Raw genomic sequence first — 72,089 nt, 5'->3', positions numbered from 1 at the left:
GTAAGAAGCCTGTGATACATGGTCCAAGAGCACAAAAGAAGCGTGTGAAGTAGAATCGACCATCTTCTACTCGAACATCAATTTCAATGACACTATCAGGTGACTTCTGCAATACTGCCTCCTTCCAACTGTACAAAAGTTGAAAGCTCTCTTCCCAGGTCCCATACAAGACTTTCAAAGCTTTTCCTTTTCCATACCAAACTGTCATACACAATTGTGCATTTGTAGGTATCTTGAAGTGTAGTTTGTAATTCCTTAGCACCAATATGTGGTTTCTTAACAATAATAGGAAGAGCTTTTGAAGCAACCCAAGCACTTGTTGGTGTGCTAGTCCTCCTCCGTTCACTAGAAGTACAAGTGTGATGATCATTCAACACTGTCACCTACAAAAATAGCAACAACAATAACACTCTCATTGTATTACTTTGAAGGCCACAGGAATATAAATAAGATAAGTTCTTGACATAAATAAAAAACATATAATTATGGTCGGCGAACCATCCCTCTCAATTCTTGCATTTATGCTCCAAGGACAGCCGCCTCCACGACAATAGCCTCTATATTTCTTCGTTGTACTTGCCTCAATACCTAACTCGAACTCTCTGTCTATGGCATATTGTCTCATTGCCAGCCTAAATTCAGTCATAAATGCATACAAGCTGCCAACATCCATCACTGGATCATTAGAGTCATAGACAACTCTGGTCTCGTGCTGCAAAAAATCAACACAAGGCAAAGCTGCGGAACCATCGCCACCAAGTTGATCTAGATTATTTCCATCAACTCTACGATTGCAAGCATCCTCTCTCTCTCTTTATTTTCTCGTTCATCCTCGGCAGCTAATCCAAGTTTGTAGTACATAACACTCTCATTGGGTACATTCTGAGGTCCCTCTTCTTGCCATCGCAAATTCAGTAAAATTCCCTCAAAATCATTTTCTTGAGTTGACGAATCCGCTACCGAATGACCTTGCTCTACATCATTAATGGGAGGGGGTGCACTGATATCCTCAGGCGCGACTGGTGCCTCAATCAACAAGTGCTCAACGTCTTCAATGGTGACAAACCAATTTGCATTTGTCGCATTGTGCTCAACATCTCCATTGCTGTCGGGAGTATCCATTGCAGTACCTGCCTGAGAGTGATAGATTAAACGTGTTGTCTACATATTTTCTATTTTACTTCAGCAATCGAAAGCCTTGTGTTTTGCTATTAGATTGACAGGCTAAAGTTACGATCTTTGTTTGTGCAAACTCCCCGCTTATGATGAGCATTTCACGTCAGTATCTGACTGATAGAGCTAAACACGATGAAATAGCAGCTGAGTGGACAATGAGATCCGAGCACCAGGGACAGTAGGAGGGCCGAGGAGAGGAGGGGAGGGCCGACGACCACGTACCTGAGGGAGCACCGCCGAGCACCAGGGAGAGGCGCGCCGAAGACCAGGGAGAGGCGCTGCCGAGCACCAGGGAGAGCGCAGACGGGCGCCGAGAGGGAGAGCGCAGACGAGCACCAGAGAGAGGCGCGCCGAGGACCAGGGAGAGCGCAGACAAGCGCTCGGCCGTGGATCCGTTCTAAGAAACGGACTGCCGTAACAACGAGTTGACGTCGGCTAAATCTGACTCAGATAGCAAATATGCGAAGTTCAACGAATTATAATACTAAAAATCCAATTGCGTTGTTTGGGATACTTTTTTTAGAAGCCCAGTCTTGGTGATCACATGGTTCCAAAAAGCTCCTCATTGATGGGTACGCGAGGAAGGAGAAGCGAGAGAGAGAAAGGGACACCATGACCGTGGGTGCGTTCCCCAGCGGAGAGTGCAGGGAACAGCAACGAGAGAAAAAAAGGCGCTCAGCACAGCGAGCGCGCACGCACGGCACAGGCGTGCATCCGTCGCTTATTCCATCATCGGGCCCTCTTCCCTTGTTGATACCACCACTCTGCTCTGCTCCGCGCGCCTCTCATGTCTCCTCTAGAGGGAGAAATTTGCTATTATGGAGATTCTCACGTGCGGCTTCGACGTTTTGGAGGCGTAGGCAGGGGATTAGCTGATATGGAAAAGCAGAGAATAGGCCACTCGCTAAAACGAACAAGAACACTCCATTACTTGGTAACCTCTTTGATTAAAATCATGGACACTCACGTCGTCTACATCCGTTACCTCTCTCCTAGCAGCCGTCGTTCTTTTCTCCTCTTCTCTTCCTGCGCAAATTTATCTGGAATGCAGCAGCCGTCTTCCTCATCCTTGCAACAGCACCGCACGCGCATTCATTAGCTGGTCGCCAAAGAACGGGCGGCAGGCCATGGGCACGCCGCCGGCCATGCCCTCGACGACGGACCCCAGCCGGAGTGCGTGACGAACGCGCCCACGGCTGGGTGCCGCAGCACGGCGGCCTGCGGCGCCCACGACACGATGAGCCTGGAGTCGGCGGCGGCCTTGGCTCGGTGCGGCGGCAGCATCTGGAGCCTTGTCCTTGATCTGGAGCCTTGTCCCTGCTTCTTCTTCCCTGCTTGTCCTTGATTCGGCGGCAGCATCTGGAGCATCTGGAGCACGCGAGGACCCTTGGCCCCAAGGGGTCTGACTGCCACAAGGCCGCTGTGATCGGTGACACCATCGGTGACCCCCTGAAGGACACCTCCGGCCCGTCCCTCAACATCCTCATCAAGCTCATGGCCGTGGAGTCCCTCGTGTTTGCCCCCTTCTTTGCCACCCAGGGTGGCCTGCTCTTCAAGTACCTGTAAAAGGGGCAACACCAAGCACACATCAGAAGTATACGATCTCCCGACCGACCGTGGACAATATCGAATAACTCCTGCCAAATCGCCAGTTCTTTTTGTGTACTGTGCGCTAGCCGCCGCCTAGCTGCACTGCTGTATTTTTGTTTCAGGATTGCTGCTGCTGTTCGCACATTCAATCTTTGGGCCTCCCGGAGCCGGAGGCGCGTTTTACTGTTAGCCTTACTCTTACTCCCTGTAGCTCCACGTAGAAGAGAACCGATGTCCTGCGTCTGGCAATTTTTCTTAGTCCCTCGATGATGGCGATGATGCTGAAACCTTTTTTTTGAACATGATGGCGATGATACATGATGATTGTTGCATTGTACTGGTGGTAAATCACAGTCTGTATTGGCCTGTTCTGCTGGTGCCCATTTCCAATCATCCAATGTCGTGCTCTGCGTTATACGATTGCTGTTTGTACTATCATAGCTGCTGCCGACAAGTTCATAAAAGAACCTTAAACTTGAAGCCAGATCGAGTTCTCTTATTTTCTCGGTGCTTCACAATATTCTGGCATTTCTTTGGTTCTAGGCAAAGTTGTTCTTAGATGCTTTCCACGTCCACCTCGACCGCCTCCAGGGCGGGGATGTTCCCCGCCGCGTCGGTGGCCAACGCCCTGCCGTTCAGCAGCACGACCTGGCTCGTCAGGTCGCCATCCTTGGGGGGTGAGGTGGTACTCGTGTCTCACGGCGCCCGCCGCCGCCTCGCCGAGCAGCAGGCCGACGAGGAAGACGAAGAGGACGAGGTCGAGGTCGTGGAGAACGCGACGGGTATGGCTGCCGCGCGAAGTCTTGGCCGGAGGCAGCGGAGCCCGGCTGCCGCGCGAAGGAGAACACGACGGAGATGGAGGAGAAAGCGACGGAGATGGAGAACGCGACGGGGATGGAGGAGAACTGACGACGACGGCGCTGGGACGGAACCCGGTTTCAACGAGACTAATACTGCTCTGAATCCGTTAATAGAGTTGACATGTCCATTTTAGAGTGTTGGCTATGTCCAGCTTTTCTATAATGGAGAAACCCTCGCCTGAGCCTCTATTTCGTTGAAGTCGCATCTGTCGCGTTTCATAATGTCAAATCTCTCCTCTAGAGGATGTCGTCTCCTCTAGTGGGAGAGAGAGATAGCGCGCCCACGCGGCTTTCTGGAATGCCTGATGAGGCGAGGCCAAGCAAGACAACCTCTTCTCGCGCAGACCGGAGAGATGTGCGGAAGAGAGCCGGAGAGGGACAGCGGCCCACTACTCCCCAATCCACGCACCATTACGACCGCCCTCCTGTCTACCACTACTGCTGATAGGATGATGGGTACAGGGAGGGGTAGTTGAAACTCCATCAGTCCAGTCGTTGGGTCGGTGGCGTTTCTTGACGAGCATGCGTGCTTCCTCAAACTAGCCCCAGCGGCATGTTGTCAACAATCCATGGGCCTTTTGGAGTTTTCGACATCATCTCACCTCGCCTCGCCCACTTCACCCATGGGTCAGAGGAGCTCTCCCCTTCACACGCCGCCCGCGGCAGGAGAGAGAAAGCGAGGGCGAGCATCAGCAGGGCAGGCAGGCGCAAGAAACGTCCCCCACCTCGTCCACCCCATCCTCCTCGCCTTCCGCCTTTATTTCTTGTCGTCTCCTTCCTCGGTCCTATCTCCTCGCCTGCTCCGCCTTTCCTCATCGGTTCATCCTCCCGTATCCTCTCCTCGTCTCCTGCGCCCCTTTTCTTGGGGGCTTGAGGTGAGGTTATCTCGGCCATGGCGGCCATCAAGAAGACCAAGATCGTCTTGGCGCAGCCAGCGGTTGGGGCTCAGCCGTCGCGGCCGCCGTTCTTTTCTCGCGCGCCCGGCTCGGTGCGAGGCGCCGGGGACGAGGCGGCTTACAGGGCCAGCCTCAGGTACCGGGCCCTCCACCAGGACTACCAGGACCTCATCAAGGTGAGCCGAGAGATTCTCTTCTTGAACCCGTCATCCCCTGATTGATTTTGGAGCCACGTTTAGTATTTGTCGTTTTTTTCATGGATTTGCTGTGAGGTTTGCGGTGTTTGTTATGCCCTTTCTTTTTGGGGTTTAGATTTCATTCATCCCTTGTGTTATTTTGATGATTTCTCGTGGATCTCGTCTTTAGTTAGGTTCAACCCGTTTGCTACGGCGTTCTTAGATCCATCTGTGCATTGAAGTTTGTTTAGCTTGATGGTGTTAGTTTTAGTTTTAGATTGTTCCACTGATCTACGATTCAGCTATTGTTGGAGATTTGATATATATGGTCTGAATAATAGAGATAATTGCATTTTTAGAACTCCAAACATAGCACTTAACATTATTGCCATCCCAAACATTTATTTCGTAGAAACAGGACCATGAACATCTACTAATTGATTAACCTGCCATTAACCGTATTTGCTTCGTTTTTCTAATTCATCTCCATCTATTTGTGGTCTACAAGACAGTTTTGCCCCTCACGCAATAAACAAGCAAAGTATGACCGGCAACTCTACAGCATGCATACATTAATCTTCGTCATCGTTCGGATGCTCCGTGGCATTCTGAATTTGATACATTAATCTTCGTCATCGTTCAGATGCTCCTTGACATTCTGAATATGAGATTAACCATTAACATTCTCCCAGATTGAATAAGTTCTTGGCAACTCGTATCCTTCCGGTCTCAATGACAGCGCAAACTCTGGTAGATCAGGAACAGATTGAAGCGCGCTGCACCAGGAAAGTAGTGAAAGTGATTAACTCGCCCCTAAAGCCAAACAATAAATATGAACCATGTAGGTTGTTCATTTATTTATGTTCTTGAGCCTAATTGAAGCAGACTACCATTTCAGTTTTTAACATGTTCTGAATATTATTTTTGGGCAAAAAGCAATCATCATCAAATACAACCCTCCAACTCTAAAATTTTCCATTTTCACATGTAGAACTCATACTGGGATCTATGGATTTACCTATCCTTGTTTTGCTCAAAGAGATGGCCATACACTTGGAACTTCTTCTGCCGTACACTTGGAACTAATACTGGGATCTATGGATTTACCTATCCTTCTTGATGTCTGGAATTTTTTTGCATGATTTTCACGACACCCAAGGAGGAGGTACCCTACGTACAATTGAACAATTAAAAGATCCTGTTAGCACATATCTTGATTAATGGAATAGATTGGATGTGTTCGATTAGCATCAGAACTTGCGACAGTATCTGCCAAACAGAAATTCGCAGGCCCTTTTGCTCTCTGAAAGTAGGTCATCAGCCGCAGGGAATTAGCAGACTACACTGATATTTCTTGGTGCGGGGTCTAGGCAGGCCTTGCCCAGTGCTGGAGAGGCCGTGGCCAATCCGGCGGCGATGGGCGATTCTTCAATCAGATCGCTCCTCTTGTCGTCCATGGCGACGCGACAACAATAGACGAAGAGTAGACGAATCGTAAACAAGAATAGTTTTGGTCAAGAATCATGCACATGGGTAATTGTGTCTCCTCAGACGCAAACTACGTGCAAACGAATTATAAAAGGAATATTATACGCTCAATGGCAGTATAATCAATTAGAAGATCTTTGTAATCCTATTTATATGAAATAAATGTTTGGAATGGCATTACTGCGAAGCGCTATGTTTAGAGTCCTAAAAATGCAATTGTCTCCTGAATGATATCTGACAATGGTTAGGTCTTGTTGACCTGAGCAGGAAATCCAAGCAAAGAAGAAAAGGCTGCACATGAAGAGGCTCAAGAAGCAGAGGCTTTTGGCTGAAGTCAAGTAATTCTCAGATCATATCATTTTTGCTCAAATGTATATGCATGTGTTTTATCTGTGTGTTGTATGATGCCTTTGTCAGTGTGTTATCGTTGTGTTGTGTGATATCTGTATATGTGGGTGGGCATACTGGCATGTTGCTGCGGAAGAGATTGTTAACAGCCCTGAAATGACTGTGTAAACCCATTGTGTTGCAGGTTCCTGCGGAAGAGATACAAATCCATGTCTGAGAACCCTTCTCAGACAATTGTCTGTAGAGTGAGGAATCCAGCAATGTCGTCTGCATCCTGGACAGCTGGTTCGGCAGGTGATACCTGGCACCAGTCGGTTCGTGCTGCCGGGAGCTCCAGTAGAAGCCAGCTGGTGCAGAGAACACACGGTGGTTCTCCAAGGGCATCTCCAGTGATTGACCTCAATGAGGCCTGTGAGCCGGTACAGAATTGTAATTCTCACTTTCTGCAATAGCTCCCAAGTTTGTCGGTTTTCTGAACAGGTTTATCTTATTTCAGGGTTATGAGGAGATGGAAATCGAAGGGCAACATGGTTACATGTCTCCTCTAGGCGTAAACAAGTCAAAGAGGTACCCTATGGAAGGTGCTGCTGCCAGCCCAAGCCAGATGAGAATGCATGTGTTCTGGGATGTCCAGAATCCAGCAGGGCGATCTGGAAAGAGGAAGATCTCATGGCAGGATCAGTTGGCCCTGAGAGTATAGGTAAATGACAATGTTTAGCTCTAGTACAGCAGTAGTATTCTAGTAGGATCAGTATGTGTCATTGCTAGCCTGGTAAATGTAAAGGGATGGCTGGGACAATCTCGATGGTTATCTGTTCATGTTTAGTGATGCTGGAAACATAGGCTGTCTCACGATGAAGTAAAGTAGGTGGGCGTGTGTGTGATCAATCACCAAAATCTTATGGTTCATACTGTTATGGAGTGCTAATGGTTCAATGAGAGATGTAGCTTCCAAGGAAGTAATCTCCTGTTCATGTAGAGTTGGAAAAAATGTGTGCCTGCTCTCTTGACATAAAGTTCTAGAAGGAAACAATTTTTGCAATCTTGGTAAGGTGTTGTGAACTATCTGTTGTCGTTATTGTACATATAGCCATAATCAACGAACATCATTATCACGTTTAAATTTATAGAATAAAATAACTTACTTAAATTTATAGAATAAAATAACTTAAATAGGAAGGAGAGCAGGTGGCAGAGAAACTGTACCTTCAGAAAAGTTGGTGGAGCACTTCAGAAAAGTTGGTGGAGCAGGTCATTAGATGCTTCAGAAAATCGTGAAACTGAAGCTATAAATTTTTAGAAGACATTTTTCATTTTGATAAGTCATTTTGTTTATTATTTAGATTAAAAATATTTTTAAAACTGTTGGGGGCCTTCGGCTTCCGAAGGTCCTCAAAAACATGATTTAACAATGTTTTTGGAGTATAATGTGTGAACAGGTATCTTCGGACTCGAATCGGTACCACAGTGGGAGAAGCCCAAAGAATACGAAGGTTGACACAGCGCCAAAGCTGTGAGCAGGAAAGCTTCGGCGTGATAGCAGAAAAGGAAACCGACTTAAAGATGAAAAGGCTGTTCAGACCTCGGTGGATTACTATAGAATTACTACCAAATGTAAAGGGCATGGATGTAATTTTACATGAGCTATGTCCCGTGCCTATAAATAGGTGAACAGTGCCCCCGTACTGTTCACGCGGACTGGGCATTTACTTTTGCGTCACGCTTGTGTTTTTACCTTCTTTCAAGCCGAAGGTACATTTGTAATTTAATATCATTTCTATTTTTTCATAATAATAATATAGAAATGAGTTGATAATTATACATAATTGTTTACGTTATATTCCATATGATTCCTTCTTCATTATTATATGTTGTGTTGATGAAGATATGTCCTTCATAACCTTCGTCCGAAAATCATTATATTCCAAGGGAAATAATGCTTCGAAGGACGAAGGACTTTAACGTTTAACATTTTTTGTGTTGCCTTGTTCTTAACTTATAGCATTTGAGAACAAGTCCCCAACATTGGCGCCCACCTCCGGTGAACTCACCTCCACTCTTTAAGTTTTGAACACCTTTGGCAATCATAAACCTTCACTATGGCGCCGAAGAAAGCTTCAGCAACTGGGGCTGCAGCTCTGCAACCGCTGGACCCCAATCAGGAGACTCTCTCCCTTCGGGAGGCCCGAAGCCAGAAGAGGAAGGCTGTCAGCCCGACACTGCAAGAGGATGAGCTAGACCAAGAAATCAGAGACATGGAGATGCTTCATCAACAGGTGCAGAGGAAGAAGGAAAAGATGGCCAGGCTAGCTGAACTGCAAAGGCAGATAGACGAAGCCTCTGAAGAAGTTCGTCATCTTACTCAGGATGAGCAGAACCGAAGACCCCAGCACAAAGACCTTCATCAGGAGGATTTCTTCAACGAAGATGACTGGTATGAGAATTTCTACCATGGAAATTTTGCATTTGATGATGCTTCTCCTCTGTCCGCTGAGATGCAGGCTACACCTTGGCCTCCGTCCTACAAGCCGCCCCAGCTTCCTATATTTGACGACCATTCAGACCCGAAGCAGTTTTTGATGAGCTACGAAGCAACAGTATCTTCGTATGGTGGCAATACTGCAGTCATGACAAAATCTTTTGTTATGGCTGTCAGGAGTGTTGCTCAAACCTGGTATTCCTCCCTTCGACCAGGAACGATCACTTTATGGCAAAAGCTGAAGGACATGTTGTTAACTAGCTTCCAAGGGTTTCAGACGAAGCCGGTCACTGCTCAAGCTCTATTCCAGTGCACCCAGGATCACGAAGAATACCTTCAGGCGTATGTCCGGAGGTTCTTGCGTTTGAGGGCACAGGCGCCAACAGTGCCCAACGAAATTGTCATTGAGGCCATGATCAAGGGACTTCGGCCAGGACCTTCAGCTCAGTACTTTGCTAGGAAGCCTCCTCAAACTTTGGAGAAGCTGCTCCAGAAGATGGACGAGTATATTCGGGCCGACAATGATTTTCGTCAAAGAAGCGAGGAGGCTTTCAGGTTTTCCGAAATGACCAGGGGCTTCGGAGGAAGATTTTATCCGAGGCACGTCAGGTCAATTCACAACTCTACTCAAAATAATGATAAGGGGAGTCAGCAGCAAAGGCCACAGTGCTCTTCACAGGCTTCGGGGCAACAGCAAAACTCCTTCCGGCCGCCAGCTCCAAGAGGCAGAGACGCCAGGGGCTTCGGCGGAAGATTTGGAGATCAACCAAGGAGAACATTTTGCTTGTTCTGTGGTGAAAACAAGGGCCATACCACCAGGATGTGCCATGTTACCATCCAGAAACAAAAGGAGATAGCCGAAGCTGCAGCACAACAGGGTCAGCCGAAGCAGATCATGCACACTGCTTCGTATCATTTGCCTTATATCCCAGAATATGTAGGCAACCACCCTGCAGTTTCTATAGCTTCGGCGAGTCAACCTCAAGCTTCCTGGCAACAGCCTCCGCCTCCACCACCGCTGCAACAAGGCCAGCAGCCAGAAGGGGGCCAATATGCTCAACACCAAAGGGACTTCAGAGAACAGTCCGAAGCTCGCACAGTCAATAGCACTGTGCCAGAGTCGAAGCACATTTATTGACAAATATCCTACCTTGATAGTAGTCTTTTCCATTCAGTTTTATTTTCTGTGTAATAAAGGACACTTTTTAAATCTCACATAATGGTTTCGTTGTCTGCCACAAGGAAAATATATCTCCTCTACAGGCTTAAGTTGTTGAAGCTTAAAGATTTGCGATAGCAAGAACGACCTTCGAATTATCAAGAGTTTATTTTAAAAGGCACGGTATGAATTCTTCGAAGCAACAAAAAGTCGTTCCAAGGAACACAGAGTAAGTTTGCTGAAGTTAAAAAAGCCGTTCCAAAAGGAGCGCAGTGTAAGTTTTCTGCTCAAAAGTCGTTCCAAAGGGAATGCAGAGCTTACAGCGAAAAATAAACGCTGATACCGCCTAAGTAAAAGGCGAAGCGCGGAAAGTCAACGCGAATACCGCCGAAAGTAAAAGGCAAAGAAGCTCCTAAGGGAGGCTTACAGCGAAAAATAAACGCTGATTCCGCTGAAGTAAAAGGCGAAGAAGCTCCTAAGGGAGGCTTACAGCGAAAAGTCAACGCTGATTTAAAAAGATTATGTGTTTTATTGCAGGGATGTGCGTGTATCTTCGGAATAAATACCATTTTACATAGCATAACATCATCATATCATTTCGCATAGCATAAGCATCATACATCATGCTGCATATGGCACAAGAAGGGGACACAATATTGATCTTCGGAAGAATGCTTTGAAAAAGGGGAAAATCATGCTAAGTCACAAGGAGATACAATATTGATCTTCGGAGTGTAGCTTCGGAAAATATTTTCACGAAGCTTGGATATTCTTCATCAGAACACTATGGATATCGTTGTGATAAATGAAAATTCTTCTTCACGAAGCATGAAAAGAAGGGAAGGTGTTTTTTCGTCAAAGACTCAAAAACGGTACGTATGTAAATTTCATGCATCGTAAAGAATTGAACCATAAAAAACAAGTATATTACATTCAGGGTTACAAGATATTACACATATTACATTTCAGATGTTTTTACAATAGCACCTAGTCTTCCCTAAGTACTACTTCCGCAGCTTCGTTCAGGAGTTGATTGACAACTTGATCCATGATAGCTTCAGCCATCTTTTTAATTTCATCGTCATCTTTCGGGTGAGGGCCCGGAGGCGCTTTAGTAGAATCTGAGGGAGGACAGGATACGGCTACATTGCTATTACAAATTGCGAATGAAGTTTAAAATCAAAAATTATAACACAATAAAAACCATTAGTTAATACCTATTTGCCCTTCGGGCTCTGCGCTTTTCTCAGCAGCCTCTGCTACTTTTCTAGCGTCATGGATGTCTTTTTCGCTTTTTTGGATAATTTCTCGGGCCATTTCTCGACCACCATTGTCCCAGATATCGGTGAAAATTTTTCCACCAACCATGCTAGCTTCGGCTGAAGGATCTTTTGCATCTTCGAAGGACAAAGTAGCTTCGGATTGCGCTAAAATCTTTATATGCTCACAGCCCTTTCTCTCCAAAATGGTGGCAATCCCCGTGGCACCCGAAAAAGCGCATATGTCTCCGCGGCTATTTAAAATTTTCTCAAAGGCCTCAGCTTCGTGATTAATCCATTCGATGGGACCTTCGGGGTTGCCTCTTGTAAAGTTTTCTTCGCTCGAGAATGCGCCAACGCTGGCGAAGCTAGCTTTCATTTTCTTAACACACTCCATAGATTTGTCATAGCATCTTTTCTTGGACGAACGAAGCTCTTCAACAGTTCCTTCTAAATGATTTGCCCATTGGTCGCTAAGTTCTCGCTTCGTTTCTTCAAGTATGCGTTCTTCTTTAGCTCGGGCTAATTGCTTCCGAAGATCGTCAATCTCGTGCTTTTGAGCTGCAGCTTGTGCTTCGTCCTCCTTTATTTTATCCACCAATGTAACTAGAATTTTGTCCTTTTCCAAGGCTTCGTTTCTTAGTTTGATAACCTCTGTTCGAAGGTTGTTGAAAGCAATTTCATAGCTCTCGTCTTCGGCATTCTTTTGCGCTCTCAGCGCGTTGCTTAGTATTAAACCCTATATATAAAAGAGTTAGTATAAGAATAAAAGAATAGATTTCAAATCATAAAGTTTCCAAATGCGCAGATCTCGTACCTTCAGGCTATTATACGCAAGGCTGTCCGCAAGATCGTCCTTTGTCATCGCGCAGAGGCCAGCCTCCAGTTTCGGAAACCCCATGCTTCGGGCCATTTCCCGGCAGACGAGTAATTCTTTGTTATCCGGGAGGCAGTATAGGAAATCTTCTTCATTTGTACCATTGAACACTAGTGCCCCCTTCGGATATTTCAATTCTTTGGCATAGTGATTAGCTTCAAAAACTTCTTCTTCTGATAACTTTTTCCCCGAAGCATGTCGAACAATATAATCAAGGACTTTGGGGGATGCTTCGGGGGCAACAACACTGATTTCTTCAACAAGAATTGGCTCCGTCATTTTTTCTTCCTCGGTTTCCAAGGATTTTATCTTCGTGGACTCTGAAGGCCCAGCTTCAGTTTCAGCTTGTTGCTTTGGAGCTTTAGTATCAAAGATTTCAGTTTCCGCTTCGGAAGTTTCAACAGTCTTCTTCGGAGTCGTGCTTGAGGACTTAATTGTCTCCAGTACATCTAGCACATTGACCATTCTTTTTCTTTTCGGGGTCACTGCTGGGCCCTTTTGGTTTTTTATTGTCTCAACACTTGCTGAAGGACTTAAAATTTCCAATATTTTCGTTCCTTCAGTTCTCGGTTTTTCTGCTTTCTCTGCTGAGGGTGCTTCAGCTTTTTATTCGATCTTCGACACTGAAGTTGGTTCTTTAATATCGGTGGCCAAAGATGTTTCACCGGCGAACTCAGGCACTGTAGCTGGTTCAATGTAGCGTGGCCGGTGTGTGAGAACCTTTACCCTTTGTCTCTTCGGCGCTGGCTCGCTGGGAGCGGCTGAAGCAGTTTCCTGTGCAGAAGTTGCGCTTTTTCTTTTTTGGCCCCGCGCTGGATAGTGGTAGTCGGGGTACACGAACCCAATTGCGTCAAACACTCGGTTCAGTCTTTTCTTTTTTCGGCCTCCGAAGGCTGCTGACAATGCAGTATCTTCGGCCTTTGAATAAACCCCAAGTAGTTCATCACTTAAATTTTCAATGCTTTTTAGCCAGTCATCATCTGGCTCAACGAATTTATCTCCGAACTTGAAAGCATACTTCAGCCTGATAAATCCACCTTCGTCAGCCTCTTTTATGGTCTCTTGCGGCATTTCCCATTTTTCCGCGAGCGGCCATACTCTGAAGGCAATATGCTCTTGGACCAGATCCCTCGTTCCAATAAAAGAGCAAATAACTCCGAAGGCTCTCTGGCATTCTTCGGCAGCTTCATTCATTTCAACCTTCGGCCTCCGTAGGCCGAAGCGTTGCCAAATAGGGCACATAATTATACCTTTAATATCTTCCCGTGTTTTCAGGTCGTTCTTCACATAAAACCATTCTGTCATCCAGTCGCCGGGCCATCTCTTCCGAAAGGTTGGCACAGGACAGCTTGACCCAGACCGAGAGACGAAACTGTAGCAGCCAAAATTATTGTGATATTGCTCCTTACCCCAGGGTTTTGTCTCGTATAACAATTCGTGTATGTTGCAGAAGCTTTTCGCATTAGGTTCCAGACCTTGGCTTCTCACGGCCCACACGAAGATATTCATCTTTATGATTGCTTCGGGGGTAAGTTGGTGAAGATAGATTTCAAATATTTTCAGCACCTCTACGACAAAGCTGCTCAGGGGAAATCGTAATCCAGCTTTCAAAAAGCTTCGGAACACTACGACTTCATTTTCCTCAGGGGTCGGACAAGTCTTCTCTCCTTCGTCGGCCCTCACAACAGACAAGTCCCGGAAATATCTTCCTCTCATGTTGACAAGATGATTTTCTTTGATACTTGATTTGCCGAAAACCGCATGGCTTGGTCGCCAAGGGCGATCTTCGGAGTTTTCATCACCGCTATCCGCATCATAACTGTCGCTGTCATCAGTATCTTCAGATAAACCTTCTAAAATCTCTTTGGTGATCTTTTCTGTATTAGTTTTCGACATTGCTTCAAGAAACCCCAGGTTTTTCTCTTCAGAGAGACTCAACTTCATCTTGATAGCAGCCTTTTTGTCTTCAGACATCTTCGAAAATGCTAAAAAACTGTTTTCAAAGCCGAAGCTTAAGAACTTAAAAAGCCAAGCAAGTGTTGGTGCGCAAGAGCTAAAAATTGGGTAAGCAAGAGCAGATGGCAAGAAAGCGTACCAAGTGAGCTCGTGGTATGCTCTTATTTATACGCCCAGTGCATTGAAAATTGGAAAACCCCGCTTGTCAGTGAATGTTGCTATTCTAGCAAAGGAAAGGTGTTTTTTCGGACCTTCGGCTTAAGGCCTTCGTCCATGTCGCAATCTAAATTTATTATTCTAACAAATTAATATTGCGAGGGGCTACTGTTGGGGGGCCTTCGGCTTCCGAAGGTCCTCAAAAACATGATTTAACAATGTTTCTGGAGTATAATGTGTGAACAGGTATCTTCGGACTCGAATCGGTACCACAGTGGGAGAAGCCCAAAGAATACGAAGGTTGACACAGCGCCGAAGCTGTGAGCAGGAAAGCTTCGGCGTGATAGCAGAAAAGGAAACCGACTTAAAGATGAAAAGGCTATTCAGACCTCGGTGGATTACTATAGAATTACTACCAAATGTAAAGGGCATGGATGTAATTTTACATGAGCTATGTCCCGTGCCTATAAATAGGTGAACAGTGCCCCCGTACTGTTCACGCGGACTGGGCATTTACTTTTGCGTCACGCTTGTGTTTTTACCTTCTTTCAAGCCGAAGGTACATTTGTAATTTGATATCATTTCTATTTTTCCATAATAATAATATAGAAATGAGTTGATAATTATACATAATTGTTTACGTTATATTCCATATGATTCCTTCTTCATTATTATATGTTGTGTTGATGAAGGTATGTCCTTCATAACCTTCGTCCGAAAATCATTATATTCCAAGGGAAATAATGCTTCGAAGGACGAAGGACTTTAACGTTTAACATTTTTTGTGTTGCCTTGTTCTTAACTTATAGCATTTGAGAACAAGTCCCCAACAAAAACTATTTAAATTGATATTATAAATTTTAGCTCCACACTGGAGCTGAAACCTGGAACCTGTACTCATCCCGAACACCCCCTAAGTGGACGCTCGTGAGACAATGGCGATATGGACGCAGTGACTAGTTGGGAAGCACGACAACACGGGTGGCACATGCTGCTAAAGAAAAACATGGCATGAGACGCATTGGGTCGGGTTTGTCGACTAGTAACATTGTTATTTCTAACGACTTATTCGATGAGAAGTTACGTTATTTCTGGCTACTGTTAAACTAAGCCGTCAGAAGTTGTTGTATTTCCATCGGCTATCAGAGACCGTCGGAAATTACCCTATGTCCAACGGTTATATGAACGACCATCATAATTTTGTTAGGCAGTCAAAAGTTTATGTGTTCCCTATAGTGCTAGACTTTAACCGAAGTTTTGCTAGGCGCTAGAGCGATGACCCTTAGCCTAGTGACTAGTCCAGTCTAGGCTTGCCTAGGCGATGCTAGGCGTTTTTCTAGGCGTTTTGCCAACTTATATAATATATACATTTATAGATAAAAATAGGGAAGGACCAGTAGACATACCTTAGGTCCTTTGTCCTTGCAGATCTGATGATCACTGAATCCCCAAGCACTGCTGCAATATAAGTGGACAACACTTTTAGATGCAATTGGGCATCAATATAAGTGATAAAAAAGGAAATAGCAAGTTAGGTACTTATCCGAGGTCTGACCCTTCTCCCATCCATTAAGTACTGATCAACAGCATAGGATAACCTTTAGAAATCATAAACATGAAGGGACAACAGACAACAACACATATAAAATGCATAACAGACTAGTAGTAGCCAGTAGACAGTAGTAGTACATTACATCACATGATTCAGTTCTCACAAGTCACAACACAAAACACAAGTGCACAACAGGAGTTCTAAGTTCACAAGTTAAAGATACATGGATGCATAATAAAAGCTAAAACATGACATGAAGTTGGCTCACACTTAGGGTTCATCCATCTCATACTCATCCTCATCTTCATCAAACTCTTCTTCTTTGGACTCAAACTCTTCTGCATTGAGCTCTCTCACCCTTGCACTTCTACGCAGCTCTAGTTGTTCTTCTGCTCCCACTGCATCTCCAAGCACAGACCAAGGTATCCCTGTACCTTCCATGACTTCTTCCTCATCTTCGTCATCTCTAAAAGAAACTAATGCGCAATCATCTCCATTCTCTTGGAGGAAACCTTGAGCTTCAGTTGTATCACTAGACAAGAGAACATCAGTAATTTTCTTGGACTTGATCTTTGCTCTCTTATTAATCCGCCTGTTGTTGAATTGAATGTAGACCAACTTGTTGAGGCGGTCTGTAGTAAGCCTATTTCTCTTCTTAGTGTGCACCTATAAATTAAAAATAAGAGCACTTTTAGTTCTGCAATTTTACTGTAATGCTTCTGTAATTTTGATAACAGATAAGTACTAACCCCATCAAACCCACTCCAATTTCTTTCACAACCAGAAGAACTTGCTGTTAAAGATAGGGTCTTGGTAGCCATCTTTTGTACAGCTGGTGTTTCAGTTCCATAAAGCCGCCACCATGATGCTGAAATTAAAAACCTCTCTATTAGTTAGTAGTACAACAGATTGCTTGTTACAATGCTGAAATAAAAATCCTCTCTATTAGCAAACAACTGTTACCTAGATTATAATCAAAGTTTTCAAAAGTCCTTGCAAGCTTCTTGCTAAATGGGCCTTCTCTATTCTGAAACTTCTGGAGTTCGATGTTGGCTGCTTGTTCTTGCATTTCGTCGTCATGATAATAAAAAGTCTCCACACAATTGATAAAACCTTCTGTTATTTTGGGAACATCAAAGATTGATGGGTCAACATAACTGTAGTGTGGATTCAGCAAATAAGCTGTCAAATGCAATGGAGAATCAAGTCTTCCAGCCATCTTCTTCTCAATAACAGCAACAACATCCATGAAACGGTTCTCAACATTGCCAAGGGCCTCTTTGACATGTCTCTTTGCCTTCAATAGTTCTCCATATACAAAGCCCATGGATGGCTTCACATCTCCATCAACCAAACGGAGAACTTTGAACAATGGCGCAAAAACTGCCAATGTCAACTTCACATCCTTCCAAAAGCTTGGATTCATTATAGTTGCTGTGGCATTTTTTCCCTTCTTTGATTTCACATCCTTCAGTGAGTCCCACCTACTATGAACCACCATGTTTCTTAGCTGGTCCTTCTTCTCTTGTATGCTGTCCAAAGTTAGATAGTTTGAAGCAAACCTAGTCACTCCTGGCCTTACTATCTCTTTCCCCTCACTGAAGTATCTCATGCACTCTAGTGTTCTTGTGTGCCCATAGTCAAATATGGTGAATGCCTTTGCTTGGTCAATCACCTTCTTGAACTAAGGCATGTTGCCAATTCCTTGGAGCATCAAGTTAATTGTGTGAGTTGCACAAGAGGTCCAAAAGATACGTGGTCTCTTCACCTGCAGTAGCTTCTTTGCTCCCATGTTGTTAGAAGCATTGTCAGTCACAACTTGCACCACATCATCTGGACTAATGTCTTCGATTGCTTTGTCCACTAGTTCAAAGATCACTTCACTTGTGTGTGACACATCTGACATCTCTTTTGAGGAAATAAAACTAGTTCCATCAGCACAATTAGTGCACACATTCATTATGCTTCTCCTCTTCTTATCTGACCAAGCATCGGTCATATTAGAGCACCCATTCTTCATCTTCTCGGCTTCACATTCTTGCAGCAAACTCATGGTTCTTGCATAATCTTCTTCCAGCAATCTCCCTCGCAGGTCAAACATAGTTGGAGGTTCAATTCTAGGCCTAAATTGTCCAATTGCTTCACACATTTGCTTGAACTCATCGTTGTCACATGCATTGAATGATATTGCTATCAATGATACAAAAAAGTAAATTAGTGTTCAGTTGAGTACTACAACAAGGAAATCTGATGAAATTGAAATCTGAAATTAAAAAACAGCAAGGAAATTACCATGGTTAAAGGCTCATCTTGCAATATATTTATGCACCTCATGTAATCTTTATTTCCAAAGTTCCTTGTTCAGCCTCTGTTGAGTCAAAGATTCAGATTTGGTTGCTGTAGGATCAATAGCTTTTGTCCATTTGTCCATGGGGCCTAATTTGTGAGGCTCTGAACTTCCAACACAAGTCACTTCTTTTGATCCTCCAACCCTAGACACATGAACTTCCTCTCTAAGCTCTAGCTCACGAACAGTCTTCTCCTCCCTTTTCCTTTTTGCTTCATCTAGTGCTTTCTTGCACTTTTCTTGAGCCTCCAACAACTTCTCTTTGGTGGTCTTCATGCCCTGGCATTTCTTCGCATTCTTTCCTTCCTGGGCGATATGTTGCTTCAATCGATAAACCCCCCCACACATTTGCTTGTCACACAGTATGCACTTTACCTTGTCCTTATTGTTTATATCAACAAGAACCCCATACTCCCATCCCAAATCGTCTGAATTTCTTCTAAGGCCACTAACTCCCTCTGGTGCACTTGCAGTTTCAGATTGACCCTCTGTCATCTGAGTTCAAACTATCAGTCAACAAATTACAAACTAAATATGTGAATAACAGAGGAGATGAGAGGAGAGAAGCAGGGGAGGAGGAACATACAGACCTTGGGGCTGTCCGCTGTCGCAGCGGAGGGGCTGCAGCGGAGGGGGTGTAGGTGCAGCCGCGTCTCTGGCGTCCGACGGAGGGGTTTCAGCCATGCAGGAGAGAAGCAAGCAGGGGGAGAGAAGCAATCATGAGGGGAGAGAAGCAAGGGAGAGAAGCAGGGGTCCGGCGTCCGGCGTCAGCCGTGCAGGAGAGAAGCTACAGTCGCGTCTCCGGCATCCCGCGAAGCTACAACCGCGTGTTTGGCGTCAGCCGTGCAGGAGAGAAGGGAGAAGCAAGCAGACACTTTTCAGCCGCGCAAACCCTAAACCCTATACCCTTGCGCGCCACACTTTTCCCTCCCACATGCGTGCCCTTTTCCTGCGCGTTATTTCCCGCTCGCGCGCGCGGCACGCGCCAAGCTCACCTAAGCGTCGCCTGGGCTCCTAGGCACAGCTGAATCGCCGCGGAATCGCCGCTCGGCGCCGCCTAGGCGCTCCAATCGACTAGGAGCCCGCCTATCCCCCTAGTCCAGGCGGGAGGTCATGGCCTAGCGACTAAGCGCGCCTAGGCGCGTCATAGGCGCCGATTTTCAAAACCCTGACTTTAACTGATTAATCTCTCTTCTCTAGGTTTCACGGACCCTAGGCATGGTCAGTTATTAATCTCTCTTATCTAGGTTTTGTGGAACTTAGCCATGGGCATTGCATGTACAAATCATTTAATATCTCGTCTCTTGAGGCACTACTAAGAGGATCTCCTTGAGCTTATATAAAAAACCTAGCTAAATATAGAGTTTTGTAGAGGACTCTTTAACATAGATAGCTAAGTAAAGGGAGGGGTAACCAATAGACACCAATTTTACACATCATCCAGTACTAGTGCACATTTTCCACTTGACGCTGCTATTACAGGACGCATAAGCCCTTCCCCATGCCACCATCGCAGGCACTTACCGATGCTGCCATCGATTATGGCGGGATGTCAATATGTATGGCCATGAGTTGGAATGGAAGGTGGTGCCTGACTTCGGTGCATCTGCAAGCTAAAGGATACTGCAACGTCTTCGACAATCACACGCTCGACAACCAGGCGCAGGACAGTGTCATCAGGACTCAAAGCCTAGAAGGTGAAGACTACCGCAACGACATCACCGTCCTGTATGGTGTTGCCGTGATGGTATGGAGTCAGACGAAGAATTCAATTAGTTTGTAATGAATGAAGTGATTGATCCCTCCTCTTTGGATGATGAGAATGATATATTTTTGGTGATGTGCACATGATCGTTGGTTAATCATCCGGGTCGAATTGATTCTGTTGAGGGACATGAGGTAGTGGATCCTGAAATACTATTACACCATGCTCTTCTTTATAAAGACTATTTTTCAGATAATCCTACATTCAAATCATAGACTTTTAGATGAAGGTTCGCATGTTTTCTATATGTTACAGCATTGTAGTATTACTAATTTTTTAATTGCATTGTGACATAGGTTTCAGATGAGGTGATCTGTATTTTTTTGCATAATGAATGTTGTTGAGGAACATAATAACTATTTTGTGCAGAAGAGGAATGCAATTGGTGTGCTATGACTTGTTTGCATAAACTCTTTCATAGAAAATACTTTACTTCATTAATCACATCAATTTTGTTTCAAATAACAATATATCATCAACTCATAAGCACAATATGTCTTCTTTGCCCCACCATAGTGATAATACACACACCTGTCTGCCTCATTAATGGCAAAGCCTACAGACGTTAGAGTCAAGTCAAACTTCTCATGCCACTGTTTTGGTGCTTTCCTCAGGCCATACAGAGATTTTAATAACTTGCACACCTTGCTCTCTTGACCCTTTACTACAAATACATTAGGTTGTTTCATATAGATTTCCTTGGCCATCTCTCCATTAAGAAAAGTTGTCTTCACATCCATCTGATGGACAAGAAGACAAGGCAGCTAATGAAAGTAGTACTCAAATAGTAGACATTCTAGCAACATGTGAGTAAGTATTAAAGAAGTCTTTACCTTCCTTCTAAGTACAACCTTTAGCGAGAATCCTAGCCTTGTACTCCTCAATTGTACCATCAGGCTTGAGATTCTTTTTAAACACCCGCTTAGAACCCACATGTTTACAACCATAGGGTCAATGTATCACCCCAAAACCTTAATTTGAGTATATACTAAGATAATACAGAGACCTTGAAAGAAAATATCCTCTAATAATAAGAATTATCTCACCTTGTAAGTCACATCTCCTAAAACTAGGGATGAAAACGGTCGGAAACAATATTTATTCGGTAATCAGTTTTTAGTCGTTTTTCTTTAATGCAAATAAATAGGATATAGAATCTATAATACAAATTTGTATTCTTGTTTTTAACATTCAACTTCTAAAGATTCATAAAAGGTAAACCTCAAATTCATCATATATATTTTTTAAATAATAGATATAAACTTCGGTATAGATTCAGAAATAAATTCGGTAATTTTTCAACTTTTTGTGTTGTAGGGAGCAAATAATACATGAAACAATTTATGTAATATTTTATTCATATTTGTACTAATGTGCTTGATAACATAAAAAAGATCAAAATCAAATTTTATACATATCTATTTTAAAATATTAAATTTGTCCTAACAGTTCGAATTACCACTTTCATCCCTACCTAAAACAAATATAGCTCATAGTAAAAGAAAACATCTCATGTAAGTTAAATTATTCTTTTGGATAATATATTTAGAGATATTCTCTAAATAGGTTGGATTAAACTATCTTTTAGTAAAAACATGTAATAGGAATTATTTTCTTAAAACACATATTTCGGGTATATGAATAGCATATTAGGAAGCATTTGTTAATTAACAAAAGGAGATGATAATTAAATATCAAAATAATAATTTAGTTTTGCATCATGTTGGGTCTTGCTTGATTGTGCATTCTAAATAAATTGAAGTTTAGAACCTAATTTGAATTTGGAATCTAAAGAATATCCAAAATAAAGGAAAACTAGAATAAAAAGAAAATAAAATAAAAGAAAAGGAAGCCAAACCTGTTTCTGGGTCGAGATCTCGCTGCCAGCCCACATCGACCGCACGACCCAAGCACCAGCGCCTATGACGTTACTGCCTCCGCCACGTGGGGCCGGCGCGCCGGCATCCCTTCTACACCGTGATCAGAACTACATCCCTGATTCTGCGCCGCCCTGCTTGCGATCTCCTCGACACGGACTCGCGCCCGTGATTCTTGCCATCCAGGTTGTGGGATGCACCTGTTGGATATAAATTTGTGTCGCCCTCTCCTATAAAACATTATCAGCCAGCCACCCATACCTTTGCGCCATGCGGTTCGCCGCCGCCGTCACCCAAAGGGAGGAGTGTTCCACTGGGGTGAATTTTGAGCTGTGGTCGCCGGCGGGCCTTGGCTGGCATTCTTGGGTAAAGGGCAGACCATGCGGGTGGTGTGCGGGCAATCATCGGGCGAGGGGGATGCACTGGGCTTAGGGAATTGCTCACCGGTTCAGAACTTCACCATGATTCCATAGCTCGTTGTGGTCAGCACTGCAGTCACCACTGTTGAGGCAAGAACTCCCACAATTGATTAGCGTTGTTCTCTGTTCTGTTTTTAGCTCTTTCGCGTGTTACTCCATTCACCGGGGCACCTATGCATGGTTGCCGGCCATGGGCGCCGCCGCTAGGGGCCTGTTCACCGTCGTGGGGCGCCATCGGGTGGAGATGATGGCCTCTGGGCCATTGGATTTAGATGGTCGGTCTGGATTAGATGCGGCCATACCCCTTCGCCTCGATGCTTTGTGACCGTCCGATCGTGGTTGGATGGATGGAATTATATCCTAAGAATACCGATTCAGCTGGTTTGATGTAGGCCTTCGGATCTTGATCAAACGTCAAAGATTGTGCGTGCGTTATAACAGTCACGCCAACTTTGCAAAAGAGTCCCTAGAAGAGTATAGATTCAACCCGCGATCCCACCTAGTCTTAAAACTATCGCAACCAGATCCTATTATTTGCGAATAACACCTTGACCTTGCCAATATGTGAACCTGCATCCATTCAGCTCGGATATTTATAAATTTGAATATATAAAACGATTTTTAGTATAAAACTAATTCTAGGAAACTAATAAATCCATATCTTATTCATTTTAACTTTGATTTGGCCCGTTCCAGTCTCGTTAGCTTCATAAAAATATTTCCTACGCGTTAAACAACATTGTTTTATCATGTCATGTAACACCCCTGGTGTTACCAAAACTAAAAATTGGGCATGGCATCATATGCATTGACATTTCATTATGTATGTTACACCTAGAGTGCATCCACTAGGTAAAAATCTCAAAACAAGCTTGTGATGTGATGACTTGACTTGATCTTTAACCCTAGGATAGGGCACTTGCCCAAGGATTATAAGTATGTGGGTGTGTGAGATAACAATTTGAGTATGATCTCAAAGGTTAGTGGAGATGTTCAAAAGAGACTAAACTTAGAGTGTTTGAGTGGCACATAAACCCTAGAACACTTAAAACCCTAATAGAGACCCTAGAAACCCTAATTAGTGCTCTATGAGGTGACTCCAATTTCTATGCACTTTTGGACAAAAGTGCATATATCAAAGTGGTAGAGTAACAAAAACTAGGCAACTTTTATATTTGGAGATTTCCAAGTTTTATGGAACAAATTGGAGTTAGGGATGGCAACGGATAAACTATCCGCGGATGATGTCTCTGGACATCCATATCCATGACTTATATCTGATATCCAAATCCGTACCCGTTATCCGTTACGAATAAAAAATAGTATCCACATCCATTACCCACGGGTAATGGATATCCACGGATATATCGGTTTGCCCACTACACATAGAACATATTTAAATCCAGCAAATTCAAATATGATAACATATTTGTCCAACAAATTTAAATATGATAAAAACACGATTGGGGATTTGGGGAGGCTAGACGGTCAGGAGATGGGCAGGCCGCGACAGGACATGGGCTGGCTATGGTCCGTGAAGTGGTTCCAAACTCTAGTGACCCCACATATCAGGTTACTTTAACGGATATTCGGGTATTCAGGTATGGATACAGATTTTTCGTACTCGTTTTAAAAATATCCACGGATATCAAATGCTACCCGTATCCGTATCCGCGGGTACAAGCTCGTATCCAAAACTGTGGCCAACGGATTTTTTATCCGTGGGTACGTGGATAAATTACATCCATTGCCATCCCTAATTGGAGTAAATTGCAAAAAGGTCCCAAAGGCACCCAAATGCTTAACTCTGAAAAACAGTGATATTGTGCTGACTTTAGGTTCCTGTATCTCTTGATCTATGGTACTTTTGCGATGGGTCACTACAAAAAATTTGTAGAGCTATTAAAGTAGTCCAAGTTTGATTAAGTGATTGAGCTCTAGAGATGTACAGAACTTGGAGCAAAATGGCCTGGAAGTTGGACTGTCAGTTGTGTGCTGGTTTGAAAGTTAGACTGACAGTGGCATTGGATCGACTTTAGAACCAAATTGTGCTCGATCGAGTGGATGTATGAGCAAGAACCTTATAACAAAGTTGAAGCTGGTATGATGGGCAACAACTTTGATGTAGTCAGATAACTAGGTTGTCGCATAAAAATTTGAGAACGAAGCTCCTCAACTTGCTCGGTGAGGCGCACTGAATAAGCATCGCCATGGTACAGTGAACTAAAGAAGATCCTTGGTGCAATGCACCTCACAGCCAGTGATCGGACGCGGTGATTCGAGCTCGCCGTGAAGATCGTGCACGACTCGACGCAGATATTACCGGGCAAGTGAAAAGATCGTGACAGCGGATCAGATTGTGAGCTGGCCACCGTACCCACTTGCTTCAAGACCGGCCGAAATGACATTGTCGGCATCCGTCGCTCGCCGCGAGGATGCCACGTGCTTGGGGGCGTTACCACGTCGCAATAGGTCACAATGGACAACCCATTTACCGCCAGGGTCCTTACCTCACCGAGCGCCACAACAGTTGCACTCCGGTGAGTCACCTTCTTTTCGGCCACGAGATCATTTCATCCCAAACTCGCGAAGCGCTCGAGTGGTCACTATATATTGAAGGCTTCCCTTGCTCCGCCTTCTTATTACGTGCCCAGTGCACCACTCCTCCCCTCAATCCCTCCACTGTAGCCCGAGGAATTGGATTTTCCCCAAATCGGTCACTCGCGCCGCTATAAGACACCCTGTCGTGATCAGCCGATCCCAGGTCCGTTCATACCCCTCTGTTCCTTGTTTTAGCATCCTTGAACGTTAACGTAGCTCGTCGGCTCAACCGATTGAACACTACCGCGATAGGGCATCGAGAACATCAGCTCGCCACCACGGAACACTTCCGAAAGCGCACTCATGTCGACCCACTCTTCCACCCTCATTCTGTCCACATTTCATGTGTGTACCCGACCTCTGGCAAATCAGTGAAACTCGCTCTAGCTTCAATTTAAACACTACTACGTTTGGTTGCTCAGAACGCACTCACTAGAGCCCTAGCGTCGCCGTGAACAAGCATCAATTAAGGTCGGACCAGTCCAATTGAGTTAGGGCATATGCTCGGGTAGACTTGCACACGATGTCCGTATGCTTGTTGACTCATGTATGGGTCGCCGTCGCCGAGAAACCGCGACTCCGGCCATGTGCTCGACGCAGTACCGCCGAAGACCTCGAGCCATGAAGAAACAAAAGTCCAGGGGCTTTTGCGCAACTGTCAGTGAGATAGGTGAGTAGTACCTGGGGCTCTTTACTAGTTATTCAAATACCTAGGGGCCTCGGCGCAAATCCGTAACACGGGCGCGCGTGCGTTTTCTCTATTCGCGGGCTGACTTGGGCAAGATCCGGCACAACACTATTCATCATTTCTCTTTTTCTTTTTACTGTCAGCTTAGAAACTGGTAAAATCATGAGACCAATTTTGCTAAACTCCTAAAATCATCTAGTATTTAATAAAAATAGTTTTAATTTTTTATCCTAAATCTGGAATTTTATAGCAATTAAAGATGCTTAAACCAAGCCTTTTCTAATTTTAGAAATAATTTAGTAACTCCAAAAATTGTGAAACTTTTTGGCTAGGCTTAGTATGATAATTGAAGACCCTGGGTGAAGTTTGAAATGATTTAGACACTGTTTGGTCAAAAACCCCATAACTAGCCTCCTAAGGTTAAGTTACTTAATACTAATAGAATACCAAATTAGGAAAACCCTAGTGATTAGTTTGTGCCGTGAAGGAAAGTTGTATTCAAGATACAACTTAGTATGTTTCTATTGTGTAACTGCATATTCATGACATCGCATAAGCATTCATGTACATGTATTGTCATGTATAGAACACTAGGAATAAACCGTGGTCGAAGAAGATGTTGTCTCCCAAACTGAAAATCCTCCAGCGGAGAACAACTTTTACTTCGACATCTGTGAAGTGGACTCTAAAACTCCTACAACACAAGGCAAGCCCCAATGCATTATCCCTTTTCCTTGTTGTTTTAAATCTTTAGCACCTTATATGATGCATTAGGTAATAGGAGTAGTGTGCTAAACAATTGATGCATTTCCTTCCTTGGAAAATTGATTACCATTCCTTGATACCATTTTATGAAAATGATTTTTATGATGCTTAGCCTTGCTTTAGAAAAACACATTGTTTTGTTTTAAAACAAAAAGGAGATGCTTCACACTGGATGGGAATTTTTACAAAGAAAAGACTTATGATGGTGAATCCATCATGGCTGTGATGGGTTCAACATCAGAAAAGAGTATCTCTACCAGGTACGAAAATTTGGGGTTTTAAGTAATAAAGACAAGACCGGGCGGGTGACTTGCACGTGAAGGAAGCCTCGATGTAGTGTCTTCGTGTGAGTCGTTTAAGTACCGAGCCGATGTAGGCTTGATGATCGAGGACCTTTTAACTGGCCACATGCCTCGTCATGGGTAAGCTTTGTCTCGGTCGGACCAATACCAGAAAGGCTACCACGCAATGGGAGTGGAGAGATGGCGAGAGTAGCGTGTACCCTCCATGGCAAGAGGCTGGACGGTGGAGTATCTGTGCTCTCGGTTGGCGTGAACCCATTCTAGTCTTGAGAAACCCGGTGGCGAGTTGACATATGCAAGAGTTAAGTGCTACATATGTCGTGGTTGGAGATCCCCAGCTGGGTATTAATCGATTCGGATCGCCGTTACTTCTCGGACATGAAGACTTGGTCACTACCCTACACATAGCATCAAGTGAACTGAAGGGTTGATAAAAGACAGCTAGTAGATGCCAAGTGCTTGATCTAGAATAGAAGAAATCTAGATGCAGGTAACTACTTAACCTGATAATAAAAATGGATTTTAAGGATCCACTCATAGTAAGCTTTTCTGCAAAAGGAGTCTCTGAATCTTGTTAAGCTTTACCTTGATTCGCAAAAGACCAGCATATCCTTGAGAGTCTTTTCCTTTGACGGGTAAGATTTGTGAAAGTACAGTCCGTGCTCAGGGTTTTCAAACCCATGTTGTTGTAGGTGATGATACGGCTGAGTTCTGCTGTTTCTATTCAAAGGTGGTTCCCAAGCAGGAGGATGAACACTAAATCTTATTTGGGGTGGGTGTTTTGCCTCCGAGTGATGTAATAATAAGTTACACACTCAAGTACCCGGATATGTAATAACTACTCTTTCTATATTTTCGTATGAATGTAAATTATGTTATTGTAAACTTTTCCGCTTACTCTCTACTCCGATGAGGTGTAATGTCTGTGTGATGGGTTAAGCGCTCTTGGGCGATATGATGGAGATACAGATAACCGAACTTGTCGAGTCATTATGCACACCTTCGTGACTATTTAAAGTCCTTAGGACAAGGACATCTGTAGGTGGGCCTAATACCCTGGGAGGTTCCGTGACAGCTGGTATCGGAGTGAAGCCCGTCTCTTCGGACATTACTTAGTGCTTCAAAAGATTTTAAAAATACTTATCTTAGAATTTTCTTTAATTCTTACCTTGATCCTTTCTTGTAGTAACTTATCTTTTGAAGTCGGGTAATAGAGTGCCAAATAATAGTATACGTAGGAGGTAGGGGATCATGTTTAAACCATACTAAATGGGTCTTCCCCTCTTGTGGAGGTATGGCACGTACCAAGACTACCGAACGGAAGGAAACCAGACCTCGAGGCATGCCCCGACACTAGTTGGCTCCTTACCATGAGGGGAGCAGTAGTAGAAGTAATGATCCCATAGGGGATCTAGAGGTCAGAGTTGAAGGAGTCACGTCGGAACTGCGCCATGGAAACATGGAACATGCGCGAGATAGCCGCCGTATTGCTGAACTGTCGGCAGAGTTTGATCCCTTGCAGCGGGAGATCGTGGAACGAGACAGGGCTATAGATTGGGTCGTAAATTCGTGCTCTATAGCCTGGGATTGCGAGGCGAATGCCCAAGCCCGAGTGATGGAGCTAAACGTAGCCCTGGAGAATCTGCAAGCATACAATAACACTCTGCATGAGGAAGTGCACGTGTTATACGATCAGCTGCACCCGAACGTGCCACCGGAGGTTGTAGCAATGGGAGCCGGAACATCTGGAGCAGCTGGTGGAGGACCTTATGGGGAGTTGGATCTCTTTGGAGCCCCTCCTTCCATGAACCTCGCAGATGAACGTTCTCCCAAAACTGGCAGTGAAGCGGGAGTAGCCAAGGATGAAGATAACTAGAGTAGTATAGTAGTAAGTGGTATCCTTATGTAAATTAAATAAGGAAAGTTGAGTTGTACCAGTAAGTATGTATAATTAGTACCAGTCTGGCATAATATAATAAAGGTTGTGTACTTGTGGCATGTAATAATCAAGTATGTTTTTCTTCCTCAGATGCCATTAAGAACTCGTGCTCAAGACGGGACGGGAACTTCCTGTGGAGGGGAGGAAACTCTAAACCCGCCGCCTGTACCTCCCACGTTGGCTGAGGCTATCGCTGCCTTAGTTACTGCCACTGCTGATAACACCTGTTTCCTGCGTGAAATGGCTGGGAATCAGTTTTATCAGCAGGGAGGTAGAGGTCAACCCCAAGGCCCCCAGGACACCACGTACTTAGAGTTTTCAGAAACTTGTCCATCACTTTTTGTTAAAGCAGAAGAACCTTTGGAAAAGGATGAATGGATTCGGGTCATGGAGCAAAACTTCGGATTGATTCGGTGTACCGAGACCCAGAAGCCCCTGTTCGCTGCCCAACAATTGAGAGGCCCTACCAGCACTTGGTGGGCCAATTTTGTAGCTGTTGAGCCTGCAGGACATCTTGTCACATGGGTAGAATTCAAGCAGGCATTCAGGGAGCACTATATTCTAGAAGGTGTTTTACAGATGAAATTGGAGGAGTTTATACGTTTAAAGCAAGGAGGAGACTCGGTGATGCAATATCTCACCAAGTTCAATCATCTCTCCCAGTATGCTATAGACCAAGTGGACACGAATCTAAAGGAGAAGAATTGCTTCATGAGAGGTTTAAATGATCGACTCCAACGAAAGATGTCCACTTGCCTAGACCTCACTTATAGCAGGGCCGTGAGCACAACGCTTTCGATGGAATCCAAGAATTCGGGACAGGGAAAAACAAAGAGATATAGGGGTGAAGGATCATCTCAAGGGTCTAAAAAGCGGTCGAGGTTGGTGATTTGTCCTTTCAACCCAAATGGCTCTTCTGCTCGTCCACCCGCATTTCCTTTCAAGCAACCAGTTTTTATCCGCCCCACTCCCCCTGCTCAGAAAATCAGCCGAGTGCCCCTGGTGCTCGTTTCCCCGCCCTACCCAGTTCTTCTAATAGCTGCTTTAATTGTGGGAAGTCTGGACACTTCATCAAGGACTATCCCTATCTAAAGCAGAATAAATCAAATTCTCAACAGACTACTGGGAACCGTCTCAAGGCAAGGGAAATGTGGCAAACACTCCGGCGAGCAAAAATCCAAGGAAAACTGGGCGAGTTTACTACACTCAAGTGGCGACCACCCTGGACGGAGAATCAGTGATGATGGATACGTTTTTTGTTGCCAACCATCCCACCATCATCCTTTTTGATTCTGGTGCATCACATACTTTTATGACCAAGACTTTTGTTGAGAAGCATTGCATACATAGTATTGAATCAAGGGAGGGATTTGTTATTCAATCACATGGGGGTCAAATCTTTACTAAGGAAGTAGTCTTCCACGTACCCGTAAGATTGGCTGGACATGAGTTCCCTACCAACATGATAGTTATAAAGGGACAAGATGTGGATGTGATTTTAGGCATGAATTGGTTAGCCGAGAATAAGGCTATCATCAATGCGGATCAAAGGACTATTCAGCTAAGTCATGGACAAGAAGTAGTCAAGTTGTCCATCCCTGTATTTGTCCCAGTTAAAGTATCTGGACAAGTTTTTGAAGCCGTGGTGCAAGAAATACAAGACATTCCGGTTGTGTGTGAGTTCCCAGATGTATTCCCTGAAGATTTGCCCGAGTTACCTCCAGAAAGGGATGTGGAGTTTGTGATTGAATTGAAGCCCGGTACGTCTTCTATCTCTAGAAGATCGTACCGTATGCCACCCAAAGAATTGGCGAAACTCAAGGCGCAATTACAAGACTTATTAGAGAAAGGATTTATTAGACCGAGTTCATCGCCATGGGGATGTCCAGCAATCTTTGTCAAGAAGAAGGATCAAACTCTTCGAATGTGTGTGGACTACAGACCCCTTAATGAAGTGACTATTAAAAATAAGTATTCTCTTCCTCGGATCGATCTTTTATTCGATCAACTTACTGGAGCCCAGGTATTTTCTAAAATTGATCGCAGATCGGGCTATCATCATATCTGAATTCGACCCGAGGATATACCCAAGACCGCTTTCACTCGGTATGGGTTATTCAAATATTTAGTTATGACCTTTGGATTGACAAATGCTCTAGCCCACTTCACATACTTAATGAATTCAGTATTCATGCCCGAACTAGACAAGTTTGTGGTGGTCTTTATTGATGACATTTTGATTTATTCCAAGAATGAGGAGGAGCATGCAAAACATTTGCGGATTGTGTTAACGCGCTTGAGAGAACATCAACTTTATGCCAAATTCAGCAAGTGCACGTTCTAGTTGGAGGAAATCCAATTTTTAGGAAATGTTTTATCTACCAAAGGGATTGCGGATGATCCCAGCAAGGTCAAGGATTTTCTGGAATGGAAATCTCCTACTTCAGTGCATGAAGTTAGAAGTTTCCTTGGATTGACTGGTTATTACCGCAGGTTTATCCCGGATTTCTCCAAGATCGTTAAACCTATTACTGAGTTGCTGAAAAATGATGTTAAGTTTGACTGGTCTCCTAAGTGCAATGAGGCCTTTGAACAATTGAAAGTGTTGCTAACCACTGCACCAGTTTTGGCTCAACCGGATATTGAGAAGCCATTTGATGTTTATTGTGACGCATCCGGCATTGGGCTTAGGTGTGTTCTAATGCAAGAGGGACGAGTCATAGCGTATGCTTCAAGGCAGCTGCGCCGGCATGAGGAACATTACCCAACACATGATTTGGAGTTGGCTGCAGTAGTACATGCCCTTAAAATTTGGTGTTATTATCTACTGGGGAGTTTGTGTCATATATATACGGATCACAAGAGTTTAAAGTATATTTTCACCCAGTCGGAGCTAAACATGAGACAGAGAAGGTGGCTCGAGCTGATCAAGGATTATGACCTAGAGATTCATTATCATCCAGGAAAGGCTAATGTGGTGGCCGATGCTTTAAGTCGTAAAGCCTCTTGTCATTGTCTCACAATGAGATCACCTGACACCACTTTATGTCAGGAAATGGAAAGATTAAATCTAGGGATGATACAACAAGGAATCTTGACACATTTGAAGCTTGAGTTAGTTATTCTACAAAGAATTATTGATGCTCAAAGGATCGATAAGGGTATGAAATATATTCATGAGAAAATGGAGGCCGACAAAGCTAATTGTTTTAGGAAAGATGATCAAGGAGTGATATGGTTTAAATACCATATAGTGGTGCCTAAGGATGCTGAACTCCGTCAACAAATCTTGCATGAAGCTCATCTTAGTCGATATCCAATTCACCCTGGAAGTACTAAGATGTACCAAGACTTGAAACAACAATATTGGTGGACTAAGATGAAGATTGAAATTGCTTGCTATGTGGCAAAATGTGACATTTGTAGACGAGTTAAGGTAGTGCATATGAAAACTGCTGGACCTTTACAATCATTGCCGATCCCAACATGGAAATGGGAAGACATCAGTATGGATTTTGTTGTGGGATTACCCAAGACATCTAAAGGATATGACTCTATTTGGGTCATAGTGGTCCGACTTACAAAAATTGCTCATTTTATCCCCGTTAAGGTGAAATATCTAGTGGTTACATATGCAGAACTTTATATCGCTCGTATTCTTAGTTTGCATGGAGTTCCAAAGACGATAGTGTCGAACCGAGGGGCCGTAATCTGTATCCAAGTTTGGGAAGAGCTGCACAAATCTTTGGGCACTAAATTGCTACACAGTTCGGTGTATCATCATCAAACGAGCGGACAAATCGAAAGGGTAAATCAAATACTTGAAGATATGCTACGAGCCTGTTGTTGGGCACCTTCGTCTTCCGAAGGTCCTCAAAAACATGACTAACATGCTTTCCAAGTATAATATACTATCACAGGAACCTTCGGCTTTGAGTAGAAGGTGGGCACGACATGAAGGGCGCAATCTGGGAGAAGGATGAATCAATTCCGAAGCTACGAATGAAGAAGCTTCGGCTTAGCGCAAGGGCGGTGATGGAGAATGGAACCGACCTAAAAAGAAATATACTACCAAGTCCTCGACTGATTACTCTTTAGTCAGTATTAAGTGTCAAGGACACGGGTGTAATTTTACCCAGGCTGCATCCTGTGCCTATAAATAGATGAACAGTAACACCATACTGTTCACGCTGACTTGTAATTACTGGCACGTCACTCCTGGATTCTAGCCTTCTGTCAATCCGAAGGTACAAATGTAATTCAATACTAATAATGTTTATTTATGTTTATATGATAAGAATGTATATAATTTAATGATTCGTTATGATTATCCATGTTCTCTTTATGTTTCATGTGTCCCTATTTATTATAAATATTATATTCTGAGCTGATGAAGGCATGTCCTTCATGACCTTCGTCTGAAGATCATTATATCCTAAAGGAAATAATGCTTCGAAGGACGAAGGTCTTTTAACCATTAACATTTGTGTTGCCTTGTTCTTGATTCATAGCATTTGAGAACAAGTCCCCAACATTGGCGCCCACTGTGGGTGAACTCATTCGACCACCTTCGGCAAGCTGTGACCTTCGTCATGCCGCCGAAGAAATCTTCAGCGCTAGGGGCTGCATTGCAGCCATTGGATGTCAACCAAGAAACACTACGCGAAGCTAGAAGCCAAAAGAGGAAGGCTACAAGTCCAACACCTCAGGAGGAGGAGTTGGACCAAGAAATCAGGGACCTCGAAGCAATCCATCAACAGGTCCAGAGGAAGAAGGAGAAGATGCTTCGTCTTGCTGATCTTCAGAAGAAGATGGATGAGGCCGCTGAGGAAATGCGTCATCTTACCCAAGATGACCAGGACCGAAGACCTCAACACAGAGAACTTCGTCAGGACAACTCCTATGATGATGACGAATGGTATGATGATTTCCATCATGGAAATTTTGCTTTTGATGATGCTTCTCCTCTGGCAGTAGAACTGTAGGCTACCCCATTGCCCCCATCATACAAGCCACCCAGCTCCCTATGTATGATGGGCATTCAGACCCAAAGCAGTTTCTAATGAGCTACGGAGCGACCATATCTTCATATGGGGGCAACACTACAGTCATGGCGAAATCCTTCGTCATGGCAGTCAAGAATGTCGCACAAACTTGGTACTCTTCTCTTCGGCTAGGAACAATTACATCATGGCAAAAGTTGAAGGATATGATGATCACTAGTTTCCAAGGATTCTAGACGAAGCCGGTCACTGCCCAGGCTCTGTTCCAATGCACGCCGGACCACGAGGAATACCTTTAGGCATATGTCCGGAGGTTCTTGCGTCTCAGAGCACAAGCACCCACAGTGCCCAATGAAATTGTCATTGAGGCCATGATCAAAGGGCTTCGGTAGGACCTATGGCTCAATACTTTGCAAGGAAACCCCCTCAGACCCTAGAGAAGCTTCTTCAGAAGATGGATGAGTACATCCGGGCTGATAATGATTTCCGCCAGAGAAGGGAAGAAGCTTATAGGTTCTCTGAGATGACTAGGGGCTTCGAAGGAAGAATCCACCCTAGGCATGTCAGATCGATCCATAACTCCAGCCAGAGTGATGACAGAGGAAGCCAGCTTCAGAGGCCACAGCATAGCTCACAATCTTCAGGGCAACAACAAAGCTCTTTCAGGCCACCAGCCCCAAGGGGCAGAGGTGGAAGGGGCTTCGGAGGAAGGTATGGGGATCAGCCCAGAAAGCTCTATTGCTTTTTCTGTGGTGAAGACAAGGGCCACACTACAAGAACATGCCAGGTCACCATTCAGAAGCAAAAGGAGATTGCCAAAGTAGAAGTGTGGCAGAATCAGCCGAAGCAGGTCTTACATACTGCTTCGTGCTACTCTCCCTATATACCAGAATACGTGGGTAATCAACCTGTAGCTTCTGTTGCTTCGGCAATTCATCACAAGCTTCCTGGCCCCAGCTCCCATTACCACCACCATTTCCACCTAATCACACCCGAAGCGATCAGCCAGAAGGGCACCGGCACGCCCAACAGCAGCGTGACTTCAGGGAGGAATCCGAAGCTCGTACAGTCAATAGCATTGTACCAGAATCGATGCATATATACTGAGGAATATCCTATTTTTGATGTACCTTTATCCTTTATGCCATTTCATTTTTTGTATGAGAAACAAGTAATGAAGAACTTAATTTCAATTACTTGTAATAATCGTGTCTGCATCAGAGTAAAATATATATTTCTCATGGACTTTCGAAGCTTGAAAGACGTTTCTAAGTAAGCAGGGTAAATTCCGAAGCTCAAAAGTCATTCCTAAGGAATACAGAGCCAAAAATTATGATCCAAAGCTGCAAAAGTCGTTCCTAAGGGAGCGCATCGTAAGTTTTCTGCTCAAAAGTCGTTCCTAAAAGAATGCAGAGCCAAAAATTATGATCCGAAGCTGCAAAAGTTATTCCTAAGGGAGCGCAGCGTAAGTTTTCTGCTCAAAAGTCGTACCTAAAGGAATGTAGAGCTAAATACCACCAAAATATAAGGTGAAGAAGCTCAAAAGTCGTCCCTAAGGGGATGCAGAGCTTAAATGCCACCGAAATAGAAGTTGAAGAAGCTCAAAAGTCGTTCCTAAGGGGATGCAGAGCTTAAAGACTCAAAAGAGGTTTCTAAGGGGATGCAGAGTCTTGTGTATTCTAGTGTGGGCGTGTGTGTGTGTCTTCGGCATCATCATCATTTTGCATCATATCATCATATCATTCCGCATAACATTACATCATACATCATATCGCATCAACGACACCAAAAGTGGATACGAAGCAAATCTTCGGCAATACTTTATAAAGTGGAAATGTGCTGAGGCACGAAGTAAACTTTGGGAAATACAGTTTTATCATACTTCCCATAGAAGGGGCTTCTTTCTTTACGAAGCATGAAAAGAAGGGAATGTGTTTTTTCGCCGAAGGCTAAAAAACGGTATGTGCGTAAATTTCATGCATCGTAAAGAAATAAATTACAGTAATTTACATGTCTCATTAATTGTTCCATACATCAAATATTATAAAGCTGTGGCAGAACCGACCGAATTATTCCAGCTTAAGTGCCTAAGTCACACCTCAGGGGCCGTAACACACTTAAATCAGAATAACCTGTCAGTCCCTCAGATCTAGTCTGATAAAGCCACTTAACCAGGATCAAATAACACAATCTCACACGAAGGTGAGTCACAGAAGAAATACAATAAAACAGGAAGACCTCAAATTAAAGTACTGAATTATTACATAGATCGGAGTTTTTCAAGTAGCAAAATAAAAGTTCACAAAATGAAATGCAGCGGATAATCGATAACGTCGAAAACGAGGAATCGGGCAAGGCCTAGCCCACTACTCCTCTTGCTCCTCTCCTGCCGGAGCAGCATCCCACTCGACCGTCCAACCCGGTGGCAGGGTGGTAGGCCAAGTCACACTATCAACCATGTCCTGAAGCGTACCTGCAAAATTATGCCACAAGTAAGGCTGAGTATACTAATACTCAGCTAGACTTACCCGGTGTGAGGAAACTACTCCTCTACCTCTAGACCATGCAGCTGTTTGGCTGAGGGGTTTGGTTTGCCAAAAGCACTAGCTGAATCTAAAATCAAATTTTTAGCTTTTCAATTTCTAGTACTATTATCTTAGCTAGGTTTGCTCCTTTCTAAGCATACATGGTAACAAGTATTTAGTGCAAACAACAAGTTATCTCATATAAACCTCATTTCACTTCTTACTCAATGTAGTACAAGGGGTCAAGTAGTCTCATTAGCTGCGGGAAGCAGACGATTCAAATCGAGTTTTATCCTTGCAAGGTAAACCTAAACACACGACATGTCAGGGCACTCCGTCCCCACACATGTCAACCGTCCCCATCGATTCCCCGTTCGCGGCCAGGGCTCACCGCCTTGGCATACAATGCTCCACTGACCCCGGCTGCCGCCGTGCAATGACCGCACTTGTACCCACCATAGCTAGCATGGGAGACCCAGTCTCAGGACGAGTGAGGGGAAAAGTCCGCGCCCGGCTTCACTCAGGTACTAGGTTTACCGGTTACCATATTTCCCGACATGTGTTTAGTACGTTCAAACGCTTGACTCAGGTATCCACACATTAATCCTTAATTCCTTTTCCCGTCTCATGGACAAGGCATCCTCCCTGGATCCAAGTCCATAGACCATCATAGATCCCATTATCAAGATGAATACACTCAATTCCTGGCCTCGCGCGAGTGCTAAAAAAATCACTCGACTTCTATCGAGATCCTGATTAGCATAGCAGCTACTCGACCTAGCATACTAGTATTCATCTCAAAAAGGAATCCTAAATTCATGCAACTATAGGTTTCAAGCAACTCCTACACTTAAGTGCACATTACAAGCCTACAAACATTAAGTGTAATAAAGTAGCATATATAAATACGGTTATGCATAAAACCGGGGCTTGCCTTCAAATGCTGGGGTTGCGAGGAGATCCTCAGTGGCAGCCTCGGGAGCTTGCTCCTGGTCTTCCTCGTGGACAACTCCTTGCTCGGGGATGAGCACATACACTCCGTCAGCTAGATTGCAGTCTAATGAATGCAATGAGTAAGATACATGCATGATATGATATGTAATTTAGTAATTAAATTTTTATGGTGACTAATCTACTTAAATCAGATAGAGTTTAATGTGGCTACTAGATTCTTGTGGTATATTTAGCAAATTAGGGTCAAGCTTAGTTAAACTAAGTGGTAAGTCTATTTTGGTGTTCCATTGATTTCCTTTTAATGTATTAGTGAGAACTTAATAAGATTTCTAGTTGAACTTATTGGAGCGAGGTTTATTATTTTCCTTTCTTCTTATTTCCTTTATGCTTTTAAGGTGGGTTTGAACTAAAAGTTATATTAATAAATTTCCAAAAATTCTGCAAACATTATAGTGGCTTCTTACTGGTGTATAATTCTCTATCTCAAAATTTGGGGTTTAAAAAGTAAGTAGTTCTTTATGGATAAAATTATTAAATTTTAGGGTAGGAGGGGTGTTTTGAACTATGACTCCTTTTTAACAGAGGGTTATTTCTTAAGACATATTTTTGCTAGCATCTAGATGTTATAACATGACTTTGCACAAATTTCTAGCCATTAATACTTATTAGTTATTTTATTATGATTTTCCCAAGTTTCTAGCCAAAGGGGTGCTTTCTACTACCACTATATTTGAAAAACATCAAACAACAGATTTCTGATTTTTCCTAGCTTCTTCTTTGTGTAAGAGCAATCATTCTGAAGTTTTGCAACTTTTTGCTTAAGGGAAAGGTGGTAGAAATTTTTTGGATTGAATGGCCTTTTTCATGAAGTATTGGCAATGGATATTATTTTGCAGCCTTCAATTGGGTTTTGCATTTTTCTCTGGTGGCATATCTTATCATTGATCTAGTATAGTTTTAATTGCCCATTATTGCACTATTTTTGGGTTGCTCATGATTTATTTGAAATAGGATCCAATATCAAGTTTTATTTGTTTACCCTACTTAAAATGATGGGCTGGGGTGGCTATCATTTTTGTATTGGGGTTCTAGTGGTTACAAGTCCATTGGATTTTTATTAACAATTTTGTATTTGTTTTTATAATTCCAATAATTGTTTTCTAGTTGGAATAATGCTAAATAAAACATTTCACCTTGACTCCTTTCTGGACTAGGGGTCAATTTATTTTTCCTAGGTTCTCTGTTACTTAAGTAGGCTAGGAAATATAATTGCATTCACTGTTCATTATTTTCTAATACTCTTATGATTTTCTTAAGTTTGGGCAAAAATGGCTTTTATTGGATAACTATACTTAAACTTCCAATACTGGGGTGTCTAGTATTTTTAAACAGTGTCTAAATGGGGTTTGAACATCTACAAATTTTCTTAGGTTCAGCACAGAAGCATCACTAATTTTTTTAATTTAATAAGGTTTGGTCAGTTTCTGTAATTAATTTCAAACTCAAAAATTTGAAACAGAAAGCATAGGGTTCAATATTTTTAATTGGTGTCCATAATATTTTGAATCTAGCAAAATTGGTTTGACAATTTTTGGTTAAATATTCCTCAAGTTATGAATTTCCTAAGTCCTTTGCTGAAAAATAAAATATTAAATAGAAATGGTTTAAAGAAAAGTAGTTTTGCGCTGGGGTCCCTGGCGAAAGATCTTAAAGGAATTACAGACAGGTCCCCGGGGCACTATTCATTTGAGTCTACAGCTCTGCAGAAAACCCCCTAGGGTTTCTGGAAATCGAACCCGCGGTCCCTCCCTAATGGAACAATGGTCGCGGAGAAAGAAAGAGGCAGAGGGGCTTACCAGCGGCGAGGTTGCTCTGGTGAGGTGGTTGAGGACGTAGGGGAGGTCTCGAGGATTACGGCGATGTGCGGGTCGCCATCGGGGATGGTCAGAGTCGGCCGGTCCACGTGCGCAGGCGGAGATGCTCGTCGGCGGCGAGGAATCCGGCCTACTCACGGCGCGATAGGTCAATTGAACGGGTCAGAGAGCTTCACAGGATGCTAGGGAAGACGTGGGTGCAAGGAATTGGAGAAAGACTTACTGGTTAGCTCGGTCCACGCACGGCGGCGGAAGACCGAAGTCTGGCGAGGGTGAAACCGCCTCTCCGGTGCGGCAATGCCTCGGCTCAAGCTTGGAGAAGCTTCACGGCTTCACTAGGGAAGCGATCCAGGGGCTAGGGCGAGGCTGGGGTTCAACTGGAAAGGCTGGCCACGACGGCCATGCTTGGGCAGAGGCGGCGGGCGGCGGTGCTTGCTTTTCATGGTGAGCTCCGGTGATCTCTGGCTCGGGCGAGGCTCTGGGTGTGCAAGTGCCAATGGCTAAGGCCTCTGGAGGCATTTATAGGTGAGGGCAAGGCACATACGCGCGGGGCGGGGCGACCACGCGCGGGGCACGCGCTGCGGCGGCTAGTCCGCGCTCGACCGGTCAGGCAAGCGATCGAACACGTGGCTCTTTGCTTCTGCTCGAGTTCAAGCGCTCATAAGTTGTAGATCTTCGTGAATTTGGGCATGATCACTGCACAAGATTTGCTCCCCTGACAGAGCTTTGTCGTTTGTGTGTGGAAGTCGAGCGGTTTGGGGCAGTGTACAGAGAGTTGTCGTGTCACAAAAGTGGCAGTGTCATAAGGTTGAGTCCCGAGGTAAAACCATGCCAAGAGCATGTCAAACGGTGGAGAGAGGTTTCCAAACTTTGCCACGACGTGTTCAAGAGAATTTGGCGCCACTTTGATATTTGGACTTGTTTGATTTGAGTTTTGAAAAATAGAGAACGTGATCGATCTTTGGAAAGGGGCTGAAATTCAGATTTCTGAATTTCCTCCAAGTGCATTAGTTTAGGGGCTGTTTTGGGGATTTTAAAAGTTCAAATGGCAAAAGTTCCTTACTATGCTTTGTTAGTTAATTAGTGAACTAAAACTTTGTAATTTGGTTTTTACCAAAATTTGTATTTTTCTCCCAAGATTTCTCCCAAATACCCTTTATGCTTAAATGGTTCACTTAGGGTTAATTAGAGTTTGAGAGTTTTCCTTCCTTAGGATTCATGAAAAGATTAAGGAGAGTTTGAGAAGACTCATTATACATCTTTGTTCTCTTTTGATGTTTATCCCTTCATTGAGTTTGCATGTGATAATAGTTTGGGGTTAGCTTACGGAAGAAACCCTAAGTGACACTGGGGTGTCACAAAAGTATAATTACAATAAAGTCTACTCTTCCCTAAGAATTGTTTCTGTGGCTTCGTTCAATAACTTGTCGACAACTTCATCGATAATAGAGTTAGCAATGCTTATTGCATCTAGTGCTTCCTTCATGTTTGGATCAGCCAGGGGATTGTACGGCTCCGGCAGCGGCGACAGTTTAGCCGCAGTAGGTAAACTATTAGTTCGAAGCCACAAAGTAAGTGCCGAAGCTAAAATTAAAAAACAATACCTATGCGCCTTTCGCGCTTAGAAGCTTCTTCATCTCGCTTAGCTTTATCTCGGGCGTCATGGGTGTCTTTTTCATTTTTCTTTATAATTTTGTTGGCCAATTCTCGGCCACCATGCACCCAGACATCAGAATAAAACTTTCCGCCCACCAAAGTCGCTTTGGCTGAAGGGTCTTTTGTGTTGTCTATGGAGAAGGCGACTACAGCCTGAGCTGTAGCTTTGACGTGATCACGTCCAGCCTTCTCCAGAATAGCTGCGATTCCCCGAGCGCCGAAGAAAGCACAAATATCCTCACGATCGCTCTGAATTTCCTCGAAAGCTTCGGCTTCCCCGCTTATCCATTCAATAACGCCCTCGCGGTCGCCTCGGATAAAAGTTTCTTCAGAGGAATAAGCGCCCACTTTGGAAAAGCTAGATTTTAACTTCTTCACGCAATCCAAGGATTTTTCAAAACATCTTTCCTTAGATTTGCGAAGCTCCTCAATATTTTTCTCTAGTTTGGTCTTCCACCATTCACTAATCTCTTGGCTAGCCTTTGCGACCACATAATTTTCATTGGCATCAGCAAGTTTTTGCCGAAGGTCTTCAACCTCGGCTTTATGAGCTTCGGCCTGGGCGTTGTGTTTCATCTCATCTTCCTTCACTTTATTCACCAATGAAATTAGAATTTTGTCTTTCTCCAGGGCTTCGTTTCTCAGCTGAATTACCTCCGATCGAAGGTTGCCAAGAGCTATTGTGCAGCTTTGATTTTCAAAATTCTTTTGAGCCCTCAGGGCGTTGCTCAGAATTAAGCCCTGTGAAAAAGAAGGATAAATGTTTAGCATGAGAATAAAAAATTTGTTCCCAAATTCATGAACTTTAAGTTTATAATTCTTGTACCTTCAGGCTATTGTATGCAAGGTTGTCCGCGAGGTCATCCTTTGACATGAAGGAGAGGCCAACTTCGAGCTTTGGAAATCCCATACTTTTAGCCATCTCCCGGCAGACAGACATTTCTTTGTTGTCCGGGAGACAATATGTGACACCCCAGGTGTCTATTTCACGTTATATCGGGAGATTTATCCTAATCTCGGATGCTTAGTGAAAATTAATGTTTCTCGCTCGCGTATGTCTCTGATTATCTAGACTACTCATTCACATTTCACCGAATTCGGAGTTATTCAGTCTCACAGAAGGACGAATTTGGAGCCTGTTAAAAACTTTTATTTCTTGGCAAGAATGCAAACTCGATAATCAATCTCGATTATAAATCTCGTTCAAAGCTCATTTAATCAAGCGCTCGACAGTTGCTAGTCGAGCTGTGTCCGAATCCAAATTCTTGATGTTCGATCTATGTCCAAAAATTAATCTGAGTCCGTATTCTCAAGCGGAATCTCCGATGTGTCGTCCTCCAATAAATTTTTATCCAACTCGGCTTAAAATCTCTGTGTCCAATCTAAATTCGAAAATCAACAACGGTAATGATTTTTATTAACCCAACCCGATTGATCTCGATCACGAATCCGAAACCAATCGGTCTCAATTCATTTTGTTCCTAATTGGGTGCGAGGAATTATTTTCCGAGCGACGCTAAACAAATCAAATTCCTAGTATGGATAATCCTTTGTTCTGTCCGACCGAGCACTAGCTCGCTCTGTCTTTGCACAAACGAATTCCGCGGGAGCATTTTTATTCCGGGAATTAATTTAGCGCAGCCCGATTGAGCGTTTTGGGCCAGCCCAACCCAGCCCATTTGGCCCACAAAAAAAACCCTAGCCCTCACATGTCTATAAATATGATGCATCCCCTTGCAAGTTGGAAGAAATTACCACTCCCTACCCCTAGCCGCCACTCTTTTTCTTCAAGCCGTCTCTCCCGTGGAGCACTGCCTTCTTCCCCTGCGCGCAGGAAACTCCCACTGTTCCCCACGCCATCTCCAGCTCCCTCCATGGTGCTCGGCAACAGGAGGTCTCCATGGTCGGCCAGCAACCTCGTTGGTCGAGCTCCCTAGCGTTTCCCTCTCTTCCCATGGCGTAGTATATCTCCCCACGCGCTCCCTCTTTCCTGGTTTTCCTTGGGCGCTCCATGCCTCTGCCCTGGATTGAGCAGGTCGGCGCTTCCCCCAGCGAGACCTCCTCTGGTCCGGCCTTGAGCAGGTGCTCTCTAGCCATGGCGCAGGTGCCATTTCCCATGGCCGAGCTCAGTGGCACGCGACCCTGTTCGTGCCTTCACAGTCGTCGGGGCATCGGCTTCGAGCTCCCTCCCTGCTCCATGGTCGCTGGCCCCTCGCCTCTGCTCTTCCCCCTTGGCCGCGCACAGGAGCTCCCTGGGCCGACCTCGGCCAGGTCCATGTCCATGGCGCCGCCTCCCTCTACCCTCCCTGTGCTGCGCGCTCTACTCGCCAGGGTTGGAGTTCTCCATGGCCGAGCTCCCTGTCCTCCAGGCTGCTGGGTTGCAGGAGGCCGCACCCTTCTTCTCCAAGACCGGCGCTTGTTTCCCCCACGTCTTCTTCCATGCACACCTGCAGGCCGCCGGACCTTGCTCCATTCGGATTTCGCGCCATATGATCCTTCATCGATGCCATGGCGAGATCTGTCAACAGAACAATGCTAGGCCTCGCCTCGGACCTTGGGTTCGCACCAGCAAGCTCACCTGTAGGTTCAGCCATGGCTCCTGCAGAGTCTAGTTCCTCCCTCGCCTAGCCCCACATCGGCTCGGCTCACCTCAGCCTGACTGGGTGCCGACACCCAGCGAGCTCCTCCGCAAGCAGACTGTGGCCTGGGATGCTGAGCTCGCTTAGATCACGTGCGCCCCTGCATTTCCCCTCATGGCGTGCCCTGCGCACCGTTGCCGACATGCCCTACCTCGCTGTCCTCCCCACCTGAATCCTAGCAGCAGCTCGTGCATCAGTTCCCCCATACGTATCCAGGGTGGTGCTCTACTCACCATGCTAACCACAACAGCAAGCCCCAAGCCACTCTCCTCTTCGCTCGGTCTTCTCGACGAAATGCTCCTCAGTGCACGCTGCTGCCCCCATGCCGTGTCACCTGTGCGAGTGTTCGTCAAGAGTAGCCATGTCGTCGATCCGTGCAGCCACGACGTCTCCGTGTCTCGCTTCACCGGATTTGCGCAGCGCATGCGCATCGTCGTCAAAATCCTTGGTGTGCCCCTCGCTAGTACCCCATTGTTTTTGGATCTCGGGTGCTTGGTAAAATGTTTGAACCACTGGGTGTTTTTAATTGCAGCTAGATGTTGCCGCTGCGCCTCGCGCAACGCATGATTCGGTGAAGCACCTACACCGTGGACGCATGCGACACTCGAATCCGAGTTTGACAGGTTGATGGATTTATAATTACTATTAATGTGATTCGGTTGGTGTATGTTGGTGTTGAATATGTGTGACTGCGATGGTTCATTTACGTGTCGCGAGAGTGGTTCGCGGAAGTATTAATTGTTTGTTAAAACACTTCGTCGTAAAGTAGTGTGTTAGTTGTGGTAAATTTAATAAAGCGTAAAGCATGCTTGGTAATTTCCGCAGTCGGCTAATGAGTTAGTCTATGTTAAATATATTTTATGTATTCATCGTGGTGTAGGTTAGAGTGTGTCAAAAATATAAATTATGTGACAAGTAGATTGGAGGTGTGGGTTTGTCGGAGCACTGTGATGTCAAACGTGTATATCGAAGTACATTGTAGTGGTAATTGCGTTAAGTTAATCGGTAGTGTCTCGAGTGCACGCCACCATATGGTTGTATGCGAGACGAGGTTATGCGCATGATGAGTTTACTAAAAATCCATCGGTGTCACTGGTGTTAAGTTGAGGTTTATTTGCGTGTGGAAAGTAATAATGTGTTTAATACTTAGAACTCTTAGTCAATAGTAGAAATTGTTTTGGTTTATATAGACAGGTGGTGACATGCCAAAGTAGTCATCGCTTTCTCTATATTCATAAGTCGAGTCGAGACGATGCGTAGTATGCGTTCGTTAAATTATGCTTCGCATATAATGTGTGATTATGCTCACGGTTTCGAGTAGACGCTCCAAGTAAGTCAATTAGGTTTGTGACACAAGTGTGTAATGGATATTAGTTGGTTTTAGGATAATTATTGAAATACTCGGTTCGTAGGATAAAAATGTACGCGTTCATGATTTGGGAAGTAAATGCATGGTGATTGCGATTTGGAGATTAGTGGTTTACGATTCGTATGCTTTGGTCGGTGTGCAAAAATACTTGTGAATATATATGTTTATAAAAACATTGTAGTATGTTGGGGACTTGTTCTCAAATGCTATGAGTTAAGAACAAGGCAACATAAAAAATGTTAAATGTTAATGTCCTTCGTCCTTCGAGACATTATTTCCCTTAGGATATAATGATCTTCAGACGAAGGTCATGAATGACATACCTTCATCATTGCAGCATACGATAATAAAAGGAGAATCATATGAAATGTAAGAAATAACATGAACAATTATGTATCATTATTAGCTCATTTCTATTTTATTATCATGGAAAAATAGAAATGATATCAAATAACAAACGTACCTTCAGCTTGAAAGAAGGTAAAGGTACAAGCGTTATGCAAAAGCAAATGCCAAGTCAGCGTGAACAATACGGGGCACTGTTCATCTATTTATAGGCACGGGACGCAGCCCATGTAAAATTACACCCATGCCCTTTACATTTGCTAATGACTCTATAGTGATCCATCGAGGTCTAAATAGCCTTTTCCCTTTTAAGTCGGTTCCCTTTTCTGCTATCATGCCGAAGCTCCCTTGCGCATAGCTTCGGCTCTGCGTCGACCTTCGTATTCTTTGTGCTTCTCACACTGTGGTTCTAATCCGAGTCCAAAGGTACATGTTCATGTATTACACTCTAGAAACATTGTTAAATCATGTTTTTGAGGACCTTTGGAAGACGAAGGCCCACAACAGTTGCCCCTCGCAATATTAATTTGTTAGAATAACGAATTCAGATTGCGATATGGACAAAGGCCCTAAGCCGAAGGTCCGAAAAAACACCTTCCCTTTGCTAGAATAGCAACAATCAATGACAGACGGGGCCCTCCAATTTGGAGCGCACTGGGCGTATAAATAAGAACTCACCCCAAGGACATTTGGTACGCTATCTGCCGCCTGCTTTGCTTGCTCAATTTTTTAGTTCTTCTCTACCAACGCTTACTTGGTTTTTTAGACTTTTCCAAGCTTCGGCTTTAAGGACACATTTTCACCATTTCTGAAGAGAAGATGTCTCAAGACAAAAAAGTTGTTGCTGAGACAAAGCTGAGCGAAGAGGAGAAGCTCCTTGAGGAGAAGACTGCTGGATTTATTGAATCAATAGCAAAGACAAATATAGAAAAGATTACTAAGGAAATTCTAGAAGGCTTATCTGAAGATACTGATGACAGCGACAATTATGATGCAGAAAGTGGAGGCGAAGACTCTGAAGATCGGCCCTGGCGGCCAAGTCATGCAGTCTTCGAGAAATTGACTATCAAACAGAGTCATCTTGATAATATGAGAGGAAGGTATTTTCGAGATATGTCTATTGTGAGGGCTGACAACGGAGACAAGACTGTTCCTGTTCCCGAAGAAAATGAAGTCGTAATCTACCGAAGCTTCTTCAAAGCTGGACTTTGGTTCCCCTTAAGCAGATTTGTGGTTGAAGTTTTAAAGATATATTAGATTTTCCTTCACCAGATTACTCCCGAAGCAATTATCAGAATGGGGATATTCGTCTGCGCCGTGAGGAGTCAAGGTTTAGAGCCAAGCGCAAGATGTTTTTGCAGTATGCACGAGCTTTCGTACGAGACGAAGCCCTGGGGTAAGGAACAATATCATAACAATTTTGGGTGTTATAGCTTCGTTGCTCGCTGTAGCACCTAAAATCTCATCTTGAATTTTTTTTTGAAAATAAATAAACTAATAAATAAGATAATAGTAAATAAATCCTCTAAAGATTTCTGGTGCTATAAAATCCTCCAATATTTTTTTTTTCTCTTTTCTTACATGTGGGACAACACCACATAACATAATTATGTTTCCAATAAAGATTTAAAATAATCTCCATATAAATTTGTTACTTTATTAAAATATATTTATACTTATTCACTAAAGAAAAGTACAAACTAGAAATGACATTTTTCAAATACCTATTCTCTATTATATGATTGGGAATCATGTATAAAAGAATTAAATAAGACAAATATATATATATATATATATATATATATATATATATATATATATATATATATATATATATATATATATATATATATATATATATGCATCCAGGCTGAAAATTTTGTGATGTACATGTAGTTTGTATTGGAGTCTTAAAACCAAATTTGATTTAGTTTGGATTTGTAAATTGAAATGAAATTAGAAAATAAAAAAGGGGAAGACCTCACCTGGGCCGAAATGTCCACCAGCGGCCCACTCCTTCTCCGCGGGCAGCCCACCTCAGCGCGCGCTAAACCCCCCTTTGGCTGTCGCGTGGGTCCCACGACCGGCTTCCTTGGGTCATCTCCTAACTCGCGCTCGGACTCGCTACTCGCAACCTGAGCCGAGGAAATTGCGCGCGCCAGTGGTGCTGTTGCCGCAAACCGCGGAGGAAAACCCAGGGCCCACCTCCGCTGCCTCGCGCTCATGGGTGACGGCGGACCCGTGCTAGCTCTATCCCCTCCCTATCTCCTCTCCGCTTCTTGCGCTGGTGGTTGAAGGAACAGACCCCGCGCGGACTCCGCAGAGCTCGGCGATGGGGGTTGCTCGGCTTCTCCCTGCGACCGTGGGCACGTTCCGGGTATAAAGCTCACCAGGCTCGCCTCTCCTTCCGTATCCGCCTACCCTCGCGACCCAACTACTCCTCTGCCAGTTTATCATCGACGCCGGGAGAGGGGAGAGAAACCTTCATCACCGCCACCACGGTCGTTGGTCGTTACTCCATAATCAGGCTTTCGGGTGGTGCCGGGGTGTTGCTCTACTCATTCCGCAGGTGTGTGACCACTCGGGGGGCACAAACTCCGGTCGCGCCGCTCTCAATTCCTCGTCGGAGCTCGCGCCTGGTCCCTGTTCCGCCCATCGCCGTGGCCACGCTCCTGTGCCTCATTCCGTCGGTAAGAAACCCATCCAATCGACTCGCCTCGTCCTCCTCTACGTTTAGCTCGGTCCAATTTGGGTTTGGTGCTCAGGGATGGCCAATTGGATCTCGGTCGTGCCTCCGCCGTGTAGCCATGGCGGCGGCGCCGCTGCCTGGGGTAGGTGGAGAAGAAAAGAACATGCGGCGTTGATCTTTTAACCAACGGTCGCGATTAGCCGGGGGTACCGGTTCGGTCAGGTCCGATCGGGGCCGTCGATCTTGAATCGGGCGGGTGAAAATCGAATAGGGGCATTATTAAATCCAGACCTTCGATCACTGGTTTGACGGCTCTGGTTGCGCACCAATTCCTTGCACAGGGAGATCTAATCGGGACCGTCCATTTGCGATCGCAAGACCGAGATTTGACGATACCGCTTCGGCTTTGTAGAATTGCAGAAGGGCCCCTCGGTTAGTTTAAAATTGAACCCGCCGTCCACCTAGGTTGCGGCCTGAGTCTTAGGAACCTTTGCGGGTTAGACCCTGCACTTTCTATATTTCATGCGCGCAAACCAGAGGCAGATGAATTAATTTCAGAAATGATTTTAATGTGAACTTAATTATTAAAACATGTTTAATCCCTAGAAAATTCATACTAAGTCCAAATTACTCCATTCCAATTTCTAAAATTTTGTAATGTTATTGTCTATTACTTAGAGTCTCTGTTTTATCATGAAAACAGTTAGAAAATCAATTTCCCATTTAATCTCATTTCAAGCACATAAAACCCTAGGAAATTCATAACTCCTCCGTTTTAACTCCGATTTGACTCGTTCAAGTTGCGTTAGTCTCGTAGCAACGTGTAGATTATTATTATTCAGTTTGTTCTTATGTTTGGTGTGATGTTAATTTTATCTATACCATGTTTGTTTGTATTGCTACGACTAGCGCGAGGACTTGTGTCATCTGAAAAGCAAGTTGGTACTGGAATCTCAAGTCCCAGGCAAGTTGTGCCCTTGATCACTTCTTTTTACCCACTCATGTTCTAATTAATCATAATGATCTGCATAGGTTAATTTTGATGGGTCCCAATAGGATACCCTAGTTTGTCTATCTTTATACCTTGTTCACCACTGGATTTTCGGGTAGTACCTGCTATTGCTTTATGTGGTTTTGGGTATAGAGATACATTTTGTTCATGATTATCTTTTATTATCAGCTATTATTTACTGTTCATGATAAGATCATTATGTTAATTGGAACATGGAGAACCACCCGGGAAAACAGTGCTACCACAAGGGTTTATGGACGCCCTTGGCTAACTAATTAGGAAAGCTAGTGGAAGACTACCTTACCCGAAAGGGGCAAGGGCAGTAGGGGAGTGGTCAGTGTAGGGAGGCCCTCGGGAGGATTTTGCTGCGATGGCGGTCCTGCAAGGGATTCCTGCATTGGAGCTTCCTATAAACTGTAGCGGGTTTTCTGAAGCTAGTGGAACTTTGTAAAGGCCTCGTAGTGTTACCCTGCCTCGCCTCCTCGGTAGAGGTGTATGGGAAGTCGCGATCCCTTGGAAGATGGGTAACATGACTTGTGGGTAAAGATGCGCAACCTCTGCAGAGTGTAAAACTGGTATACTAGCCGTGCTCACGGTCATGAGCGGCTCGGACACTCACATGATTAAATTATGGAACTTAAACTCAATTTGTCATATGCATTGCATCGCAGGTGAGTTTGTTACTTTTGTTCTACTACTTAATTGGGTTGGTATTTACTTATACTTAGTAATTGCTAATAAAATTTTGACCAACTTTAAAAGCAATGCTCAGCTCTAACCATCCTCTTTGGTAAGCCTTACACTTCACGTGAGCTCCCACCTTTGGCGAGTTCATGCACATTATTCCCCACAACTTGTTGAGCGATGAACGTATGTGAGCTCACTCTTGCTGTCTCACACCCCCCCACAGGTCAAGAACAGGTACCACAGGATGAGGCGCATGAAGGATGCTGTGACGAGTTCGTGAGAGGTCTAGGCCGTCGTCTCCCAGTCAACTTTGGGTTGCTGGACCGTTGTCTCCTTATAATGTAATTATTTATTTTGTATAGAACTCATGTTATATAGTAAATATGTGACATTCGATCCTGTGCCACTATGCATCATATGTGTGAGACTTGGTCCCAGCACACCTGGTGTTTATGTTCGTGCCCGGGCTTTGGACCCCTAAAACCCGGGTGTGACACTCGCTCTGGCGCAAGCTACCCGGTGCCGACATTTCGGAAAAGATGGCCCGGAGACTGGATGAAAGAATGGTTCTATGTGAAGAATGATTTAAAGGCGAGAGAAGACATTACAGAGATCATCATGCGCCCCATTTGGTCCCGCTTCAGCCTTCGGAAGCCAAAGGTAGAAGTTGATGAAACAGCCGAAGCATGCCGAAGGGCCTTCAGCACAGTTTGCTCTTTCATCGGAACAAGATATTTAGTTCAAGAACATGTAGCCTACAGGATATGGCCACTGATAGACAGCTGGGAAATGCCAAAGGAAACCATCACTAACCCTAGCGAAGGTGGTTTGGTTGGTTTGAAATATACCTTCAGGTTTGGAGACCAATTTATTGAACTAGACGATGACTGGCTGAAGTGTGTTGAAAATACTAGTGATGAACTACTTGGAGCATACTCCAAATCTGAAGATAATGCACTATTTGCGGCCTTCGGGAGCCGAAAAAAGAAAAGGCTAAATAGAGTTTTTGATGCTATTGGGTTTGTGTACCCTGACTATCGCTACCCGCCGCAGGGGCAGAAAAGAAAGGGTGTAACTTCTGGGAAGGCTGCTGCTTCGGCTGCTTCAAGCGAGCCCGCACCGAAGAGGAAAAAGCTGAAGGTCCTTACTCACCGAACGCGCTACATTGAACCGGCCACAGTGCCTGAATTTGGCGGTGAGACCTCTTCGGCTATTGAAGCCAAAGGACCTGCTCTTACGTAGAGGATTGAAGAGCCGACTGCAATGCTGAAGACTGACAAAATTGAAGAACCGAGAATCGAAGGGACGAAAACATTAGAAGTTCTAAGCCCTTCGGCAGGAGTGGAGGTGTCGAAGACACAAAAAGGTCTAGCAGCGACCCCAAGAGAAAAAGGATGGCTAATGTACTAGATGTGCTGGAGACAATAAAAGCTTCAAGCTCTACTCCAGGGACAATAAAGGCTTCAAAAACGCAGATTGAAACCGAGACAAAGCTAATCGAAGCCGAAGCTACAATGAGCCGGGCCGACGCCGAAGCTGGGCCTTCAGAGCCCACCAAGGAGAAATCCTCGGAAATTGGAGAAAAGACAACGGAGGAAGAAGCTATAAAACAGATTTTGCCTGAAAAAGCTGCCGCTCCTACTCCCGAAGCTTTGAAAGAAAATATTGAATATATTATCCGTCATGCTTCGGGAAAAAAGCTCTCTAAAGAAGAAAAACGAGAAGCTCAACACTATGCCCAGAAGCTGAAATATCTAAAGGGGGCATTAGTATTCAATGGCATCGGAGAAGAGGATTTATTGTATTGTCTCCCAGACAGCAAGGAGATTTCTGTCTGTCGGGAGATGAGCAGAAGCTTCGGATTCCTGACATTAGAAGACGGGCTTTCAGTGCTGTCGAAAGATGAATTGGCCGACAGTTTAGCATATAATAGTATAAAGGTGTGAAAATCATTTTTTTGTACTTAGAAATGAATTTTTTATTTTATTTGCTTATACTCAATACCGTACTTCTTTTGCAGGGCCTGATCCTTAGCAATGCCCTCAGGGCGCAGAAAAATATCGAAGACGAAGGATGCACTATAGCTCTGAACAACCTTCGTTCAGAAGTAATTGAACTAAGGAACGAAGGTCTTGAAAAAGATAAAATATTAATTTCATTGGTGAGCAAAATAAAAGAAGATGAAGCTACTTCCAAAGCCCAAGCTGAAGCCCAGAAATGTGAAATTGAAGACCTTCAGAAACAGCTGGCTGAAGCCAAATTAAAATGCGCTGTTGCCGAAGCTGAACGAGATGCCAATGATTACTGGAAAAATTATTGAGAAAAACAGTTGCAGAACTTCGCTCATCAAAAGAAAGATGTTTTGAAAAATCTGTAGAATGCATGAAAAAGATAAAAACTAGCTTCGCCAACGTTGGCGCATATTCAAGCGAAGATAACTTCATACGAGGCGACCCCGAAGGCCCAATTGAGTGGATCAGCAGCGAAGCCGAAGCTTTTGAAGAAATTTTGAGCGACCGCGGGGACGTCTGCGCATTCTCTGGTACGAGGGGAATTGCAGCTATTTTGGAGAAGTCAGGTTGTGAGCATGTTAAGACCTTGGCTCAGGCCGAAGCTGTCCTCTGCATTGATGATACGAAGGACCCCTCGGCCGAAGCAAGCTTAATCGGTGTAAAATTTTTCACTGACATATGGGAAAATGGCGGCCGAGGAATGGCCCATGAAATAATAAAGAAAAACGAAAAAGATATTCATGACACTCGAGAGTCAATAAAAGCAGCTGAAAAGGCTGCGGAGCTTGAGAGACGAATAGCTATTACTTAATGGTTTTTAATTTTGTTGTTTATTTTTGTGACTTCGAACTGATTTACGTTTTCTACCGCAGCTGAACTATCTCCTCCCCCAGAGCCCTTCGAGTCACTGGCCGACCCAGAGGCAAAGGAATCAACAGAAATTATTAACATGGCCGAAACTATTGTAGACGAAGTCGTTACCCAACTGCTGACCGAAGCTGCAGATAAAGTTTTGAAAGAAGAAGAATAGCTATTGTAAAAACATTGCTTAATGTAACATTTGCTGGACTATGCTTGTAACATTCGGTGCCCATGGGTTTTGAATGTAATATATGAATGGTTTTGTAATTCATTTCTTTGCGATGCATGAAACTTTTATGTACATACCGTTTTTGAGCCTTCGGCGAAAAACACCTTCCCTTCTTTTCATGCTTCGTAAAAAATCCTCCAATTGTGGCAAAAACATTAATGCTTCGTCAACAATAGATTTTTTCCTCCACATCAGAGCTGATGAAGCTGTATTTCTTCAAAACTTATTTTGTGCCTTAGCACAATTTCACTTTTTCGAAGCATTCTCCGAAGGTCAACATTGTATCCCATTCTTGTGCCATTGATGCAATATGATGTATGATGTTATGTTATGGGAAATGATATGATGATGTTATGCTATGCAAAATGATTTTTGTGCCAAAGACACACACTCACATACCCATAGTGGAATACACAATGTCTTTGCCGTTTATTTTTCGGCTTCACCGCTTATTTTTCGGTGTATCAGCGCTGACTTTTCGCTGTAAGTTCTACATTCCCTTAGGAACATCTTTTGAACTTCTTCGCCTTCTATTTTGGAGGTATTCGCGTTGACTTTTCACGCTTCACCTTATATTTCGGCGGTATTTGGCTCTGCATTCCCTTTGGAACGACTTTTGAGCAGAAAACTTACACTGCGCTCCCTTAGGAACGACTTTTTGTAGCTTCGGCAAACTTACGATGCGTTCCTTAGAACGACTTTTTGTAGCTTCGGCAAACTTACGCTGCGTTCCTTAGAATGACTTTTTGTAGCTTCGGTGATACTTGCAATGTGATTTTAGCCCCGCATTCCCTTAAGAACGACTTTTGTACTGCAGCGACTTTTTGAACTTCGTGAGTCTGTGGAGAAGATATATTTTACTTATGGCAAGAACGAAGCTATTACAAGAAATTGAAAACGACAAAAGAACTAGGTTTTCAATAATTGTTCCTTATTAAAAAAGAAAATGACAACGAATGTAAAAACTATTTCAAGGGTAGGATATCTCTTAGTAGATATGCTTCGATTCTGGCACAGTACTGTTGACTGTGCGAGCTTCGGACTCCTCCCTGAAATCTCGCTGCTGATGGGTCTGTTGGCTCCCTTCTGGCTGCTGGCCTAGTGAATATGCAGGTTGTAGTGGTGGCGGAGGTGGAGGCTGTGGCCAGGATGCCTGTGGCTGACTAGCCGAAGCAACAGACATTGCAGCATGGTTACCCACATACTCTGGTATGTAGGGTGAGTGATACGAAGCAGTATGCATGACCTGCTTTGGCTGGTTCTGCTGAGCTGCGGCTTCTGCTATTTCCTTTTGTTTCTGAATGGTTACATGGCACATCCTTGTAGTATGACCCTTATCCTCACCACAGAATAAGCAATAAATTTTCCTAAGTTGATCCCCAAACCTTCCTCCGATGCCCCTTGTGCCTCTGCCTCTTAGAGCTGGCGGCCGAAGATAGCTTTGTTGCTGCCCCGAAGCTTGTGAGGAATATTGTGGCCTCTATTGTTGACTTCCTCTGTCGTCACTCTGGGTGGAGTGGATTGACCTGACATGCCTTGGGTGGATTCTCCCTCCGAAGCCCCTGGTCATCTCAGAGAACCTGTAGGCTTCCTCCCTTCTTTGACGAAAGTCATTGTCAGCGCAGATGTATTCATCCATCTTTTGAAGCAGCTTCTCCAAAGTCTGTGGAGACTTTCTAGCAAAATACTGGGCAGTAGGTCCTGGACGAAGCCCCTTGATCATGACCTCAATGACAATTTCATTGGGCACTGTAGGCGCTTGTGCTCTCAGACGCAAGAACCTTCAGATGTATGCCTGGAGATACTCCTCATGATCTTGCGTGCATTGAAATAGAGCTTGAGCTGTGACTGGCTTCGTCTGAAAGCCCTAGAAACTTGTCACCAGCATGTCCTTGAGCTTCTACCATGAAGTGATAGTCCCTGGCCGAAGAGAAGAATACCACGTTTGAGCCACATTCTTAACTGCCATGACGAAGGACTTAGCCATGACAGCTGCATTGCCTCCGTATGAAGATATAGTTGCTTCATAACTCATCAAAAACTGCTTCGGGTCTGAATGCCCATCATACATTGGAAGCTGAGGTGGCTTGTATGATGGGGGCCACGGGATAACCTGCAGTTCTGCTGCTAAGGGAGAAGCATCGTCAAAAGTAAAGGTATCATGATTAAAATCATCATACCATCCATCGTCGTTGAACAAGCCCTCTTGATGAAGCTCCCTGCGTTGGGGCCTTCGATCTTGCTCGTCTTGAGCAAGGTGACGTACTTCTTCAGTGGCTTCGTCAATCTGCCTTTGAAGGTCAGCTAGTCGGGCCATCTTCTCCTTCATCTTTTGCACTTGCTGATGAAGCATCTCCATGTTTCTGATTTCTTGGTCCAATTCGTCCTCCTGAAGTGTTGGACTAGTGGCCTTCCTCTTCTGGCTTCAGGCCTCTCGAAGAGAAAGGGTCTCTTGATTTGGGTCTAGTGGCTGCAGAGCGACAGCCCATGTAAAATTACACAAATGCCCTTTACATTTGCTAATGACTCTATAGTGATCCATCGAGGTCTAAATAGCCTTTTCCCTTTTAAGTCGGTTCCCTTTTCTGCTATCATCCCGAAGCTCCCTTGCGCATAGCTTCGGCTCTGCGTCAACCTTCGTATTCTCTGTGCTTCTGACACTGTGGTTCTGATCCGAGTCCGAAGGTACCTGTTCATGTATTACACTCCAAAAACATTGTTAAATCATGTTTTTGAGGACCTTCGGAAGACGAAGGCCCCCCCCAACATAGTATATGTTGTGTCTCGGATTGTGATAACAATAGGCTAGTCGACGAGTAGGTTACATAGCGGGCTAGGTCGTTGCTCTAGTTAGCCGAATTGTTAGATGGTTCGGTTAAGCTCGTAATCACGATGAATTGCTTGTTGTGGTATAAATGTGTATGGTTATGGTCGCGGGTAAAATTAGTGGTGCTCATGTGATGTCTAATTTAAAAAGCAAATTATTGTGTGAAGAGCGCATCGATAAACATATATGTACCGGGTAAGATTATTGTGGTAGGTGCGTTGTTACTTGGATAAAATTAGTAAGTCAACTTGTTGATCCTAATTTGATTAACTCTAACAAACGGTTAAGTGTTAGAGTAATTCCAGTCGCTAGAACATGGTAATTTTTGAAGTAAATATAAGCTGAAAATTATTAGTTGCTGTTTTGGACTGCACGGAGTGATTTCCTCGTATTGTATGTTTGTTGAACTAAATCATGTTTTCTGTAGAAAAGTCATATAAAAGAGTTATATATAACTTTATTATCTTACTTGTGTTAAAATCTGACAGCCATAAGTCTGATCGTTTAGATGTTATGCTTTTTACAAATTCAGTAACTGAATCTGTCCAATTTTTGTACAGATTTCAGAGATTGAATTGTTTTCTTAAATTAGTTTTACAATCTGTTCATGGTCGTTATAAAAAAGTTGTAGATGCCTTTCTTATCTTGCTTGTGTTAAAATTTCATAACCATAGGCCTGACAGTTTAAGAGTTATGAATTTTACAAACTAGTCGCTGTGTTCTGTCCACTGTCAGAACAGATTTCGAAAACTGAATTGTTTGATTTGATTAAACCTGGAATCACTTCTTGGTGATCATAAAAGTTATGTAGTGCTTTTGCCAAGCTCTCCAAAAAGTCTTGGATTACTCTTTTTGATGGTCTGAAGATTAAGTTATGGATGTTTAAAGTAGGAAGACTGAATCTGTCCAGTTCTGGACAGCAAAGTCTTCTAGTGTCTTTTATCCTTAGTTAAATATTGAATCACCTTGAGATGTTTATGAATAAATTGTAGAACATTTAATTAGCTTTCCAAAAAGTCTAAGATCACTTTGTTTGGATGCATGAATCTCTAGTTATGAATTTTTGAAGTCGCAAGCCTGAATCTGTCCAAATCTGGACAGATCTGCTGTGTTTGCACAATTCGAACTTGCTAAGTGTTTAATCATGCTGTGATGACAATATTAAAGTTGTAGAGAACTTTTTAAGCTTTCCAGAAAGTTCTAGTTCGCTCTTTTTGGATTAATATTTGAAGAGTTATGATTAAAACGAGTGACTGCTATGTTGCTGTCCCAAAAATCTGCAATGCGCATTTGATTGTTTAGTTCACTCGTTTTGCTAAAAATGTTTGGTTAACTCTTAATTAATGTAGACATGCCATGGATAAGCTTGAAATAACATATGTGTCCTATTTATATGTTCCTTTCTCTAGTTGATTGTGATATAGAAGTTCCATAGACATTGATGCATAGGTCCTCTGTGAAACATGTGTTGTTTGGGATGCTTTTGTATGATCACTAGAAGAACTAAGGAAAAGCCGTAGCGAACTTATAGACTTAACTAATATAAGGTTAGGTAACTAATGGATAATTAAAGTGAACATGGTAAATTCTTTGCTCGTGATATCGTGTTTGTGTTGGGTAAATATAAGAAATATTTGTCGTCTTTTTAATGGTGTTAATATTGAACGCCGATAACGTGTAGATAACTAATGCTAGCGTATGGTTGTTTATGATGTCTTACAATTTACTGTTAGTTCGCTACCGGGTATTTGAATGTCTTGTGCTACTTTCATTATATTCATACATATGCATCTTGCATCTCATTTAGGACCGAGAGATGATGATCGTGCAAGTGACGTGGTGCCAACCACAAGATGCAGATGGTGGACAACCTAAGGAAGGATGTACATGACCAGTGGATGCTCGTCAAGCGAGTGCCACCTAGCAAACACTGTCTAAGTGTTAAATTAAAGGCAAGCCCCGGTTTTATGCATAACCGTTTATATATGCTACTTTACTACACTTAATGTTTGTAGGCTTGTACTGTGCACTTAAGTACAGGAGTTGCCTGAAACCCTAGTTGCATGAACTCAGGATTCCTTTTGAGATGGATACTAGTATGCTAGGTCGAGTAGCTGCTATGCTAAATCAGGATCTCGGTAGAAGTCGAGTGATTTTTCTAGCACTCGCACGAGGTCAGGAATTGGTTGTATCCAATTTTGATAACAGAACGATGTTGGTCTGTGGACATGGATACATGGGGATGCGTTGTCTATGAGACGAAATTGGAATAAGGATGAACGTGCGGATACCTGTGTCAAGCGTTTGAACGTACTAAACACATGTCGGGAAATATGGTAACCGGTAAACCTAGTACCTGAGTGAAGCCGGGCGCGGACTTTTCCCGTCAATTGTCCTGAGACTGGGTCTCCCATTCTAGATATGGTGGGTACGAGTGCGGCCACTACATGGCGGCGACCGGGGTCAGTGGAGCATTGTATGCCAAGGCGGTGAGCCCTGGCCGCGAACAGGGGATCAATGGGGACGGTTGATATGTGTGGGGACGGAGTGCCCCTACATGTTGTGTGTTTAGGTTTACCTTGCAAGGTTAAAACTTGATTCGAATTGTCTGCTTCTCGTAGCTAATGAGACTGCTTGATCTATTGTACTCCATTGAATAATAAGTGGAAATGAGATGACTGGAAAAAAAATGTTGATTGACTAAATTGCTTGATACCATGTATGGTTAGTCAGGTGCTCATATAGTCTAATTATTATACTAAAACTTGAAAAGCTAAAACTTGTTTTTAGACTCAGCTAGTGCTTTTGGCAAACCAAACCCCTCAGCCAAACAGCTTCATGGTCTAGAGGTAGAAGAGTAGACTCCTCACACCGTGTATGTCTAGCTGAGTATTAGTATACTCAGCCTTGCTTTTGGCATAATTTTTGCAGGTACCTCCTTGATTTGGTTGATGGTGTGACTTGGCCTTCATCCCTGCCACCGGGATAGATGGTCGAGAGGGTTACTGCTTCCGCAGGAGAGGACCAGGAGGAGTAGCGTGGCCAGGCTTCACCATGTTACTCGGTTTTCTCTGTTAGTTATTTCCACTGCATTAAAAATTTATGGTTATTATTTCTAAAACTCCGATAATGTAATTACTACTGTTACTTATTAAATTTGTGGTATTATGCTTTATTGTATTTCTCTATGCCTCACCTTCGAGTGAGCTAGTGGTATTCGATCCTGGATAAGTGGCTTTATCGGACTAGATCCGAGGGACTGACGGGTTATTCCGATTTAAGTGTGTTGCTGCCTTTAAGGGTGCGACTTGGGCACTTAACCTGGAATAATTCGGGCGGTTCCGCCACACAATACAAGAAATCATCTTCGTCTGTACCATTGAACACCAAGGCCCCTTTTGGGTATTTCAATTTTTGGGCATAATGGTTGGCCTCTGCAATCTCCCCTTTAGATAATTTCTTTCCCAAAGCATGACGAATAATAAAATCAAGATTCTTGGATAGAGCTTCGGGTTCAGGAAATTTAGCTTCTTCGGTTATTTCTTTCTCAGTTGCAGTGGGCTCCATTTCAACAGACGCTAAAGGCATAGCTTCGGCTTCAATTTCAGCTTCAGCTTCGACCGTAGCAGCTTCGGCTTCAGCCTCAGCCGTAGCGGCTTCAACAATTTTCTTTGCGGGAGCAGGAGTTAATATTCTTGCGGTTTCTATGACAGCGTCTAGCACGCTGGCCATCCTCCTCTTGGGAGTTGTGGCAGGAGCCTTTGTCACCTTCGGCAATTCTGCCTCTACCGATGGACTCAGAATTTTTGGCATCATCACTGTTTTTTCCAATTCTGGCTCTCTGGTCGCATCATCTTTGGTTTCGGCTGGCCCAACTATAGACACCTTCGGCACTACAATCGATCCTTCAGTGCTCCGGGTGGCGGCAACAGCTTGTTTTGCTTCGGCAGCAGAGGAGGCCCCTTCACCAAATTCAGGCACTACAACCGTTTCAATATATCGAGGCTGGTGGGTCAAAACCTTTATTTTCTTGCCCTTCGGCACAGTAGTAGTGGCCGAAGCGGCAGTTTTCCTTTTTTTTCCATGCCTTCTCGAGAGGTAGCAGTAATAAGGATATATGAAGCCAATTGCATCAAAAACCCTATTCAATCTTTTCTTACCCTGACCCCCGAAGGCTAAGGACAAGGCATCATCTTCGGCCCTGGTATATGTCCCAAGCAATTCGTCGCTAGTAGTTTCAATGCATTTCAGCCAGTCATCATTTGGTTCGTCGAACTTCTCTCTGTATCTAAAGGTATATTTCAATCGAACTAGTCCACCTTCGCTGGATTCAGCAATAGTATCCTTCGGCATCTTCCAGCTATCCACAAGAGGCCATAATCTGTAGGCTATGTGCTCTTGAATTATGTCTCTTGTGCTAATGAAAGCACAGACATTGCTAAAAGCCTTCTGACACGCTTCGGCATCACTTTCAATAGCCACCTTCGGTCTTCGAAGGCCGAAGTGAGACTAGATGGGGCGCTGGATAATTTCCTTAATATCCTCCCTCTCAATCAGATTGTTCTTAACATAAAACCATTCCTCCATCCAGGCCCCGGGCCATCTTTTCCGGTATGTTGGAACCGGGTAGCTTGCATTAGAGCGAGTAATGAATCCGTAACAACCGAAGTTGTTGTGATACTGCTCCTTGCCGGTGGCCTTCGTCTCATACAAAAGTTCATGCATACTGCAAAAACACTTCGCGCTTGGTTCCAACCCTTGGCTTCTTATAGCCCAAACAAATAAGCCCATTCTAATTATAGCTTTGGGAGTAAGTTAATGAAGAAAGATTTGAAATATCTTTAGTACTTCAACCAAAAATCTAATTAATGGGAATCGAAGACCCACCTTCAAAAAGCTTTTGTAAATAACCACCTCATTTTCTTCAGGAGCAGGGGCGGTGCTATCTCCTCCAACCCTCACAATAGACATGTCACAAAAGTATCTTCCTCTCATAGCGTCAACATGACTTTGCTTAATAGTTGACTTTCCGAAGATGGTATAGCTTGGTCGCCAGGGCCGACCCTCAGAATCTTCATCTCCACTTTCCACATCAAATTCATCACTATCATCAGAATCTTCAGATAAATCTGCCATTATCTCCTTTGTGATTTTCTCTGTATTTGTTTTTGCCCTGGATTCGTAAAACCCAACAATAAAAGAATCTGCAACCTTCTTCTCCTCATACATCTTCTCCTCCTCGGATATCTTCTTCTCCTCAAACATCTCTTCAGATATGGAACAAACACTTGTCTTTAAGACGAAGCTCAAAAATCAGGCGAGAATTAATAAGCAAGAGTTAAAAATCTGAGAAAATAATGCAAGCAACGGAAATGGCGCATCAAATGCCGCCGCTGTGGGCTTCTATTTATACGCCTAGTGCATTGCAACTTGGCGGGCCCCATTTGTCGTTGACTTTCACTATTCTAGCGAAGGGAAGGTGTTTTTTCGAACCTTCGGCTTAAGGCCTTCGTTCACGTTGCAGTCTGAATTCGATGTTGCAAAAACAAATTAATCTTGCAAGGGGCTACTGTTGGGGGCCTTCGTCTTCCGAAGGTCCTCAAAAACACGACTAACATGCTTTCCAAGTATAATATACTGTCACAGGAACCTTCGGCTTTGAGATGAAGGTGGGCACGACATGAAGGGCGCGATCTGGGAGAAGGATGAATCAATTCCGAAGCTACGAATGAAGAAGCTTCGTCTTAGCGCAAGGGCGGTGATGGAGAATGGAACCGACCTAAAAGGGAATATACTACCAAGTCCTTGACCGATTACTCTTTAGTCAGTATTAAGTGTTAAGGACACATGTGTAATTTTACCCAGGCTGTGTCCTGTGCCTATAAATAGATAAACAGTAACACCGTACTGTTCACGCTGACTTGTAATCACTAGCACGTCACTCGTGAATTGTAGCCTTCAGTCAATCCGAAGGTACAAATGTAATTCAATACTAATAATGTTTGTTTATGTTTATATGATGAGAATGTATATAATTTAATGATTCATTATGATTATCTATGTTCTCTTTATGTTTCATGTGTCCCTGTTTATTATAAATATTATATTCTAAGCTGATGAAGGCATGTCCTTCATGACCTTCGTCTGAAGATCATTATATCCTAAAGGAAATAATGCTTCGAAGGACGAAGGTCTTTTAACCATTAACATTTCTGTTGCCTTGTTCTTGATTCATAGCATTTCAGAACAAGTCCCCAACACATGTGTCTTGGAGTTTCCACAAAAATGGGATGATTGTCTGCCACTGGCAGAATTTCTTATAATAACAGTTACCAAGAGAGTATTAAAATGGCACCGTTTGAAGATCTGTACGGATGATGATGCAGAACACCCTTAAATTGGTCAGACCCAGGAGAACGGTTGTTTTTAGGCCTGATTTGGTTAAAGAAATAGAAGAAAAGGTCCAACGCATAAGACATAATTTGAGAGAAGCTCAAGCTCGGCAGAACAATTATGTGGATAAACGACGTCGACCATTGGTTTTTTAAGTCGGCGATCATGTGTACCTGAAAGTATCACCAATGAAGGGTGTTAGTCAATTCGGGATTAAAGGAAAGTTGGCACCCCGATACATTGGCACGTTCCCTATTCTTGAGCGATGTGGGCAAGTCACATACATACTTCGGTTGCTAGAATTACTGTCTGTTGTGCATAATGTGTTCCATGAATCTTAGTTAAAGAAGTGCCTTCTGATTCCTGATCAAGCTATGGATGTGGATTATGTTAATTTGGAACCAGACTTAACCTATTCAGAACATCACATTTGAGTTTTGGATCAAAAGGACAGAATTACTCGAAAGAGGACTCTGAAGTTTTATAAGGTACAGTGGAACCAACACACAAAAGAAGAAGCTACATGGGAGTCTGAAGAATTCTTAGAAAAAACATTTTTCCAAGTTCTTAGCTTCCTATAATTATTAAGGTTTATGTATATGGTTGTAAAGTAGAGCAAACCCCCACACCCACCCCCTGTTTTGTAAGAGAAATTAGGAAATAAAGTTGTGTTGCGTTTCCTTTTCCACTACTTACCCTAGAGCCTTAAATCTTGAGACAAGATTCTTTTATGGGGGGAAGGATGTAACACCCCTAGTGTTACCAAAACTAAAACTTGGGCATGGCATCATATGCATTGACATTTCATTATGTATGTTACACCTAGAGTGCATCCACTAGGAAAAAATCTCAAAACAAGCTTGTGATGTGATGACTTGATCTTTAACCCTAGGATAGGCACTTGCCTAAGGATTAGAAGCATGTTGGTGTGTGATATAACAATTTGAGTATGATCTCAAAGGTTCGTGGAGATGTTCAAAATAGACTAAACTTAGAATGTTTGAGTGGCACATAAACCCTAGAACACTTAAAATCCTAATAGAGACCCTAGAAACCCTAATTAGTGCTCTATGAGGTGACTCCAATTTCTATGCACTTTTGGACCAAAGTGCATATATCAAAGTGGTAGAGTAACAAAACTAGGAAAAATTTATATTTGGAGATTTCCAGGTTTTATGAAACAAATTGGAGTAAATTACAAAAAGATCCCAAAGCCACCCAAATGCTTAACTCTGAAAAACAGTGATATTGTGCTGACTTTAGGTCCATGTATCTCTTGATCTATGGGAATTTTGCCATGGGTCAGTACAACAAATTTGTAGAGCTATTAAAGTAGTCCAAGTTTGACCTAGAGCTATACAGAAATTGGAGCAAAATGGCCTGGAAGTTGGGTTGTCAGTCATGTGCTGGTCTGAATGTTAGAGTGACAGTGGCATTAGATCGACTTTAGAAACAAATTGTGCTCGATCGAGTGGATTTATGAGAAAGAACCTTATAACAAAGTTGAAGCTGGTATGATGGGCAACAACTTTGATGTAGTCAGATAACCAGGTTGTCACATAAAATTTTGAAAACGAAGCTCCTCAACTTTTTCTGTCAGGTGCACTGAATAAGCATCGCCATGGTATAGTGAACTAAGAAGATCCTTGGTGCAGTGCACCTCGCCACCAGTGATCGGGAGCGGTGATTCGAGCTCGCCGTGAAGATTCATGCATGACTCGACGCAGATATTATTGGGCAAGTGAAAAGATCATGACCACAGATGAGATTGTGAGCTGGCCACCGTACCCACTTGCTTCACGACTGGCTGGAATGACATCGTCGGCGTCCACCGCTCACCGCGAGGATGCCACATGCTTGGGGGCGTTACCATGTCGCAATAGGTCACAGTGGACATCCCATTTACCGCCAGGGTCCTTACCTCACCGAGCTCCACGACATTTGCACTCCGATGACTCACCTTCCTTTCGACCACGAGATCATTTCATCCCAAATTTGCAAAGCGCTTGAGTGGTCACTATAAATTGAAGGCTTCCCCTGCTCCGGCTTCTTGTTACGTGCCTAGTGGACCACTCCTCCCCTCAATCCCTCCACTGTAGCCTGAGGAATTGAATTTTTCCCAAACTGGTCACTCGCACCGCCGTAAGACACCCTGCCGTGATAAGTCGTTCCCAGGTCCGTTCATACCCCTGTGTGCCATGTTGTAGCATCCTTGAATGTTAACGTAGCTCATCGGCTCAATCGATTGAACACTACCGTGATAGGGCATCAAGAACATCACCTCGCCGCCACGGAACACTTCCGAAGCCGCACTCACGACGACCCACTCTCCCACCCCTGTTCTGTCCAAATTCACGTGTGTACCCGACCTCTGGTGAATAAGTGAAACTCGCCCTAGCTTCAGTTTAAACGCTACCGCGTTTGGTTGCTCAGAACGCACTCACCAGAGCCCTAACACCGTCGTGGCCATGAACAAGCATCAATTAAGGTCGAACCAGTCCAATTGAGGGAGGGCATATGCTCGGGTAGACTTGAGCACGATGTCCGTATGCTTTTTGCCTCATGTACGGGTCGCCGTCGCCTAGAAACCGCGACTCCGACCATGTGCTTGACACGGTACCGTCGAGGACCTCGATCCGTGAAGAAACAAAAGTCCACGGGCTTTTGCGCAACTTTCAGTGAGATAGGTGAATAGTACATGGGGCTCTTTACTGGTTATTCAAATACCTAGGGGCCTTGACACAAAGCCATAACGCGGGCGTGGGCGCGCGTGCGTTTTCTCTGTTCGCGGGTTCACTTGGGCTAGATCAGGCCCGACACTATTCATCATTTCTCTTTATCTTTTTACTGTGAGCTTAGGAAAATTGTAGAAAATAGTAGAAAACTGGTAAAATCATTAGAACAAATTTTCTAGACTCATAAAATAATCTAGTATTTAATAAAAATAGTTTCAAGATTTTTATCCTAAACCTGGAATTATATAGCAATTAAAGATGCTCAAACCATGCCTTTTAGAATTTTAGAAATACTTTAGTAACTCCAAAAATTGTAAAACTTTTTGGGTAGGCTTAGTATGATAATTGAAGACCCTGGGTGAAGTTTGAAATGATTTAGACACTGTTTGGTTAAAAACCCCATAACTAGCCTCCTAAGGTTAAGTTACTTAATACTAATAGGATACCAAAATAGGAAAACCCTAGTGATTAGTTTGTGCCGTGAAGGAAAGTTGTATTCAAGATACAACTTAGTATGTTTCTATTGTGTAACTGCTTATTCATGACATCGCATAAGCATTCAAGTACATGTATTGTCATGTATAGAACACGAGAAAGAAACTGTGGTCGATGAAGAGGTTGTCTTCCAAGCTGAAAGTCCTCCTGCGGAGAACAACTTTTACTTCGACATCTGCGGAGTGGACCCTGAACCTCCTGCAACACAAGGCAAGCCCCTGTGCATTATCCCTTTTCCTTGTTGTTCTAAATCTTTATCACCTTATATGATGCATTAGGTGATAGGAGTTGTGTGCTAAACAATTAAAGCATTTCCTTCCTTTGAAAATTGATTACCATTCCTTGATACCCATTTATGAAAAGAATTGTTATGATGCTTAGCCTTGCTTTAGAAAAACACAATGTTTTGTTTTAAAACAAAAAGGTGATGCTTCACACTGAATGGGAATTTTTACAAAGAAAAGACTTATGATGGTGAATCCATCACGACTGTGATGGGTTCAACATCTGAAAAGAGTACATCTGCCAGGTACCAAACTTTGGGGTTTTAAGTAATAAAGACGAGACCGGGCGGGTGATTTGCACAAGAAGGAAGTCTCGGTGTAGTGTCTCCGTCTGAGTCGTTTAAGTACCGAGCCGATGTAGGCTTGATGATCGATGACCTTTTAACTGGCCACATGCCTCGTCATGGGTAAGCTTTGCCTCGGTCGGACCAATATCAGAAAGGCTACCACGCAATGGGAGTGGAGAGATGGCGAGAGTAGCGTGTACCCTCCGTGGCAAGAGGCTGTACGGTGGAGTATCTGTGCTCTCGGTTGTCGTGAACCCATTCTATTCTTAAGAAACCCGGTGGAGAGATGACATATGCAAGGATTAAGTGCTACATATGTCATGTGGATGGAGATCCCCAGCTGGGTATTAATCGATTCGGATCACCATTACTTCTCGGACATGAAGACTTGGTCACTGCCCTACATGTAGCATCAAGTGAACTTAAGGGTTGATAAAAGACGGCTAGTATAGGCCAAGTGCTTGATCTAGAATAGAAAAAATATTGATGCAGGTAACTACTTAACCTGACAATAAAAATGGATTTTTAAGGATCCACTCATAGTCAGCTTTTCTGCAAAAGGAGTCTCTGAATCTTGTTAAGCTTTACCTTGATTCCCAAAAGGCCAACATATCCTTGAGAGTCTTTTCCTTTGATGGGTAAGACTTGCAAAAGTACTCTCCGTACTCAGGGTTTTGAAACCCATGTTGTTGTAGGTGATGATATGGCTGAGTTCTGTTGTTTCTGTTCAAAGGTGGTTCCCAAGCAGGAGGATGAACACTAAAACTTATTTGGGGTGGGTGTTTTGCTTCCCGGTGATGTAATAATAAGTTACACACTCAAGTACCCGGATATGAATAACTACTCTTTCTATATTTTCGTATGAATGTAAATTATGTTATTGTAATCTTTTCCACTTACTCTCTACTCCGATGAGGTGTAATGTCTGCGTGATGGATTAAGCGCTCTTGGGTGATATGATGGAGATACAGATAACCAAACTTGCCGAGTCATTATGCACACCTTCATGACTATCTGAGGTCCTTAGGACAATGACATCTGTAGGTGAGCCTAATACCCTAGGAGGTTCCGTGACATATCACATTATCTAAAAAGTAGATAAATACATGTTTAACTTATGATTAAACTTGCTAATCAAAGTTAGGATATTATTTTGTCTACATGTATACTTTGAATAAAATATGATCCCTAATCAACATATAACTTAGGTGAAAATAGAATTAGTAATTTCTCTAATATTTTTCTCACGTGATTTATATAGGATATATTTTTATTATTTAATTAGCTAAAACTTCCGAAAACCATATCTTTATAACCGTAATTCTGAATTTAGTGATTCTCGAACCTACGCTCTCGTAGCACCGCGTAGAATAATCTTACACTATTTGTTCTCATGTTGGGTGTAATGTTATGTACTCCTTATCTATCTGTATGTTTTGCTACGAGTAGCAGCGAGGTCACGTGAAATATGAAGACCAATTTGGTGAAGTACCTAGAATCTCTAGTCTAAGGCAAGTTGTGCCCTTGATCATGCTTCTTTACCTAATAATGTTCCTGTTAATCACTGATGCTCCAGTTAATTTGATGGGACCTAATAGGTTTCCCTAGTATTGTTCATCCCACACCTTGCAAGCAAAAAGAACTATTGGGTAGATTTGCTATTGCTCTACCTGGTTTTGGGATTAATGTTACATTTGGATTATGATCATGTTCCAATTATGCTGTGGTTTTAATTATTGTTCATGACAAGATCCTTGTGTTAATTGGAACATGGAGCTTAATTTGAGATAACAGTGCTACCACAAGGGTGGAATGGGACGCTCTTGGCCAAGTAATTAGGAAACCTAGGGAGAGATTTCCTTACCCGAAAGGGGCAATCGGGGAGGCGTCGCTGCAGAATATAGGGAGGTTCTTGGGTCGAACTGCTGCGATTGCATTTCGGATGAGGAATTCCTATGCTTCCTTCTTCCTGAAACCGTAGTGGATATTCTCGAACTAGTGGAACTTTGGAAAGGCCTCGTAGTGCTACCCTACCTCGCCTCCTCAGTAGAGGTGTATGGGATCCGTACAACCCCGTGGCAAATGGGTAACACAACTTGTGGGTAAAGATGTGCAACCTATATAGAGTGTAAAACTGGTATATCAGCCGTGCTCATAGTCAAGAGCGACTCAGGACTCTTGGATAGAACTAAACTTAATCTGTCATATGCATTGCATCGCGGGTGTTATTATCAATTGTGATCTATTATTTAATTGGGTTGATATTTACTTATATTTAGTAACTGCTAATAAAATTTTGACCACTTTAAAAGCAATGCTCAGTGTTGGGGACTTGTTCTCAAATGCTATGAGTTAAGAACAAGGCAACACAAGAAATGTTAAACGTTAAAGTCCTTCGTCCTTCGAAGCATTATTTCCCTTGGGATATAATGATTTTTGGACGAAGGTAACGAAGGGCATACCTTCGTCAGCACAACATATAATAATGAAGAAGGAATCATATGAAATATAAGAGATAACATAAACAATTACATATTATTATCAACTCCTTTCTATTTAATTATTATGGAAAAATAGAAATGATATCAAGTTACAAGTGTACCTTCGGCTTGAAAGAAGGTAAGAGCACAAGCGTGACGCAAAAGCAAATGCCAAGTCAGCGTGAACAGTACGAGAGCACTGTTCATCTATTTATAGGCACGGGACGCAGCCCATGTAAAATTACACCCATGCCCTTTACATTTGCTAATGATTCTATAGTAACCCATCGAGGTCTGAATAGCCTTTTCCTTTTTAAGTCGGTTTCATTTTCTGCCATCGTGCCGAAGCTTTCCTACACACAGCTTCGGCTTTGCGCCAACCTTCGTATTCCTTGTGCTTCTTCACACCGTGGTTCTAATCCGAGTCTGAAGGTACCTGTTCATGTATTATACTCCAGAAACATTGTTAAATCATGTTTTTGAGGACCTTCGGAAGCCGAAGGCCCCCAACAGTAGCCCCTCGCAATATTAATTTGATAAATTCAGATTGCGATATGGACGAAGGCTCTAAGCCGAAGGTCCGAAAAAACACCTTCCCTTTGCTAGAATAGCAACAGTCAATGACAAGCGAGGCCCTCCAGTTTTCAACGCACTAGGCGTATAAATAAGAGCACACCACGAGCTCATTTGGCACGCTTTTTTGCCATCTGCTCTTGCTTGCCCAATTTTTAGCTCTTGCACATCAACGCTTGCTTGGTTTTTTTAAGTTTTCTAAGCTTCGGTTCTAAGAGAAGATGTCTCAAGATAAGAAATCTGTTGCTGAAACGAAGCTGAGTGAGGAGGAGAAGCTCTCTGAGGAGAAGAATATTGGCTTTATTGAATCAATAGCAAAGACAAATACAGAAAAAATTACTAGGGAGATTTTAGAAGGATTATCCGAAGACACTGGTGACAGCGACAGTTATGACGTGGAAAGTGGCGGGGAAGACTCCGAAGATCGACCCTGGCGACCAAGCCATGCAGTTTTCGGAAAATCAACTATTAAACAGAGTCATCTCGACAATATGAGGGGAAGATATTTTCGAGATGTGTCTATTGTGAGGGCTGACAACGGAGACAAGACTTCTCCTACTCCCGAAGAAAATGAAGTCGTGATCTTCCGAAGCTTCTTCAAGGCTGGGCTTTGGTTCCCCCTAAGCAGCTTTGTGGTTGAGGTTTTAAAGATATACCAGATTTTTCTTCACCAGATTACTCCCGAAGCCATCATAAGAATGGCAATCTTCGTATGGGTTGTGAGGAGTCAGGGCTTGGAGCCAAATGCAAAAAGTTTCTGCAGTATGCACGAACTTTTATATGAGACGAAGCCCTAGGTAAAGAGCAGTATCATAACAATTTTGGCTGCTATAGCTTCGTCGCTCGTTCAGGCTCAAGCTGCCCAGTGCCAACCTTTCGGAAGAGGTGGCCTGGAGACTGGATGAAGGAATGGTTCTATGTGAAAAACGATTTAAAGGTACGAGAAGATATTAAAGATATCATCATGCGTCCTATCTGGCAGCGCTTCGGCCTTCGGAAACCAAAGGTAGAAATTGATGAAGCAGCCGAAGAATGCCGAAAGGCCTTTGGCATAGTTTGTTCTTTCATCGGGACGAGGGACTTAGTCCAAGAGCACGTGGCCTACAGGATATGGCCATTTGTAGTCAACTGGGAGATGCCAAAAGAAACCATCAGCAACCCCACGAAGGTGGTTTGGTTCGACTAAAATATACCTTCAGGTTTGGAGACCAATTTATTGAGCTAGACGACGATTGGCTTAAGTGTGTCGAAGCTACAAGTGATGAACTGCTTGGGCCGTACTCCAAAGCAGAAGATAATGCGTTATCTGCGGCCTTCGGAAGCCGGAAAAAGAAGAGACAAAATAGAGTTTTTGATTCCATCGGATTCATGTACCCTGACTACCGCTACCCGTCACGGGGGCAAAAAAGAAAAAGTGCAACTTCCGGGAAAGATGATGCTTCAGCTGCTCCAAGCGAGCCTGCGCCGAAGAGGAAAAAGGTGAAGGTCCTTACTCACCGACCGCGCTTCATTGAACCGGCCACAGTGCCCGAATTTGGCGGTGAGACCTCTTCGGCTACAGAAGCCAAAGAACATGCGCTTATGCAGAAGACTGAAGAGCCGGCTGCAATGCTGAAGGCATCATTGGCCAAATTAGGTGAGCCGAAGGCCGATAGTATTGAAGAGACAGAGGTCAAGAGATCAAAGATATTAGAAGTTATAATCCCTTCGGCAGAAGTGACAGTGCCGAAGGCACAAAAAGATCTTACAATTACCCCCAGAGGAAAAGGATGGTCAATGTATTAGATGTGCTGGAGACAATAAAGACTTCAAGCTCTACTCCAGGGAAAACTGTCGAAGCTTCAAAAACACAAACTGAGACAAAACTCGCCGAGGCCGAAGCTGGAAAGAGCCAGGCCGAGACCAAAGTTGGGCCTTCAGAGCCCACCAAGGAGAAATCCTTGGAAACCGAAGAGGAAACGGAAAAAGAAACCGCAAAACAAATTCTGTCTGAAAGAACTGCCACTCCTACTCCCAAAGCATCTTCCGAAGTACCTGATTATATTGTACGACATGCTTCGAGAAAAAGGTTATCTGAAGAAGAAAAGCGAGAAGCTCAATATTACGCCCAGAAATTAAAATATCCAAAGGGGGCATTGATATTCAACGGCAGCGGAGAAGAAGATTTCTTGTATTGTCTCCCAGACAGCAAGGAGATTTCTGTCTGCCGGGAGATGGGCAAAAGCTTCGGATTCCCGACACTAGAAGATGGGCTTTCCGTGCTGTCGAAAGATGAACTGGCGGACAGCTTAGCATATAATAGTTTAAAGGTATGAGAATGAAGTTTTTGTATTTAAAAACAAAAATTTGTTTTATTTTCTTATACTTAATACCACACTTCTTTTTGCAGGGCCTGATTCTTAGCAATGCCTTCAGGGCTCAGAAAAATGTCGAAGACGAAGGATGTACTATAGCTGTAACACCCTGAATTTTTGGGTATAAAATTTCTTTTCTAATATCCACCAAATTCAGGTGTTACCCTCTCTTTTCCATAATTTTCTTTTCTTTTCCTAAATGGTGGAGAGTTATTTTGTGTGTGAGAGTGTATATATATATTGAGTGTAGTAAAATAGAACCCTAAAAGGGTCCTTGTTTTTTTTGCATGACATGTCGAGATATTTTATGGTATGTTGAATTGTTGTGGTAGTGCATCCATTCAAACTCAAGAGGTATATTTGAATTTTCGATTGAAAAAATATATTTAAATTTAAATGGAAATAGATAAAAGATAGAAATAGAGTAAAATCAAATAAAAACAAAAGCTTTTCCTCCCTCAGCCCCGCGGCCCAGCAGCACCCCCACCGCGCGGCCCATCCCTGCTCCCCCTCCCTCCTTGGCCTGCCCGCGGCCCAGAAGCACCCCCATCGCGCAGCCCAGCGCCCCAACCCTAGCACGCTCCCAACCGCTGTCCAGCGTCGCCGCCATGCCTGTACGACGCGTCGCCCAACGCACGCGCTCCCCAGCCCATGCCCCCATGTTGCCTCGCCCCAGCAGCACGTCGCGCAGACGCGCGACAGCTCGAGGCCCTGCCCGCTCGGCACCCCTGCTCCTTCCTCATTCCTGCGCGTAGCTTCTCCAACTGCATGCTCCCGTTGCCCGCTGCTCCAACCAGCGCCCAGCCTGCCGGTTGCCGCGCCAAGCGGCGCCCTCGCCTCGCCATCGCGTCCCCGCCATCGACGTCTGTGCAGCAGGAGCCTGTGCACGGAGCATCCGTCCAAACGTCGTCGTCTTCCTTGCGCGCTTGGTCCATCGTGCGTCGTGCACAGGTGAGGAATCCCCTCCTTCTCCCTCTCTCCCATGCCCCTCTCTGCATTCCCGTGGTCGAGGCCCCAGCGGCTAGTCGGCGCGGCAGCCAGCCTGCAGGCGGCCAGCCCCGGCCGAGCCTCCCCTGGCCAGCCTTGTTGCACGGCCAGCCCCAGCGGTAAGGGCCCTGCGCGCGGCTGCAA

General features: G+C 43.8%; 1 protein-coding gene and 1 pseudogene across 1 annotated transcript; both read left to right on the top strand.

The window, feature by feature from the left end:
- The first annotated feature begins 4,218 nt into the window (after positions 1–4,218).
- Positions 4,219–7,493, top strand: LOC100276816 (uncharacterized). The gene is given in 4 exon segments (NM_001150525.1): positions 4,219–4,698; positions 6,454–6,524; positions 6,719–6,953; positions 7,031–7,493. Coding segments are annotated over 4 exon segments (690 nt in total). The 5' UTR covers positions 4,219–4,518; the 3' UTR covers positions 7,235–7,493.
- A 35,289-nt stretch (positions 7,494–42,782) lies between these two features.
- LOC103642421 (uncharacterized) lies at positions 42,783–43,299 on the top strand (annotated as a pseudogene).
- The last annotated feature ends 28,790 nt before the right edge of the window (positions 43,300–72,089 follow it).

This window comes from Zea mays, chromosome 10 (assembly GCF_902167145.1).
Source record: "Zea mays cultivar B73 chromosome 10, Zm-B73-REFERENCE-NAM-5.0, whole genome shotgun sequence".
NCBI classification, from domain to species: Eukaryota; Viridiplantae; Streptophyta; class Magnoliopsida; order Poales; family Poaceae; genus Zea; species Zea mays.
Note: the sequence above shows the minus strand (reverse complement) of the source record. Positions and strands in the feature narration are given on the sequence as shown.